The 72,089-nt window shown below is 27.9% G+C and overlaps 2 protein-coding genes across 5 annotated transcripts in view; one reads left to right on the top strand and one right to left on the bottom strand.

Moving 5' to 3' along the window:
• Positions 1 to 26,189: 26,189 nt before the first annotated feature.
• Positions 26,190 to 62,943, top strand: LOC100215011 (CAP-Gly domain-containing linker protein 4). 4 transcript variants are annotated; one of them, XM_065791668.1, is made up of 18 exons: positions 26,190 to 26,487; positions 33,780 to 33,844; positions 43,353 to 43,696; positions 44,490 to 44,578; positions 44,769 to 44,838; positions 45,489 to 45,592; positions 45,680 to 45,748; positions 45,824 to 45,959; positions 46,051 to 46,119; positions 46,265 to 46,296; positions 46,418 to 46,494; positions 46,834 to 46,956; positions 47,040 to 47,068; positions 47,149 to 47,245; positions 47,358 to 47,403; positions 54,021 to 54,123; positions 62,536 to 62,581; positions 62,658 to 62,943. In XM_065791668.1, exons 1-18 carry the CDS (start codon positions 26,386 to 26,388, stop codon positions 62,746 to 62,748), a joined length of 1,692 nt encoding a protein of 563 aa, XP_065647740.1. In that variant the 5' UTR covers positions 26,190 to 26,385; the 3' UTR covers positions 62,749 to 62,943. The 4 variants fall into 4 exon arrangements, with proteins under 4 accessions (XP_065647740.1, XP_065647742.1, XP_065647741.1 ...); XM_065791670.1 differs by having other exon boundaries at positions 26,372 to 26,487; positions 33,780 to 33,855; XM_065791669.1 differs by lacking the exon at positions 26,190 to 26,487 and adding an exon at positions 26,624 to 26,642.
• An 8,155-nt stretch (positions 62,944 to 71,098) lies between these two features.
• Positions 71,099 to 72,089, bottom strand: part of LOC100198387 (iron-sulfur cluster transfer protein NUBPL) — a 20,140-nt gene continuing 19,149 nt past the window's right edge. The window contains exon 11 of the mRNA XM_065791667.1: positions 71,099 to 71,462. Coding sequence (XP_065647739.1) covers positions 71,409 to 71,462 — 54 coding nt within the window. The 3' untranslated portion in view covers positions 71,099 to 71,408. The remainder of the gene's footprint in view (positions 71,463 to 72,089) is intronic.

Raw genomic sequence — 72,089 nt, 5'->3', positions numbered from 1 at the left:
CCTATTGGTTAATAGAGTGGAGTGAAATAACATTTTTCAGAAATACAACTTTTCTCCCAAATTTAAATATAAGTTATAAGAAAAATAAAAAAGCGAGACCGAAATGAGCGAAATTGGACGAGAGTTACCCCTCTCGTCCAATTTCGCTTTCTATAAAATACATGCTCTGCTCAAAGTTTCAATACAAACCATATTTCTAAATGTAAGTAATAATGTTTTGCTCGCAAATAATAATACTATTTATAATTGAATAATAAAGTTGTCATAATATGTAATATATTTGCTAAAAATATTAATTAATAAAATATGGTTTGTGTTGACATGTTATGTTTCCAGGTAAAGTTTAATACTTTGCAATGTTTACTTATACTATGATAATACTATAATATACTTTAACTTTGCTAAATACATTTCAGTAAATGGAATGTTAAGATCAAAAATAAATCATCCATTCTTTGGGTATTCAAAGTCGCTCTCTGAGGTGCAACTGCCAACAGGACTAGATGTGATGTGGCATATGGTGTATTTGCAAGAAATGTAAACCACCTATTCTACATATCATTTTTTCAAATAATAGTAAAGTTAAATATATATTATAATTTTATAGAAAATTTTTGGAAAAGCCAATAAAAAGAATGAAGCAGCTACAATAGCAATCCAGGTCTTAAAAATGTGAGAAAAATGTTATATACCTACTGTGTCATAATTTATATCATTGACAAAGAGAGTTGGAAACCTTTTTGAGCAGAGCAAAAAGCTGCTAAAACTTCCAGTTGCTGACAGAGAAAATATAAAAACTAACTTTTAGTTATATAAGACCAAACTTGCCAAACTCTTTAATATATCTGCTTGTCAATGCAAAGATCTCAAAAAAATGCTGCTGTTCCAAAGTTAATATGGTACCAACTATGGAGCACACTTTCCCGGAAGATCAAAGGATTGAAGATAAAATGGATATTGGATCAATTGACAAAGAAGTTACAGCAAAATTGCAAAATACCCATAGCAAACAGAGTTCAAACCTTAATGATGCAGTGCCACTAGATTCTATCATTTCTACCACACCCAGTACTTTAAAACTGTCAGCTATTGACAAAAACACTCCATCATCATCATCATTATCATCTTCAAAAAAAAAGCGATTTTCTCTCCCCTCTCTTTCATTAGTCTGCTACCGCCATGGACTCTTTTACAGATCTGCTGCAGCTTTGGCATCAGCTTTACCTGAAGATATTGGCATTATTTCACATGATGTCAAAAAAAATGTTATTAACTGGAGCAAGATAAGACGTGCCTCGGTCTGCGGCGAAATAAAAAGAGATGCTATGATACCTGTCCGCCTGCAATCAGGAAAAAGTATGCCAATATTTAACACCAAGGCATTTTATAACACTATTTAGTAATATTTTTGTCTTATTTATGTTAATATTACGTAATAAATTCACTTGTTTACCTTCTTTAAAATAACATGTTATTAAACTTGAAATAATGATTTCGAAAGGAAGAACTACAAACCATTATTTGGAATAAAAAATTTATGATATGAAAAATTCTGAAAATTTGCCATTTTTGCCAAAAATTGCTGCTGGGGGTAATTCTTGTCGAAATATTACTCATCTAAGTCTCAATTTTTTAGTTTTTTTATAGCTTATAAAGAAATTAGGGAGAAAAATGGAATTCATTAAAAAAGTTATTTTCACTCCACCCTATTGGTCAACTATCCAAAGAAGTAGCTGAAGCGCGCAATAAATATTTTCGTCTTTGCCGCCAAAACAATGCAAGAAAGTTTTCCAGAGAGTCTTGCAGCCTTGACGTGCTTAATAGATTACTACTTAGCTCAGATCCTGTTTTAACTAGAATGAGAAAATTCCCAAAAAAAAACAGTAAACCATTTTTAAAGGAAGCCTTGGAGATGCTACTTTCAGCTGAACCTTTAAACCTTCCTGATATTGCTGACTCAGATGACGAATCTTTAGAGCAAACAGAGATGTCTTCTGGTGAAGAAATTTAGCTTTTGACATCATTCGGCTACTTAAATAGTGCCTTTTTTACAGTAGTTATTTTGAGTTCAAATATAAAACACTCTAAATAACCTTTTTTTTTTTTTTTTAATATTTCCCATAGCTTAATTAAAGTTATATAGTAATTACGAGTGCTTCCCGATTCTTCAAAACAGCACTAAACCAAGGTTTCAATTTCAATGCAGATTGAAAGTTAGGATAATAATAACTCAATTTTCCACCAGGTATAATAGGTTTATTCTTATTTTATGCATTAGCTCTATAGCAAAATGTTGAAAAAAAGGAGGATTCTATAATCCATATATACTTTTTAAAATCTTTCTTTTTTTTTTTTTTATCATTTTATTTTGATTTCTACTTTCCTCTCCTAAAAAAGTTAAACTTTTTTAATTAAAGGTTAAAAAATGTTTTTGGCCGCCTAAATCGATCTAATACCCTACTGTGCGAGAGTTTAAATCCTGTTGCTTGCACATTATTTTTTAAATCTTTTCAAACTTTTTTCTTAAAATTCTTTTGATGTTATATGCATAACATATATAAAGTTATTATATACTAAAACAAACAAAATGGAAAGAGTTTTTAAAAAAGCTTAAAATTTTAATAAACATCAAAACAGCGGTAGATACTTTTCGCCCTTATGTCATAATAGAGATAATTAAGTTGTGTGCTTAGGTAATTAGTTTAGTCTGCATGCTTAACATAAACTAGAGACAATTTTTTAATTTGTTCTTTTGATATGATTTTCTGGTATAATGTCGTTATGTATAATATATGAGAACACGGAAACTTGAAGAGGATCGTATGATCCTATCACCGTAGAACCGTTTAACAATACAAAAAAAAATAAAACAATTATTTCAAAAAAATATAAAATGAAATCTAAATACCGTTTAAGAAAACAATACAAATAAGATTAAGCCTCTCATATATAAAACACTGTGTAGCAATACAATAAAGAATACATTCAAATATTTTAAACGACATTTAAATAACACTTATTAAATAAAAAAGCGATCAAAATAACACGAATATACTATCTATTTATAAAATAACTTTTTTTAGTTTATTTTTGAAAGTAGAAAATTTCCAACTTTGGGAGAAATAACCATTTTTTTAAATTATTTGGTTTAACAAAAAAGCTCCGCAATATGATATAAGATGCTGACAAATAAAATTGTCATTTCTTAGATCATATTTGTTTTTGGGCTGTATTGAATACAAATTTTGAAAAGATATAGGAGTTAAGTTTATCTTACATTTGAATATAAAGTAAAGAACATTAAAAACATTTAGTTGGTATAGGGTATAGTAGTCTAATAACGCGACCCTTTTATATCTAGTTGATTATTATTATGCAAAGTCTACATTTTTGAAAAAATCTTTTTTTGATTTGGTAGTATGATTATTTAGCTCTAAAAATACCATAGATTAATTGCTCACACCTAAAATAATTTCAAAGAAATATCATTTTTCTTAAAACGGTATTAATGGCGATATAAGCTTCATATGCGTTCCATATTGCCACCCACACTTTTTTTTATATTTTGTTATTTATAACGCAGATTACGTTAAAGAAACGAATAAAAAATAAATCATTCATAAAATCATACTATTTGTTTAACTTTTTATTACAAATCTAATCGTTTAGTCACTTTTGCTACTTGATGTACACCCTACTTTGCACAAAGTGCATAGGCGACTTTTTATGATGCTTCGTGTGTCACAGCGCTAATGGAATCAAGTTTTGCATCCGACGCATTGAATCAATTCATCTTCTTTTTTTTCAGCAATCACCACAAAACGTATCTTCGTCATTCTTACTTCTCTTTTTCGATGATTTTTGAGTTTTTTTCAAATTATGTTTTGTGGACATCTTTGATCTTCTAGTTTTTATTTTTCTAATTATTTTAGGTGATGGAATTATTAAACGGATACCAGATGAAGGGTCTGAAGATCCAGATTCCAAAGTACTAAACTTGTCAACATCAGAATTTTTGACGTTATGTAATTAGAAATTTCACTGGGTGCAAAAGCTACTTGGGGATAGTATTAGAGTTGAAAGAATAGATTTTTGTTAATCTGAATCCTGATATGGTATTTACTGGTGTAGCGGTACGCAACCATGCTTTAGTAAATAATACTGGAAATTGCAGTTTTGCCAGTAATCGTCCAGGAAAGTTTCTTCGGAAATAATCAATGGAAAAACTTCAGTAAGTTTTTAATGATTTAAAACGCTTTTGTCCAGAGGTTGAAGTTCGTGACTACAATGCGCTGGAAGACAAAGCATATGGATGTTTAATATGATGTTTTATTTCTAAAAAATAATTTATCTAAGAAGTTCTGACAATGTTTCCTAAATTGCGCCACTAAATATTCATTAAGCCAACTTTAAAAAATGAAATGGCGGTATAAGCCGCCGGCGGTATTAGACTTTACCCTATATTAAAAAAGTTCATTTTGAAGAGAAGGATTTTTTTCTTATGCGAAAAATATTTTGCATTAAAAATTGCGGATGGTCTGGAAGGAAATTTATAAAACCTTAATAAAAACTTAGTAAAGAATCTCTACCCGTTTTTATTATAGAAATTTTCAATTTTGCAATAATAAATAACACTAATCGTTAACTCAAAACAAAGATTTAACAGATTTTTAGCAGAGGTTCGACGCAAGCTCTAGCCCAACAAGCGACATTGAGACGGAAGGAGGCGTGAACTTGGCAAAAAATTACCTGAAAACAATAAAAAAAATAGATCGATTGTAGTAAGATTTCTTAACTACAAAGACAAAGCCACGATATTAAGAAAATATACGACGATGAAATTATGGACTCAAAAGGTTTACATAAATGAAGATTATAGTGAATATACGCTGGAATTGCGGAAAAAACTCCTGAATGAGGCAAAAGATTTAAGGGCAAGGGGTAAGTACGCTAAAACTATATATAATAAATTATTCATACGGGATTTATAAAAGAAATTCTTTGATCTCATTTCGAATATGAAAAAACAAAAATTAAATGGGTTCTAATAAAACCTTAAATTTTGAGTCTAGTTTTTATGATTTTTTTCGAACTAATGATTTCTTATTAGACGAGGAATCTGATCCTGATCTTAATTATTTTACTGATTCTGATGTTTTGCGAAATAAATGCAACTACTTTTATACCCATGAAATTAAAGGATTTCTTGATCAAAATAATATTAACACAATTCACATTAATATTCGAAGTTTAAAAAAAATTTTTGAAATTTTTAGTAATATTATTGAAGAAACTAGTAATCTTTTTAATATAATCCTGCTTAACAGAAACATGGTGCAGTTCGGATGACGTAAATTCTTTTACCGATTTTGAACTGCCGGGTTTTAATGTAATTTCATTGGCACGAAAAACAAATAAGCGTGGCGGAGGCGTTCTTATTTATGTTAAAAATAACTTACAATACTTTACTCGGCATGACATGAGCATCACTGATGTTGATATAGAGGTTTTAACGATTGAACTTTTAACCAATAAATTAAAAAATAAAATTCTAAGTTGCTGTTATCGCCCACCTTCAGGTGAAATTAAAAATTTTATTTCGTTTTTATGTAATGACGTTATTAAAAAAAGTAACCGCGAAAATAAATTTATCTATTTATTGGGTGATCTGAATTTAGATTGTTTTCAATACCACGTCAATAATAACATTAAAAGTTTTAAAATGGCATTCTCGAAAATGGTGCGATTCCTTTGATTAGCAAACCGACAAGAATTACTCAATCAAGTGTTTCTTTAATTGATAATATCTTAACCACAGATGTTTTTAACGTATCCTTAAAAAAAAGGCATAATTAAAAATGACATATCTGATCATTTTCCTGTTTTCTTTTCTATAAATATAGATAATAAATTACTTCCTAATGAAAAACGAGTTTTCAAAAAGCGAATTTTTACAATTAAAAACCTTGAATCTTTTAAAGAACAATTATCTTTAATTGATTGGAACTTTATTAACGCCTCTGATAATACAAACTTAGTTTATAACTCCTTTTTTAGAACTTTCTATGATATTTACGACACAAATTTCCCTGAAATTAATTTAAATCTCAAAGCTAAAAGTATTAAATCGCCTTGGATTACAAAGGGTTTGCGTAAACCTTCAAAAATTAAACAAAAATTATACATTAATTACTTAAAATGTAAAACAAATGAAAATAAAATTATATATGAAAATTACGCTAAACTTTCTGAAAGCCTCAAAAAAAAACAAAAAAAAAAATTATTTAAATTTACTAGATAAATATAAATTAAATTTTTGGGTGAGATGTCCTTTTTTTGCTGCCAGAGAAATTACTGGCAGCAAAAAAAGTACATCTCACCCTTTGCCAAACATGGTTAAACATAATAATGAGTTTTTATATGATAAAAGACAAATTACAGAAGAGTTTAATAAATATTTTGTGTCTGTAGGACCAAATCTTGCAAAAAACATTCCTATAGCAAACAGCTTAACGATTGATCTATGTTTCCCTCTAAACTCTTACTTGAACTCTTTTGAATTATCTTTTGAAGAATTTGAAATTGCATTTAAAATGTTAAAATCTAACAAAGCAGTAGGCGCTGATGGTATTAACGGCAACATTATTATAAGTTCATTTGATGTTTTAAAAGATATACTCTTTAAGATTTTTTTGCTATCAATTAAACAGGGAATTTTTCCACAAACTCTAAAATTAGCAAAAGTCATACCAATATTAAAAGGTGGTGACGTTGAGTATATAAGTAACTATCGTCCAATTTCACTACTTTGTGTATTCTCTAAAGTTTTAGAAAGAATTTTGTACAATAAAATTTATAATCATCTTACTATAAACAATTTATTATACAGCAATCAATATGGATTCCAAAAAAACAATTCGACTGAACATGCCATTTTACAATTTACAAGAAATATATCTGACTCATTTGAAAATTCTCAATTTACTTTAGGTGTTTTCATTGACTTGGCAAAAGCTTTTGATACTATTGATCACAAAATTCTTTTTAAAAATGTTGGAGTGGTACGGAATTACTGGAAATATATTAATTTGGCTTAAAAGTTACCTAAATAATCGGAAACAATTTGTTTATGCAGATGATAACGCATCATCTAATTTGTTAAATATTTCATGTTGAGTTCCTCAAGGATCCATATAAGGACCCCTCCTATTTCTAATTTATATTAATGATCTACCAAAAGCTTCTAACCTAATGACAATTATGTTTGCTGATGATTCTAACTTATTCCTTTCTCATAAAAACATTTTTACACTTTTTAGCAACATGAACATTGAACTAGCCAAAATTTCCGAATGGTTTAGATTAAACAAACTATCATTAAATATTGATGAAACTAAATGGATTCTTTTTCATCCTTATGGTAAAAAGCACCAGCTGCCTAGCAACTTACCCTTTCCTTTTTATCGATAACATAATTATTAAAAGAGTTTTAGTGACAAGATTTTTAGCTGTATATATCGATAAAAATCTTAATTGGAAAAGCCACATTGCTAACTTGTGCAATAAAATTACAAAGAGTATAAGCATTTTATACAAAATAAGAAACTTTCTAGATAAACATACCTTAATTCAGTTATATTATTCGTTAATTCATTGCCATATTAATTATGCAAACATTGCTTGGGGTAGCACTTAAAAAAGTAAACTTAAACCTCTGTATCGGCAACAGAAACATGTAGCACGCCTTATAAATTTCAAGAACCGTTTTGCTCACGCCAAGCCTCTTTTATATGATAAGAAAGCACTCAATATATAGGATTTAAATGTTTTTAATATTCTTTGTTTTATGTATAAATGCAAAACCCACCTATCACCCGTTTCTTTTCGTAACTTGTATTTACAAAGAGAAAGAAATAAATATATGTTAAGGAATGAAAATTCGACAACCATTTTCTCAAACTAATTTTGGGAAATTTTTTATTTCATTTCGCGAACCATTTTTATGGAACAGTATAGTTCTAAATACTTCTAAAGATTTTTCTCAAAAATGTAATTTTGATTCTTTTAAACAAAATCTTAAAAAACTCATTTTTTCAACTGATAATATACTAATCTACTTTTAAATTTTAAAATTTTTTGAAAATCTCTTATCTATATTAGTATATGTATATATTTAATGTATATTCTTTTTTATTTATTTTTTTGTTTGCTTTTTTATCCACAAGCAATTAGCGATTTCTCTGTGACAAGACCTGATGGTCTTCTTTGAGTAATCCGCGTTCTTTATTTTTATTTTTAATATTTATTTTCTTAACGATATCTTGACTTGTTAACTTTTATTATTGTAACAAAGTTTTATTTATTTAAATTGTAATAAATATTGTAATAAAGAAACAAAAAAAAAAAAAAAAAACTTCTACTTAAATGCTCTCCCACCTTGCTCTGTGACGAGACCGTAATGACTTCTGGGGGCACTTAAATAACTTCAACGACTACCGTAATGTTTAAATTTTTTAAAGTTAATTATGTTATAAAATATTTTATTATTCATAACTTAAAAAGGTATGATACACTATGTATAAATTTTCTACCACTTACTGAAAAATATCGAAGTAAGGAATAAGAATAGAAATGATCGGTGTAGAATAGGCTTACTAAGACTCGTATTTTGCGGGTCGATACAGCGAGTATATATTGATGGGTTAATTCTAAAAGATTGTCCAATTTTGGACTGTATTGATTTATGAATGTTAAAGTATCTATCTCTGCTTCTACTGTCTACCAAATTAAAGGGAGTAAAGGAGACATTTATTTTAAGTTATTCAATAAAAACCAAATGTTGCATGACCATCTTATTATTTTTGTTCAATGCATAAACATTGCATGTCACATATGTTTGATGAAAGGAGATAAATACAAATATTATAACAGAATTGTTGAATTAATAAAATAAAACAACAATTCTTAGTAAAATAATACAAGTAAAGTAATACAACAAAACAACAATATGTTTTTAGATATTTGAACTTGTATACGAGTTTAAACTTTTAAAATCGTTTTTCTCACAACTGTCTAAGACGGACATACAATGTTTTAGAATTAACCCATCGGTATTATAATGAAAGAAATACTTTATAGTAAGATAATTTAGTATGTAATGCTATAGTACTTAATGTATGATATAATGTTATATTGTATATATATATATATATATATATATATATATATATATATATATATATATATATATATATATATATATATATATATATATATATATATATATATATATATATATATATATATAATATATAATAATGTAATAGATAATGACAGATAATGCGATATATATAGTAATGTAATAACAGATAATGTAATATATATTATTATAGCATTATCAAAACTTAATTGAATTAAACATTTGGATATTTTTGGTTAGGTTTTTTGTTTTATAGATATAAATAAATATATTTATATACAGAGACGATTTTACGGAGTGAGTAGGGTGTGAGGTGGTGGGAGGTCGTCTTGTCGGTACTTTTAAAGGATTCACCCTTCATTTTATTTATAAAACTGCCTCTGTATATAAGTTCTAGAGCAACATCAATTTTTTAAGGCTTTCAACAACGGCTTTAAAGACAAACAAGCGAGAAAGGCAACGTTGTTTTATTTGGTATTGCCGATTCGGAAAAATTCCATTATACCAAAGTCGAGGAGCATTTCAAAGGAATCAGAGTTATTGGAATTGCAATAAAGACAGTATGTCGGCTAAAAAAGGTAAAAACATCAATAACAATTTACTTTGTATTCTTCAAGTTAGTCTTTCTAGGTCGGCCGAACAAATCTAGGCTCAAAAGGCGGGAAAACACCACAAGAAAAACTTGCTTCATATCATACCTAAACTCTAATAACAATACAATGGACAATAATATGCTAGCAACAACAGAATTGGGTGATGACATGTACTTACTTAAACCAAATAAAGATAATGGAGTTAATGATGTAAGCAATAATGTAATAATTAAATCAATACCTTATTTAAAAATTTCGCTTTTGCATATATTTACGCTCTCTTTAAACCTAGAATCTTTCCCGATAAACTTAAAGTTGCAAGGGTAATACCTATACTTAAATCATGAGATAAGGCTAGTGTCTCCAATTACAGGCCATACTATCTATCTATCTATCTCCATACTATCATGCTTTTTAAAGTTATTAGAGCACATTATGGATAAAAGATTGTATTACTTTTTAGATGTAAACAATATTCTCTATAGTAAGCAATTTGGATTCAAAAATAATTATTTGTGTCACTTGTCATTGCTTAAATTCTTCTTTTCTTTTCTTTTTTTTTTAAAATGTATATAAAAATTATGGTTTGTAAGAATTATTCACATATTTTAAGGTATATGCTGGTGTAAAAGGAAAGCTTCAGGATTATGCGTATTTGCTTGCATGCTTTTTAGTAATATAGTTTTTTTTACTAATTCCTTTTTTTTCTTTTTTTAATTTTTCTTACCCAATGCATAAACAAAAAGTTATAGTAGGACTTTAGGACCGATGATTTTATTTTATTAAGTCTTTACAAAAACGTTTTATATTATATAGCGTTACGTTTTTTAATTTTTGTTGCTTTATATTTACGGCATAGACTAAGGGGCTTAGTGATAAAACCAATTATGTCTTCTTCTTGCCTCTACTATTTGTATTTATATTATGGTTTAAGACTTTAATAAATTTATATGGCAATAAAAAATAAAAAAAACGGCTAAGGACTTCAAAGAGATAAACATCTATGAAGATAGGTTGTCAGCCCAGCAACTTTAAGTTTATAAAACTCAACAAGGAAGCTACAGGCACAAAACAGCGAATTATAGGCAGCTAAATATTTAGACAAACCCCTTAGTTTTATTGTCTATTGACTTTCCGGTTCAGTACAATCCATCAACGCAATTAAATCGACTTAAAAACAATAAACCATCTTTGCAACTCTTGAACAACAAAAAGAAATTGCTCATAAAATCAACCAGTCAATCAATACAAACGCTCTTGTTTTTGTTACCACAACAACCACCAGCAAGACCATCATCTTAAACACCAGCTCACAGTGATTAAAAAAACGGCAAAAACTCAATAAAATTTAATACAGTTCGTAAAAAAAGATTTCAAATTTGTCAATAAAAACGTTTTTTACGCACAGTTTTGACAATACGCGTACAAAATAGTTTTTTAAAAGTTTTAAAGCCTTTAAGAAAAACTCATTACCTTGAATCATTACTCATTTTGATATTTTTATAAAAATGGTTTATAAAGGATGTTGATACATAGAGAAGCAAAACTGTGTTTTATTATATTTATTTTATAATTTATGTTACAATTGATTTGATAACTTCATCTGGCAACAGTTCTCCTCGATAACTTTTATGTTTTCTAAAAGACATCCTTGATACTTTTGGATCTGATCTTACTAAAAGTTAGTGCAACTGATTCATCATAGCGTTTAACCTTAGTTTTTTTGCCGTGTGCTTAAGTCTAGAATTTTTTATCTGTTTATTTAAATTCTCCAGCGCATCTTCCAAATATACCCTAATTGGCAAAGATAGTTTATGTGATTTAAAAGAACTATGCAGATAACTCTATAAAGATATGGTTATCGGAATATTATGCAATCCTTTAATAATATCACAATCAATTTTAGCAGTTTCAAAAAGAAATTAATTATTTTTAAATGCTCTTATGGCAGTTATTGGTATTGCCACACCCACCATTAGGCAAGTCAACATATAGGCATAACCGTTTCTGAAGAGTACCTGAATTTCTTTCCTTCTTAAGTGTACAGATAATTTCTCCTCAATTTTTTTGGCTTATACAATTTAATTTCTATTTCATGAAGAATAAAGTCCAAGCACTTTATCCAACAGTGCAAAGCTGAAATTCTAAGCGTCAAGGCTGACTCGTTTTCAGTTTTTGCTTTTACTAAATCAATATTATATATTATAAATACATTGGAGGATTGAGTAAAGTTTGTCTCTGCAAGTGCGTTAAATACTTCATTATCAAAAATTGTAAGATTAATCCTATAGCTGATATTAAATGTCACCATTCTTCCTGCAACACTAAAAACTTTGCAAAACCTCTTTAAGCTATTTGTTTAATTTTTTAGATCTGATTCTTCTTCTTCTTCTTCTCCTCTGGATAAAATTGTACTCTCTTTTTTATTCTGTAGGTGAAGAGGTTTTTTTTTTCAAATTTCGACATCTCCTACTTTAAGTAATAAAGGCACAAAAGCTGTACTGAAAAGGTTTTCTTCATGCTTAAGTTCTATAATTATGTTGCTTGCCTTGTATTTCTATTTATAAATACTTTGGCTTTATGTTCCATCAAAACCTATCTTTCCATATATAACTCCAAATATTCGTTACCTTGACCACAGTCCGGCATACCAATCATTGCAGTTATTCTACTAACAGTGTTTTCTACTAGTTTTTCTAGTTATTCAGTTATTCTACTAACATGCTTTGAAGAGTAAACTACGCAGAAATTTTAAAAAAATGTATATTTTTTAGGATAGCATTTTAATATTTTCACTAAAATATTGTGCAAAGTAGGATAAATATGTATAATGTGTACAAGAGCTGAGTTCTGATCATTTTATATTTTTTATCACTGAGATCAGTGTTCATTTTTAATGCTTCTTCTACACTAATATTAATGGGAAAGGTTTTATCCAACGTTTCATCAACATATTTGGTCTCGAAAGAATTAGACTAATTATTTTTTTAAATGGAGCCTTTTTTTTCCTCCAGCAGCGTTTGCAGTTCTTGCAAAAGCTAAAGATAAAGCTTCATGATGTTTAGTGGCTAGTTCTTTCATTATTTTTTTTTTGCTTCGCTCTCCAAAAAAAATCCATCGTTTATGGGGCCTTCCAGAAATAAAATGGCTGATTTTATTAGACATATTTTTATTGGACATAATATTTCTCTGAAGCTAATAATATTATTTTTGTATAAATGAATCATAATTTCAGTCGCATTGTTTTAATTTTTCTTCAACTTTGAAATAAATATAACTAAAGCAACCTTTACTTTATATAAGTTTTCTTTGCAAATTTTTTCAGTCTTTTTTTTTTCATTAAGTAAATTCTTCCAAAATCTTAATTTATCCTCTTCTACTTCACGTATATTTGGGATAAGATCTAATCTTTTAATTGCTATTGTTTTTAAGAACCATCATTTTAGTAAAATCCTTATTATATCAGAAACATTTTCAAACTACTTTATAATATTTTTTACTTTAAGCTGTTGAAAATTTTATGTTATTATTGGTTTAACAATTATCACATGAGATTTCCTGTAATGATATATTTATTTATTTTGATATAATTTTGAAGGTAAGAATTTTAGTATTGATACATATACCAACACCTAATGTCTTTAATATTTATGAGATATTTTACTAATATCATAAAAGTGAGTTTTCACTTATACGTTTTTCTACGGGAATGGGAAAAGTAATCACGTGAGCATGCGTGGTTTTCCTTCGGACAAATTAAAACTTATACTATAGTATGCGTATTCGGATGCTCACGTGATTATTTTTTCCTTTCCTGTTCCCGTAGAAAAACTGATGAGTAGAAACTTTAGAAAGTTTAGTTTTAATAAAAAAGTAAATTGCTGTTGTATAAACATATATGTTATTGGTATGTTGTATATACATATATGTTATTGGTATATTTATATATTATTTATATTATTAGTATATATATATATATATATATATATATATATATATATATATATATATATATATATATATATATATATAAACTTTTTGCAATTTATTGAATATAGTTCATAAAAAAAAATGGTCTGAGACTTGCGAAATACATAATCCTTTCAGTTCATGATATTTGTTTTTACGCCCACATATTTAGTGCACTTTGTTATGATGGCAAAGGGGCAATGCTTTGAAAATAAGGAGTTGCGTTATTTAGAACTAATTTTATAAATTCAAAATGTCTTTTGGTTCACTGTGCGTGTCATAAACTTTATTTAGTTGTAGATATTTTATGCTGTTTTTTAAAGTGTTAAAAATATGCAAGCAAATATGCAATCTCAATAAGTTTTTTTTTCTGATCAAGCAAAATTAATTGATACGAGTCAAACTTGATGGTTTACTGAATGGAATATGTGATTACTTCTATTCAGTAAAAAATATTCAGCTATGAAAGTCAGTGATGAATCTCCAACCCCCACTCTCCCCACCAGAATCTAAAAGTCTTTAAATATCTTAGAAATGGAGGACTTTCACCCTTCCCCCACCCCCCCACCCATCCACCCAAAAAAAAAATTCCTAATCCATCACTGAGGAAAGTATGAATTTAATTTTATTAATGGTTTATTCTCATTTCATGTTGTTTTTCCCAATTTGATGTAAAAGTGAGGTACCTAACACGATAAATTTCAAAAACATAGGAATTCCTAAAACAGCACCTCATTCAAATTAAGAATATAAACTTTTCAGTTACTAGTTTGATTTCATTTAAATTTATATTTATCAAATATAAATGTAAGTTAACAAAAATCTATTTTTTTAGAAAAATAATATCAGGGAAGTTAAAAAAGTTTAAAAAAATGGCGGATTTTTAGCCAATTTTGCCTAAATTAGGCCTTTTATAGATTGTAAATGTAATGACTGTTATCTGAGTATCTTTTTCTGATTTTTCATGATTAAACAAAAAGTGAACCTCAAGGATGAAATTTAATACTGTTATTTATTTTCAGGGGGTTAAAATAATTAAAAATTGAGGATTCTCAGCCAATTTTGCCCAAATTAGGCTTTTTACATGCTGTAAAATGTTACTAATGACTATTATTTGTCTTATTTTGATTTGTCATGACTAAAAGAAAAGTGAACCTAAGCGATTAAATTTAAAACGGTTATGTATTTTCAGTAATTTTTTATATCAATATAAAAAAATCAATATTATATTATTACGAGTGAATTTTTATAGACTTGAAATTATATCGAATATGTTTCCGTCGGATTCATCTTGAGTTGTGTTTTCACAACCAACACCTTTGCAATACCCACATGCCGAAACACATTTCTTTAATTCGGACATAACTTAGATTCATATGGCCTCTTCGATGATAATTTGTAGTGACATCTAATAACGCTAAGCATTCCCTCCGGTGCAATGTTCTAAAAAGTTATAACTTTGTATATTTGCTTAAAGTATAAAATATGAGTACGATAAGAAAAAAAAAAGATACTTGGTCGGTCATGATGGTTACCAATTTTCAACTTAAGATCTTTGACTCCCATTCCAACGAATTCAAGTTACACTTCATCAACGTTTTCCAATGCCAAACCTGAAGATATACTTTTAAACTGTGATACCATACTGGCCTTTTTGTAGGTGTTAGCTTCGATTGTACAATTCTTGAGATAGATGCAGCCAAATGAAGATTCCATTCCTCTTCACACAAAGCACAGATAAGTTGAAGCATATTATTCCATTTATTGAAGCCATAATTTTGCCGTTCGTGACTCGAAAGCTAATACAGTTTTCAACAAGTTAATAATCGAATCAAGCTTTTCAATAGCTGCGCGTGGAACATCGAGATATTTAATTTTTTTTTTGTGATTTGCTTTCAGAATTTTTCAATCTTGATCAATTCTTCAGGTGTTAATTTGTTATTCACCAAATCCGAATTTCCGTATTGTTGAAGCTTTAGAGTGAGAGCAGCATCAACAAGATTGTGCCCTCGTGTTGCCCTAGCAATCGCTCTGCCGTTGAGCATCTGTTTCACACTGTTCTTACAACCTCGCTGTACAATATTCCAAACCCTAATTTAAACAATTTTTCATTTAACGACCAAGAACCACATAGATGATCTACTTCAACTGCAAGTGCAAACAATATTGGCGGTATTTTCATAACAGCAAAAGCATTAACAATACATCGCCCAATACTTTCTTTTTGAGTTCTTGAGTTTGTGAACTCTCCAAGAAACAATTATAAACTTTCTGGAATCTAATCACATTTTATTTCATTACTTGTTGGGTAGTATTCAGTGCTGTATACCTTTTTTTGAATATCGGCTTTTCTTAAATTAGCTGCCGCCTTTATAATTCGGGTTTTTTTAGGTTCGATATCCTTTTCTATTTCTTTGAATTTTTTGTCTATAATAAAATTTGCCATATCTTTAAAAAATTTTATGTTGTCACCACCTTTTGAATTGTCCACAAATAACATATGAGATCCACATTTATCTTTTAACAACCTCTTTAAGTAACATTCATCATACACTTCCTCATCCTTGGCGTTAAGTTTTTTTAATTTATTACGCAACTGGCTGAGTGCTATAATATCTGCAGTTGATTCAAGCCATTCACATGCTAGGTTAAATGCGTCCATCATATTCTCATATTGCAGCCTTCCTATTTTAGTAGATTTTTTTTTGTTTAATTTTTTTGTTCTTTAATCCTTACAAATTCGTAATATATAATAGAATCTTTGCAGAGTAAGTAAAATTAAAAAAAAAAAAATTACGAAGTTACGTTATACAAAAAAATATATAAAATAAAACTGTAAAGTATTAGAAATTACTTCAAAGAACGCGGAAAACTTGCAGGAGACCGACGGTCTTGCCATCAAGAAACCGTTATGCGTTACTAATATTTTTGGATGCTTTTATTTACAATAAGTTTATATTTTTTTTAAAAAAAAGAAAAAAATGCTGTCGGTTTTCGGCAGAATGATAATAAAAATCCGAAATGCAATAGAAAAAGAATGCAAACAAAAAGAAGTTTTTAATTTTTTAATTTTATTTTAATACACATAAATATAAGCTTTGCTTAATATAAGATTTGCTTTAATATAATTATTATAATTAATATAAGATTTGCTTATAAGTAATATATAGTCGTTCAAGTTAAATAAGCCTATTATTTGTTTTTGTGATTTTGCTGATTCTTTTTTTGTTTGGAAATTTAAACTACAGCTCTGTTATAATCTAGCTTTCACAGCAACTAGATCAAAGCAACTTAGTAATCGAGTTTGAATCTGAAGAGCCGATGAGCCATTTGCATATTTCTTTTTTAACGTGCAAAATGTAAAGTAGCCTTTGTCTAATATCTAATGTTAATACCATATGCCAATTATTTCAATTCGGGTTTTTAAATGCTGGATACGTTGTTTAGCACAATAAAAACTGTTTTTTTCCAAGCAAAGGAGTCAATATATTTTCGAGTTTTTCTTCTTGAAGGTTCTTAAACAGTAATACGCTGTTTGTTGTTAAAAAATTTTCTACAGCTTTCGTGTACAAACACTATAGTTTTACTCGATTTCACTAAACATAACTCTCTATGTAACGAATCTTTATTTCAAACTTTGCTGAATTGTAACAATCCTTAAGTCCTCTTTCTGTCACTTAAACTAAATTCTCTTTTGTTGGTTCGGTACAAATAACACACTCCATAACTTGTTTTATATAATCAAAAATAAAAACAAAAGAATATAGTAAATTGTAAAAATAAAAAATCTCCGTTTGTTTTAAATTCTCATACAAAAGCAAATAAACTCAGCACAAAAGTGCCATAACATGTTAAATCTATCAAAAAATACAATGCATTGCCTTCTTAAGTGAAAAAGAAAACCAAAAAGTTGCATTGTTTAAGCAAAATTGCCCAAAAATTCACCATTTTTACATATTTTTACGCCCTGAAAATACTTAACAGTTCTAAATTTTACAGTATGTAAAAAGCTTAACTTGGGCAACATTGGCTGAGAATCCCCAATTTTTAATTATTTTAACTCCCTGAAAATAAATAACAATACTAAATTTCATCTTTGAGGATCACTTTTTTTTTTAATCATGACAAATCAGAAAAAGATACACAGATAACAGTCATTAGTAACATTTTACAATCTACAGGCCTAATTTAGGCAAAATTGGCTAAAAATCCGCCATTTTGAATTTTATTTTGACCCATTTGATATTATTTCATCTAAAAAAGTTACATTTTCGTTAACTTACATTTATATTTAATAAATATAAATTTAAATGAAATCAAACTAGTAACTGAAAAGTTTATATTTTTAATTTGAATAGAGGTGCTGCTTTAGGAAAACAGCACCTCTATTCAAATTTTCACAATCTGATAGACATCAGATTGTGAAAATTTGAATAGAGGTGCTGTTTTGAAATGAGATCAGATTGTGAAAAACGTTCAAGGGGTATGCAGGTGGGGTTTCGGATTTCAACAACTGAAGGATAGTAGAAACTTTTAGGCTAAAAACTGCTTCTGCACTGCTTAGTTTCAAGTTGACCAATTTTAAGGTCTCTATTTACTAGACTATAATCATATAGTCAAGTCAAAAATCAAAAAAGTAATAAATGTTAGGTAAAAACCTATTCTAATCAACATTCTCTTGAATTAGAAAAATTATTTAAAATTCTTAGATCAGAAATTTTTTCTTGATGGACACATATTAAAGCTAAAGAATTAAATCTTTACTCTGTCATCCAAGTATTTTTGACATTCGATGGGACCACAGATTTCAAAAATGTTTACTACAAATGCATTATATAAAAAAACAAAAACCCAAAAAAATCCAACGTCTACAAATCTTTTTTTACAGCAGGAAATTTATTAAATCCAAATTCTAATTTATTATTTTATATATTTAAATGATCTTCAATTAGAAAAGTAATGCAATATTTAAAGCTGAAATATCAAAAATTTTGGCTTGATCAATAACATTTAAGTAACAGTAGATATGCTAAAGATATCTTTTTTAGATCTGAAATCTGTTTTGAATCAAAAACAGCAGAGGGGTAGAAATAGTTCGTTTTTTTTTTTAAATAAAACTAAACTTATAAAAGAAGAAAAACTTCTCATAAGATTTAAAGACATAAGGCGTTGGTACATGTATTAATGCTAAAATTCTTACCTTCATTGTATGTGATTTCTTCCATTGAGTGAAAAACATCTAGACCTCTGTGTTTCTGAACCAATCTAGTTTGACACATTTCAATTAAATTTGCTTGATCAAAAAAAAATGAACTTATTAATATAGCTTGCACATTTTTAACACTTTAAACATTGCATGATTTACTAACAACTAAATTAACACTTTAAACATGATTTACCAACAACTAAATTAAGTTTGTTGTATATTCTGGTTGATAACGGCGCAGTGAATAAAAAGATTTTTTAAATTTATAAGTCTTAATCTTCCATAAATTGTTTTTTCACCATCATAACAAATCCACTACATTTTTGGGTATAAAGATAAATATTACAAACTGAAGGGATTGTGTTTTGTACAAGACTAAGACCAGTTGTTCATGATATATATTCAATAAATTGCATATATATTTATACATGCAATTTATTGAATATGCCCAGTGTGTGTGTATATATATATATATATATATATATATATATATATATATATATATATATATATATATATATATATATATATATATATATATATATATATATATATACACATAGTACTAAAATCAATTAATTAACCTTAAATCATTTAATGCAACCAGGTATAGAAATGATACAGAACTTTCCGAGGAAATTTGGAAACACAAAGACGCAGGTAACATGTCTATAATTAAGTGGAACATAATTAAAAGATGCCAATCTTATAATCCACCTACAAAAAAGTGTAACCTTTGCATCAGTGAAAAATACTTTGTTATGAGTTTTGATAGTGGTTTACTACTTAATAAAAAAGGTAAATTGGTTTCTGCTTGTAGGCATAGGAAAAAACTTTTATTTTCTAACTTTGATTCCAGCGATTAGCAAATATCGGATCACTTACACTTGACGTTAAATGCCGTTGCAACGCTAAACTTGTATTTTTTATAACGGTTTTTATTTTATATTTGAATAATATGACTGATGATTGCCAAATGACATGAAACTTCAAGTTCCATTATAAAGTGGTATTTTTTGATTTAAAATATTTTAATCTATATATATATATATATATATATATATATATATATATATATATATATATATATATATATATATATATATATATATATATATATATATATATATATATATATATATATATATATATATATATATATATATACATATATATATATATATATATATATATATATTTATATATATATATATATATATACATATATATATATATATATATATCTTAATATATATAAAGGGCAATGTGTGTTTGTGTGTGTGTTTGTTTGTTCTCTATAGAAATCCAAACCGCCGGACCGATCTCGATGAAATTTGGCATGGGGGTAATCCTCGAGGGGGAGAAGGTTCTTAGCTGGGTTTTGACCCCGTACCCCGATCCCCGGGGTCAAGGGGGCCCCAAAATGGACCCCCCTGACCCCGGGGTCAGGGGGGGTTTTTGTGTACAGACCGGGGTCATTTTTGTGTACAGATATCAGGTAAGCCAGTTTAAATATTGGCCCGGGCAATGCCGGGTAACTCCAGCTAGTATATATATATATATATATATATATATATATATATATATATATATATATATATATATATATATATATACTGAGCAACAGAAAAATGTTTCAACAAAAAAATCTTAAGCAATTTTATTCAAATTATAATGATGGGGCTGAGAAAAAAGAAAATGACAACGAAAATCTTTTATTAGCTCTTGTTTCTGAGTTAGCAATAAATCTTTATTTCAGTTAATTTGCAACAGAGAAATAGAACATATAATTTACATATTCTAATAATATTTAAAGTACATTTGGTTTTTTTATTACAGATATATTCCAACAATTTTAAACAAATAAATCATGATCATCAAGCTAAGGTATAAAGATAATTATGGGGTATCGTCAAGAGGTTGTGATCTTTTTGCTTTCCTTGTAGACTAGCTGCGGAGCATTCCTATACACAAACCAACAATAATCTGCAAGCATAGTCTCATTCCAACTACCCTTATATCTTTTTTCCTATAAAAAAATAACTTGGTGAAACCTTTCCTCATGTTCATCACTAACAGCTCCATAGGTAAAGAGAAAGGAGGGGGTGCGAAGGCGGGAGGGTGGTCTAGATGTGATTGGAGCAAATGAATATTGAGGGACATGTTACATCCAAGTAATAGTATTTTTGCAAAAGCACTGTTACCATTTGAATGTAGTTTTATCTTTATTGTAGCCTAAAAATCCACAAATCACTTTCTTAAGAGCTTCTCAAGCTTCCTTTTCTTGCCCTTCAAAACTTTGTCAAGTACAATATTTTTCATAAGTTGACGTATCTGTAACCCAACAAAAATACACTCTTTAACTTTGGGTCACTAATTTTGGAAATTTGTTTCTTAAATACCTAAAAGCTTGTCCATTTTTGTTTATACCTTGGACAAAAATTTTCATAAAACCCAACTTAACATGTAATGGTGGAAGAAGAACATCTTTTGGATCCACGAGTTCAGCAATCATATTTTTTTCATCTGTGTTGAGATTTCTTGCAGGCGAATCTTCTTTTATATAGTATGAACTTCTGTCTCTACTATTCCACATTCACAAAAAACAGCAATATTTAGTATCACCTAATTGCATTTCTAAAAGATGACTTTAAGATCACCAAAAATTTTCAATTTGTGTTCATTGCAATTAATTGAGTAAAGGAGAACTTTCATGTTAATATAAGTCTCTTTCATGTAAACTCCATGGCCTATAGGAACAGAAGGAAGACGGTTTCCATTGAGCAGTAATGCAATTTTCAAGCATCGCTTAGATGAGCCAATGAATAATCTTCATTCAGTTGGATCATAGTTTAAATTAAGACAAGACATTATTCCAAAGACATCAATGCAAACAACAAGATTGTTTGCAAAGCAGATTCTCCTGTGATTTTCTGTAATGTGAAACCTTGACATCAAATCGGAAAAAATTCCACTGCTTTACACTTGACCCTATAAGTTCTGCCTTTTCCTGAGACAAGTTCAGATCTTGAACAAGATCGCTTAATTCTGCTTGACTCAATCTGTGTGGCACATCTACTGTTAATACAAAATCAAGATCATTTAATGTGAAAGGCTTGCTTTCTCCTTTTTCTTCTATTTCTACTTCATTTCTGCCTTTATTTTCTGCTTCTAACTCACAACTTTGTGGTGGAGTAGGAACTCGTAAACTATTCGAATATGGAATAGGTCGAATGGCAGATGGAAGATTCAAATATTTAACTGTTCCTATTTTCTCCATTGACAAACCTGCCTTAATGGGTGGGGTCAAGCAGAAATAGCAGTCATCTTTATAATTTTTAGACTCCCTCCATACCATAGGAACAGCTAAAGCCAAAGATTTTTTTTTATTTTTCAACCATTCTTGTAGTGTAACTGAACAAGAGCTACAGCAAATTTGTGGAGCCCATGACTTATCCTGGTCCCCTACCTTCATATTGATGTAATGCTGGTAAGTAGTCTTCACAAGAGATGTCAAGTTCTTTTCTGTGAAGAAAATGTTATTTTACAATAAATGTAACAAAAATTGTCTACTAAATTTACACACTTCCTTGGCATGTTGATTTGTCAAATTTTACACTAGTAAATAAAAAAAAACTAAGAATAGGTTAGGCCAGAAACTTAAACTAATACACATAACTAATATCACAAGTTTTGAACATGAATAAAACACGAACAATCAGAAACAAAACACAAATTTTTTTTCAAAAAATGAAAATTTATACCCCTGTGAGAAAATTTTGCTTTTATTTCTTAAACTAGAGCTAATACAATGGAGAAAATAGAATTACCCTCACCTAAGGCTTCACCCTGTACTGATCCAATATTTTGTAAACCTCTGAGCAAATTTGTGCGGTGCATCTTTTGTATCCACACTTATATAATTATTATTACAAACAAAAACTTTTTAGATTATAATATAGCATAGTTAAATTGCGGTACATTTGATAAAACCATTAAATGTATAATACTTAATATTTGCGGTAGCAAATAGAATTAGCCTCATCAATAATTATTTTCAGTTTACTGGTATATTTTGATCTGGTGATACGCATTTGTGACTGTTTTTTGTTGTTATTTGTTAGTTAAACAAAGACTGAAATCATGGCTCATAAAGTTTTTAACATTTGGTTTTTGATAACTGAATTTGAAATGGGACGTGGTAAGCGTTTAACGAATGAAGTATTACCAGTAATCAAAGCATGTAAAGATACAAACTTATCTAATCGGGAAATTACAAAGAAAATTAAAAGATCTACAAAAGTGGTTAATAATTACTTCAAGATTAGCGTTAATTATGGAGCTTAAAAGGAAATTGGTGGCAAACGTAAAATTGATAATCGTACTAAACGAGTAATTGTACGTCGTGCTGCAGCTTAGCACATGACTACATCTCGATTTCGTGTTGATTTACAATTACCTGTAACTGTTCAATGTGTGAGACAAGTCTTACATGAAGATCCAAACACAGTTTGTAAAAGCGTAAACCAAGACCAAAACTTACTGTTCGTCATAAAGAAGTTAAATTACAATTTGCAAAAGAACACATGCCTTCGCAGGAAGAGCGGCATCAAGTTTTCTTTAGTGATGAAAAAAAGTTCAATTTAGATGGTCCTAATGACTATCAAAATTACTGGCACGATCTTCGAAAAGAAAAAGAAACTCGAATGAGTCGTAACTTTGGTGGTGGAACTATTATGGTTTAAGGGCTTTTTCCTTTGCTGGAAAACAACCACTGGCACGGATTTTAGCAAAAATTAATTCACGGGACTACATTGACTTATTAGAAATAAGTTTGCTTGAACATGGTGAAGAATTGATGGGTGAAAGTTTGACTTTTTAATACAATGCGGCTATCCATTACTCAAAGCTTCCAAAAGAAAGAAAAGCGATTTTGTTGGTTTATTAAGGTTCTTAGATAATCCACAGTCTTTAAAAAGTGATATAAATATTATAAAATAAATTGATAAAAAAGATTTTAAAAGAGATGAAACAGTTTTTTTTCATGCAATCTAAAACAGAGATGATAAATATGAATATAATGCTGAAAGAGTGTTTAGTTCAACAGGTTTATTTTTTGCAAAGTATAGAACTAGATTATCAGACAGTACATTTCAAATATATATTCCCTAGATTTTTCTGGGATCCCAGTTTTGGTTTTGGTAGATAAAAAGTTCCAGTTGAAACAAAGCTACAAATGCTGCAAGATCTGTTTGAGTTTGAAGTGCTAGAGAAATTTCAGCGTTATAAACCATCAAATGTACAAATAGGTGAGATCTCAGAGCTACCTGAGTTTATTTCCGAGCCTAACTACCTTCTCTTTAAACATTTTAACATATCAAGAGCAAGAATAAAAGAATGGCTCAATAATAGTCTCAACACTATAACTATTTTTAATCATCCTCATCCTCACCCTCAGTTGCTAGAATTTATTGGATGGGTCAAAAACATATCTGTTGTTAATGATGGTACAGATAGGAACATTAACCACATATAAGATTTTATTGCTGCTACTAAAGATGAAGATCATCTTCAAAATGTCCTTTTTGTAGTTAAAAAATTCAACAAAAAATTTCATTAAGAGTATGACCAAAAAAGAGCTTGGAAACTGTGTAAAAGTTGTATTTTTTAAAAAGTGCTGCTACTATTTTTTACTAAAACTCTTTTTTACCTCAATAAAATCTTTGGTTTGCTAACAAATACTAGTTTTATGTCTTTTTTACTACCAAACTTAAATTGTAGCAATAACAATTGCATATGATTTGTACACCTGTAATTTGATTTGTCTTAATTGTCCAAAATGTAACAAACTTGTATTTTCAATTAATAATGAGCCAGGTATAGAGTTATTCAAAGAATCGGTACAATTTTTTCTGCATCAATCAAGCGTTAGACACTTTCCTAGCACAAAAGAATCTTTCAAAGGTTATATTTTCTTTCCCCTAATTGACACAATTCAAGCATTTTTGAAAGACAGAATGGATAAGTTTGCCAAATACGAGTCGAAGTGGGGATTCCTATTTGACCTGGAAAAACTGCAACTAAAAGACAAACTTTAAGAGGATTATAAAATGTTGCAAGAACACCTGGCAGTGAAAAACATAAAAAAAGTTAAAAATGGTGAAGAACTGTACAATAAAAATTCTACACGTTAATTTGATAATACTGTTATTGATAAATGGTATGAGCAGAAGCAGAAGGCAACAAACAAAACACTATCACCATTAGAAGCACTCAATATAGTAAAAAAACACCATTAGGAAAAATCTTTTTACTAATCTGTGGATAGCACTACACATTGCTGACAATTTCAGAGAAAGTGACTAGCAGTAAACGTAGTTTTCAGCAAGTTGAAGTTAATTAAAATCTACCTACGTACATCGATGACACAAAGAAGATTGACGTCGTTTGAATGCATTTATATTTATCTTTATGGTTGATTGGTAGGTGGTGTGAATATTAAAGTATCTGTAGCAGCACAAAAAGCTTATATACGCAACTATTACTGGAAAGAGGGGGCGCCGCAACTACGTTTTGCTCGGGCGCCACCAACCCTAGGGACGGCCGTGTTCACAAGAACCAGTTTTTCCAAATGGTGACATTGCATATTGGATTTTTCTATCTCTTCCAATTACCAGTTGTAGTGTAAAGCAAGCATTTTCAATATTAGCAAGTGTTATATTATGTTAGCATTAATATGAGTTAAGAATAATCTCCGTTTGTCAATGTTAAATGGTTGTTTAAATCTTTGTTTAATCGCAGTTGAAAGAACGTTGTTACAAAATTTAAATTTATTTTATTTGTTGGCGTAACAGACTTTGCCAATGTGAAAGGAAAAAAAAAATTTTTCGAAAAAAAAGTAATTTTATGTTTTCTTGCATTCATTTTTGAATATATATTTATAGGAAAAGGACCACAAATATTTTTTGCACTCGGCCTCTAAGACCCTTTATCCGGCCCTGAGAACAAAATAATCACTGTGTTTGTATTCAACTAGATTTTATTATTTAGCAGGTAGTTTTTTGGATAATAAAATACTACTGAAAATCTACTCTAAATCAGAATTTTGAAAAAAAAATTTAATTGAATTTTAAAAATAAAATAAAAAATCATAAGTTTTGGCTCGTTACCGAAAAAGACCTGGCAACCTAAATGCGAATTTTTAAATTTCGTTTTTAAAAGTAGTTTCATAAAATAGTTTCATAAAATGTAGTTGCGAGTTAAAGTTGTAGCTTGTAGCGAGTTAAAGTTGTGATCTATCTTTAATCTAAAAGCGCAAATGCGTGAAATCAACATGAAAGCTCACATGATGTACTACCATATTGTATTTTCTTTTTGGTCTCACATTTACTGTGGAAGTAGTTGATAAAATATTTACAATGGAAGATATGGAAGAATCCCAAGTTGAAAAAAAACATAAAAATCTAGCTGAATCAAGTATTAGGTCTCACAGAGCTGCTGACCCTCCGATTTGTAGTGAGGTGAAACTTTTATCACAAAAATTTAACTAACTTCTGTATGACTCGATCATAACTTCTAGTTGTGGCGGAGTTATTCGAAGTTAAATATATTTTTATTAGTAACACGCTGTTATGTCTATATACTACGAACTATGTTACTTTTATAAATTTACAATGTAAGTTCTATAAATTAACTATACACTTTTCACATTAATTCAGTTGTCATGATTCAGCTCAGTTAAACAATTTTCTTATTACGAACATTGTAAGTAATATAAACTTTGTATTGTTTTAGATGTTTATTTTAGTATATTATATAAGAGTCAGTATTATATAAGACAGTATTATGTAAGAGTCAGTATTCTAAATACTGACTCTTATGTAATATAGTTGTAAGATTTAGTAAGATTAGTAGTAGTAGATTAGTAGTAGAAGTTTTAGTAAGATTAGTAGCAGTAAGATTTTAGTATAAACTTGAGATTTTAATGTTAGTTTTCTAAACTGAAATTAAAATTTAATATAATAATTTAGTTTTTCAGTTTTCTATGATAATAAATTATTTATTTAATACATGTGTGTATGCACTATATACATACATTATGCCATGTTTTTATCTGTACGATATAAACATTGGGCAACATAAATAAAAGAAGCGAAAAAAAGTCAGCTAATAGAAAAATTGTTTAGCAAGCATTAATAAAAAGAATTGATGTGTTTTTTAGTTAAATAGTCTAATAATAACAGTATATATAATAAACAATAAAGTTATATCTATATTTATAATGGAAATAAAAAGGAATAAAAATATATATAAAAGTTATATTATTATGGTCAAGAAAGTACATTTTTTTAATCAAAGTAGTTAATAATGCAAAAATTATTTTAGATTTGATTCAGCTAGTAACTGCATCAGATCGTGTAACATCAGACGCATTATATTCATCATGCTTAGATAAATATCCATCATATACTGTAATAGCAGTAACAGTATGAGAACTGTTATTGTTATTGCTTTGAGTATACCCTGTCTGCAAGTGGGTTGGTAATAGTGGTAATTTCTTGTCTCTGGAGCAGTTTTGTCCTTATTAAACATTGGTTTAAGTTGTTGTCTTCTTGCTGTTAATATTTGAATTTCTGACTGTATTATATGTATTTTGACTGATTGTAAAAAATACCCATTAAGCTGTCATCCACAAATGTTAGCATAGGTTTTTAAAGTTTTTATAATGTGCAGAACATCTAACATATTTCATTATTAGTATCTGCTAAATTGTCCTTAAATTCTTCAATTTTTTTTTTTAATTTTTACACACAAAACATGTATTATCTATATGTCTCGCTCAAAAAAAACATAACATAATATCTGAAGCTAGGATCCTTTAAATGTAAAACTGGTTGTAATTTGTATTATTGTTTATTCAAATTTTAGATTTGTAGTTTAATCTGTACTAAAAACTAATAGTTTGTTGAGGAACATTTAATGCAACCTAAACTACTTATAAATACAATCAAATAGTAATTTCCCATTTGAATTAAATGCTTATTATCTTGAAGTAAATGATTATTATCTTTGTATCTATATAAGGTGATTATTTTGTATTGACTGTCTGGGTGAATAACTGGAATCTATTAGTGTTTTGATTAAATCAAATTACTTCATTAAACTTGCTAACTAATCAATTATTAAGGTACTTAAAAATTGATTAGTTATTTGGTGTATTTATGGCATATTTATATATGGCATGGTTAACATATATGATATACTTTATATTAGATATATAGTGCCTTTTAGATGAGCAATTTTAAAAGTACCCCATTGATGACTTTTGCATTTACTTTTTGTTTGTGGTTTTATATTTTTCACTATGTTATCATAAAGTTTCATTCCAAGAAACTTGAAACACCAAGTGAAAACTCCGAATTTTATACATATGTTTTGGTAGTGTATTGAGTTAACCCTACAAGAGTCCAATAGCTATGTCAATATTAACCGAAATAGATTAGTTATCTCAATAATTTAACAAAAAAACTATGCAAATAAATCATTGTTTGTCTGAAAATAATATCCCTTTGGCATAAACCTGTGATGCATTTTTGGTTAGGAGTTTTATTAGTATACATTTATGTCTGGTTTCAAATCCATATGCCATTGATGATGTGTCATTTAGTACAAATGAAAACCATGATTTTTAATCTAAAACAGAAACGTAAATATGTGTCAAAACAACTGTTCCTTATTAATTTTAGAAGGTTGTAAATTAGTTTTTTTTTAAATAAGTTTAATTTTACTAAATCAAAATAGGTGATGATGTAAATATAAATAGTAATATTGAATGTTTATTTGCTTGTACAAATATTCTTATTAGATGATTCAAAAGAGGCTCAGCTAGGGTAAAAAAATTGCTTGTACTAGTAGCAGTGTAGATGTGCATACATTAAACAATATTACTGCAATGTATATTTAACTGTTAAATTTATCTATGGACCTTATATTGTACTTTTTGTCTGAATCAAATAAATGAATAATATAAAATATACTGTATTTATATCTTTTGCTAATTTTGTGCTTCTTTTAACACTAAAATACATAATCCAACAAAAATTGAGTTCTTCTTCCTGCTTTAGAGTATGTAAAAGTTATTGCTGATTAAAAGCCCAAATTTTTTTCCTAGAATAGCCCCTGCTATAACAATATTGTTTAATTTAAAGATTTTAAGACTTTAAATGATTCAAATTAAATTTAATTACAATGCTGTAATTTAAAATATGCAACTGATGTAATTTAACTTTAAACTATATAAATATATATATTGAATAAAGTTACATTTACTTGCATTACGCTTTTCTGTTACACAACAAAATCTCATAACAAAGGCCTGCTATTGGAGTCTTTGTGAATCAAAGGATAGTACCCATCAAAATTGAGATTTGAAGAAGGATTATCTGAATTTTATTTAGTCCTAAAAAGAGCTAGACACTCAGGGTACAAAAATTTATTTTAACTAAATTTAATAGTTTTCTATCAACCATTTACCAGCTTTTAAAAAACAGTTGTTAACAAACCACACTCATATTTTTACTTTTTATTTTAGATATAGTAACAAGTAATTCGATTATTGAAAAAAATTATAAAAAAGGACTGAAAAAAGTTATTTTAAAAACAGAAAAAATTTTAAAATAGTACAAGTTATACAGTTTTCTTTAAGAAGTTCTATTAATTTATTATTTTATTAATTGTGGTTTTTTTATGATTCAATGTTTTTTGTACAGCTATACAAAAAACATTGTGTTAGTTTCGGTGTTTATGTTATGTAAAATACAATTAAGAGTGCTCAACAAGTATAAACTTTGAGCTTAATAAATAAATTATATAATGTTAGTGTATTCTACAAATTGCTCAATGTTCTTAAAGAGCAGTGTATGTTTTTACCTTTTTTATCTTTTATGTTTATTATTTATGTTTTAATCTTACCTCTTACAAAACTTGTGAGTTTTGCAAGAGGTAAGATTCAACTGATGGAAAGTTACTTCAAAGATGATTTTTGGTTACTTTAATCATGGTTTAATTAAAGTGAACTCGAGTCATTCATAGATTAAGATGGCATCTAAAGCAATAAGCTATGCAGTTGCTTCAGTCCTGCTAATTTAAGTTCCTAATGTGGCTATACAAAATTGGAATTAGGAAAGGAAAAAATGGCTAAAAATCAAAATCAAAAGTTTCCATTTTTTTAAATTTTTAATGCCAATTTGATAGTTTATTTTTATCTAAAACCGATAAGCTTGGATTTTGAAAATATTTGATTTTTAGTTAACATTAAACTCAAACCTAGCTGACTGAAATTTTTTTTAAAGTTTTGTAAATTCCAACATTTTTCAATACAAATATATATTTAAAATTTTGTTTGTTTTTTTATATCTTAAAAGCTAGTGACAAGATTTTGCTGTTGATCTAAAGTGGAAATATAACATGCAATAAATAGTTAAACCTTAGATCAATCAAATAAGATATAAAGTCTGTCCACTAGTGTACGATTGAATTAATTTTTCAGTTTAAAAATTTTATGTTAATTTTTTTATTCTAGTGTTTCTAAAAAAATGACAGATGACAATAGGTTTTTTCAAAGCTCTTTCTATTTCTTCCAACATTGTACGTTACCAAATTAGAATTTGAAATTACTAAATAACTTTTTCTATTCTAACCTATAGAACTAACATTGCTTTTTGGACCTAATCCCTGGTTCTTATTTCATAGAATAAAAATTGCATACAAAAACTGGCCACATAAACTTTTTACTGAGCAGCATAAAGATCCTGATTACAAAGAGTTTAAAACATTTGTGATAAAACCAATGATAAAATGCAAAAATTTTTGTTGCAAGTTTTTAAATTACCACAAAGAATTTCTATACTTTGAACAGAAGACATTAAATAAACTTTGATGTAATTTTTTATTAACTTTAAAGTTGTATGAACTTGATTATTATTATTATTATTATTATTATTATTATTATTATTATTATTGTAATAATAATCTTAATAATAAGCAGGTTTCTTATTATTATGCAGTGACATTATATAATGTGATATAATATATATATAGCGTTAAAGTAATTAAGTTTTATTGTTAAAAGTTTAAATTGTTTGTTTTCATTTTTTGTCACCTATTCCTGTTGTTTTAGTAATTTTATTTCTTTGTTTCTTTGTTTTTTATTTTTATTGTTTCTTTTTTTTTCTACATGCATTAATTGAATTAAGTAGGGAGAACATGCAGTGGCATGTACATACATTGACTGGTTTAGATAAGGAGAACATGCAAAGAAGTATACATTACAGGCCTTCCCAGGAGAGGCGTGCGGTCGCACGCCTTGAGTGAACACGGATATTTTTTTTTTTTTTGGATAACTCGGCCACGCTTTTTTAGCATATATTAAAAATAACGCATTTTTAAAAAGACGCTGAAAAAATCAAATTAAATTCGTTGTATTATTTTGTAATTTTTTTAATAATTTATTCTTTTCATTAATAAGGAAATAATAACATAAAAATAATATATATATATATTTTTTTTGAATTTTTTTTTCTTATAACAAATTTTTATTTTTTTATTTTACATTTTTTTTTTTTGAATTTTAAATTTTTTCGCATAAGTATGTCTTTTTACAAAAAATAACTTCTAAGTTCTAGAAGAATTATTATCTACAAGGTTCTTGATAAGTATATGAATGTTTAGCTCATTCGGTTAAGACATTACAAAGCGCCGCGGAGACCCGGGTTCGCATCCCGCGTCGGCAGAGCATATTTTTCAAAATTGATTAAAAAAGTTTTCGGTCACATTTTCTGTTTATTTTTTCGACTTGTCTCAAATATCGTTGCTGAAAAAATCAACACCTAAAAATATATTATAAATAATTATAATATAAATAAATATAAATAAATAAATTTTTTTTTTAATGTTTACTAGACATAAAAAAAAAAATTGTAATAAGAAAAAAAAATTTTTTATAAATAAGTATAAATATATGTATTTCATTTTTATGTTCATATTTTTATATTAATAATAGGAATAAATTATGAATAAAAATAATAAAATAATACGACAATTTAGTTAGGTTTTTTTCAGCGCCTTTTTAAAAATGCGTCATTAATATATGCTAAAAAACCGTGGCCAAACTCTCAAAAAATATATATATATGCGTGGTCACTCAAAGCGACCGACCGCACGCCTCTCCTGGGAAGGCCTGCATTAAATCAGGGTTTAAGTTAGGGTTTTAATGCCAATCCTAATCTTTACTCGGATGTATATATACTCTCTGCATCTTTGCCCTATTTAAATATTTAAGTTAACTATATAAAAATGGGAGAAAATGCAGGGACTGTACTCTGCATGTTGTCCTTATTTAAGTCAGTGGATGTATGGGCTCATTCATTTCATTACAAAATATCAATTGAAAAAATTATTTACTGAATGAAATATCTTACACCATGCAATATATCAAAATTCACAATGTAAAATATCAAGATAAAGTTTATCTTTCAGTTACAATGTACTTTAGTTTTTCTTTTTAATAATTTGTATTGTATTACAAAAAAAATTTAATGTGGAAAAAACATTTATTCATTTAATTAGTTTTGGGTTGGGTGGGAGTTAAAATATCAAACATTCCATTATTTGGTTTCTATCTATATTTTACCTAAAGGATCAATATAGGAGGGGTGCATCATCATCATCAATTTTTCTTCTAAGTCTCGAATATATATATATATATATATATATATATATATATATATATATATATATATATATATATATATATATATATATATATATATATATATAATTAATTAGTAAAAAACACTTATCTAACTTTTATCTTCGACTTGAAGTTTCACCATTGCTGGATCATCAGGATGAGTAGACTCTTCCTGATGATCCAGCAATGGTGAAACTTCAAGTCGAAGATAAAAGTTAGAAAAGTGTTTTTTACTAATTAATTATTGCTCTGTTCTTTAAGAACATTGAGCACTCTATTTGTAAAATACACTAACATAATTTACATATATATATATATATATATATATATATATATATATATATATATATATATATATATATATATATATATATATATATATATATATATATATATATATATATATATATATATTTATATATACAGCCAATGGAATAATGAAAAGTAAGATTGGCAATAATTTGCCGACCTTAATCTATGTGAGGTCGGCAGGAAAAAATTTAAAACAAAGGTTTGACCCTAAAACATAGAAATGTTTTTTTGGGGGCATTTTTTTGCTGACCTCAAACACTTCTAGATTAACAGTTATTTCGGCACTGCTTATTGCCGACCCTAATACCAAAGGTTATATATAATATATGTATATATGTATATATGTATGTATGTATATATATATATATATATATATATATATATATATATATATATATATATATATATATACATACATATATACATACATACATATACATACATATATATATGTGTGTGTGTGTGTGTGTGTGTGTGTGTGTGTGTGTGTGTGTGTGTGTGTGTGTGTGTGTGTATGTTTTTGTCTGTGTTTTTCTATATATATATATATATATATATATATATATATATATATATATATATATGTATGCATATATATATATATATATATATATATAAATATATATATATGCACTCAATTAAAAATATATATATGTGTGTGTGTGTGTATGTATATATATGCATATATATATATGTATGCATTTATATATATACTTAATTAAATATATATATATATATAATTTAATTTAGTGCAAAGAGCTAGATCTTTCATTTTTTGATCCAACTTGTCTAGGTTGTAGAGATCTTTTAAAAAAGTAAGTAAAAAGTAAGTTGTTTATATGTTGTATGTATTTTTATTTTTTTTTTTGTAATTTTTTATTATTATTATTATTTTTAATTCACCTCCTAAGGTTGAGGGGGCCACTACAATTGCCAATGATAATGTGTTTTTCATTGTGATTTTAATTCTCTCTCAACTCTATGACTTTGAAACATAAACAAAGCAGAAAAAAGTTAAGATCGGTACTACCAGGGATGTTGTGGTGATTGAACTTGGAACTTCTTGCTTACATTATATAAGTTAAGATGAGTTTTTGTTCAAATCTTTCAAATCAAAATCTTTATTAGTTTTAAAAATAAAAAATTTAACTTTTCTACTTTTATAATATTGTTATCTGTTAAAAGACTTATAAATATCATTTTGTTTATTCAGAAATAATATGTTGTAATCTATAACAAAGCAAGTGACATTTAGGGTGAAAATTTAATTTCTGCGTTAAAAGATTTTTCTGTATACTAAATTTTATTTTGTATTATGCATGATAAGATCACAAAAAACAATTTTAAAATGTTATAAAGTTAAGCGATTTGTGAAATTAATAATGGCCTTATCAAGTATTTAGTTGTATTTTCCAGACAAACTCAACTATTTCTATTAACTTTTGGCATTAGATAGTTTTAATAGGGTTTTTTATCTTAAGTTTGGATGAAAATACCTAAGTAGGCTTGACCATTTTTATAAATTTTTGTTTGAACCATTTTTCTGTCAAGACATAATTGGTATCAGTTTTAAAAATCAAGAAATCTTTTTTAGGTTTCAAAGCTGATGGTTATGAAAATAAAACTTTTGTGGAGTAATTCAACACCAATTTAAAAACATTGAAGTTATGACACTGAACTATGTTTAAAATCTTTTTTCTATTAATTCTCTTTAGTTTTTATAATATGCTGACAAGGGAGAAAATATTTGATACTAAAGCTTTTTCTACATTTTATTTTTTAAATGCAAGTTGTAAAATACTTTTACACTTAAATGACCAGGGACATTTTTAAAATAAAATGTATATTTGTAGTATATTTATTTTGGGAATAGTTTTTTACAAATTTTACAAAATTTTTTTCCTGGTGATCTTGAAAATCCAATTTATTGTTTCTTAATATTTTCAATTGATTTGTCACTTTTTTCTAATATTTGATAAAAGCAACAGTTAAATCACTACCTTGTCCAAGTTATAGACTAAATCATAGCCCCACCACACAATATTCTTGTTTATTAATGGATGCGTAATCTGTCAGATGTTGGCATTTATAAACAAAAGTTCAAATTTTATAGTAGTATTTCTATCTTCTTATTTCTATCTATTTCTATCCAAACAAGCTTGACAGATTCAACTGCATTTAAATATATTTTTGCACCTTGTCTAAAAGAGGAAAGACATTAGAAAACCCATCTCAAACTTAAAACCATAAACTGAAAAGAGAAACTAACTTAATGAATGATAAAAAAAATAAAAAATAAACAGAAAATAAAAGAAAAAAACTAATATTTAAGTTTATCTAAAAGTAACTCGATTAATAGTTAGCTACTCTGATGATCTATATAGTGGGGTACCTATGGTAGAAACAACTGGTTGCATTGGATAATTATTTTCTGGTTTGTGAGCTTTTATGATTCCAGATAAATGTGGAGGGATGCAGTCAGAAGGGTACATTTGTTATCTAACTTTTTTTGTTTTTTTTAATTTGCTTAATAGTTTATGGAACTTAGTCATAAGGGTTTGAGTAGGGTCTTAGTTGATAGTAACTAAATGTTTGATTTCCTCTTCTTTTAGCGTCCACTTCATTCATTAGTTAAAAATCCTGTTTCTTTATCAAATGGATAAATCTTTGTTCTTTTGTTAAATTATTAGGTAATCTAAGTTTTAAATTATTAATAATTTATATACTCACGTTTTGTCGAATCTTTTCTGCATCAGATTTTTTATTATCTTTTTTTAAATGTAAAGCTAAAGTTTGATTGGTGGTAAAATTTCTATATAAGGTAACTTTAAACGACCATACATAATGGTCATTTAAAGTTACCTTAATGCTTTTTATTTATTTATAAAAAATGCAACACTTACTACATATTATGCATATGTTTATTGAAGTCGTAATACAACTTTTTAATAAAATAAAACTTTTTTTTTTATTAACATATACAAAAAAAAATTCAATTTTTAAATTAGGCCTGGTCATAAGTATGGAAACTTATGACCATTTTAAATGTTCCCTTGCAAACAATAATCTACCCATCTTATTTTTCTTAAAAACTAATGGTTTTTTGACAGCCACTCTTCCAAATAAGCCCGCATCATTTAACCTTCTACGAGCTGTCCTGTCATATAATAAAACTTCATACTGTTCCAAGATTTCTTCTTTTATATCCTTTGATGACTTTCTAGGATCTTTTGTAGAAGTATTTTTTATAACTTTATCCAATCTTTTTGTTGTTTTTCTTGGTCTTCCAGGTTTCATTTTCACTTTCACAGTTCCCCTTTCTTTGAATTTTTTAATAATTTTTGAAACTGTACCTTTTGGAACTTAAAAATTTCGAGAAATATCAATTGGTTTATTACCGTTTTTAAAACACTCAACTATTTTATTTTTAATATCACTAGAACAATATTTTCGCGGTGCCATACTGATTAATATAAAAGTAAACTATGATGAACTAACAAAGATGTCAATTCTAACACGTTTTAATTCTAAATGATAAGATTTGTTTATGTTAAGTGACAAGTTTGTACAAGTTTCCATACTTTTGTCCAATCGAAATTAAGAAATATTAGTATGTAATAAAATGTCTTAGAAAAGACAAGTTCAAACGTGTAGTATATATAAAGTAGACTATTGCAAGTACACTCTGGTTAAATAATTTTTTGTTTTATTTAATACAAATAAAAAAAAAACAATTTAAAAAAAGTTTCCATACTTTTGGCCACCTCTGTGTGTGTGTATATATATATATATATATATATATATATATATATATATATATATATATATATATATATATATATATATATATATATATATATATATATATATATAATAATGATATATATATATATGTATATATATATATATATATGTATATATATATATATATATATATATATATATATATATATATATATATATATATATATATATATATATATATATATATATATATAATATTGATACATACATTTAAATAAAACATAAAGTGTCATAAATATTATATATATATATATATATATATATATATATATATATATATATATATATATATATAATATTGATACATACATTTAAATAAAACATAAAGTGTCATAAATATTATATATATATATATATATATATATATATATATATATATATATATATATATATATATATATATACGGAATAAATAGGAAAAAAACACATACTGAACCTTTTTAGTCCCTGTGTAATAAGAAGTTAATACATAAAAAGTAGTTTTTATATATATATATAATATAAATAAATAATATTTTTGTTTTTTAATATTAAATAATTAAATTTAGCATTACATTATTATCATTTAACATAAACTAATTTCTTTCTTTTGTCGACATTTATATAAATGAATTAAAATATTTTAATTTTTTTTTTATTTATTAAAATTGCAGCTTCGAAAATAATGATGATATTTTACTTTTAAAAAGTTATTAACAAACAAAAAATATTACTTGTTGCAAAAAAAAAAAACTCTAGTTAATTACTTTATCAGCACTTTTATGCGCTGGTAAAGTTTAAATTTAAAAAATTAGTTAACTTTAAAAAAATCTATTTTTTTTAAATTTGATTAACTTTTTTGATCAAAATTATTTCTAAATTATAATGAAATTTCTGTTTTCACTTTTTTGATATTGCACAATCTGTTAATTATATAAAGCTGATGTTACTATTATAAACTATTATTTTTCTAAACTGTTTTTCACGAAATAAAACTTATAAATATAAACAAAGACATTGCAAGAGCTATATTGCTTCAAGCGTAAATAATTAATTAAAAAAAAGCTTCTCTATGGATATAATTCTATTTTTAATTTTTCAATACAATATATTGAGTGAGTTTAGACATGTTATTGTTATCAAATATTTATACCTGATAATGTTAGCAAGTATATTTATTTTTAATAGCAAGGGTAACTGAACTCCCTCAAAATATTGTTTTAAAAAATTAATAATCCATAGAAGATGTTTTTTATTAATTATAAAACAATGTTGATAAATGGCGTAAATATTCTCGCCTCCATTTTTCTTTCGCAGCTGCCTCCCAATTAATTTTTAGCGGCAAAATTTTCTTTATTCCGCCTCCAGTGGCATTTTTTTCGAGGCAAAATGTTTTGGAGGCCGATGCCACTAGAGAGGTGGAAGCTGATGGTAGCGGCTTCCAGAAGAAATTTTGGAGGTCACCTACAATAGCTTATAATATTTATATGTGTATATATATATATATATATATATATATATATATATATATATATATATTAAACATCTTTGCTTCCAACAAGGCTGCAAGCAACCACTAATTAGAGTTGGAAGTTACTGGAAGAGAAAAGATTAAGTTTGTAGAGCAAATAACGAACGACAGACGACTTTAAGGACTACAAGTTATATGAATCGGCAAGATGAAGGAAGCGAATTCCAAAGGACTGATGTGCAAGGAAAAAAACTAGACGAATAAGAGTTTTTGGAGCACTTAGAAACAGTCACAGAAAAAGGATGAGACTTAATTGAATGACAAGTAGCACGAGAATGAATTTTAGTAGATGGCACAAGAGACGCTAGCTCTTTAGGGCAGTGCCCGTTATAGTATTTGTAGAAAAGAGAAAGAGAAGCAACATTATGGCGATGTGATAATGGTTGGAGGTTGGCTGCATGAGCAGGTCCAACTATGTTCACAATGCGTTTTTGCACCTTGTCTAAAAGAGAAAGGGCATCATTAGAAGATCCGCCCCAGATATGGCAACTAAATGGAATACAATATGCCAGATATGGCATATTGTATTCCATACAAGGCCGGATTTGAGATTTATAGAGACAGAGAATAGAACCCGTAAGTAAGAAAGTGTTGAGCTCGATATAGAGATGCAACCTTAGCAGATGCCAATTTTGCAACAGATTTTATATATGGTTTCAAAGCACTAATAGAGTGTTGGCTTCTTACCATGACAAGAATAAATGGTAGTATAATCAGCAAACAATGCCACCTTAGATGTGAGAATATCTGGAAGATCGATGATCAGAAAGTAAGTTATTAGATTCAAGATGAGAGATTAGGCGTTTCTTAATTAAAGATTCAAAAACCTTGCTTATGATAGGATAAAGACTAATAGGATGGTAGTTAGACAAATTAGATTGCTCTCCAGAATTTTTGATAATAGGGATAACAGATGCCACTTTCCAGCAGGCTGGAAAACAAGACTCTGATAAGCACTTGTTGAATAGTTTTGAAAGTATAGACAAGAGCTTCGGAGAACACGTCTGCAAGACTATAAAAGGTATGTTGTCTGGGCCGCAAGCTGTAGAAGAGTCTAAGCACGAAATCACTTTAGATACAGAAGTTGGAGTGGTACGAATGTCAAGCAATGGATCAACCTGTTTGACGGCTATATCAGGTAGAACACAACTAGTGGAATCAAGAGATGTTATTGATGAAAAGTTTTTAGCAAACAATTCAGCTTTGTCTCTAGGTGAAGTGACAAAGTCTAAACAATACAAGAGAGATGGAATTACAGATTTGCCCTTATTATTGATACTATTAAAGATTTTCCAGAAGTCATGAGAGTCTAATTTTTGTGATGAAATACAAGATTTCATGACTTGAGAATAGCAGGCTTTGGCATCAGACAAATCCTTTTTACAATGGCTTCTAGCAGTAATAAACAGATCCATTTTTTCTGGAGAGTTGTTTTGCTGATAGATATGGAAGTAATGGTTTCGATTAACAATTTCTCCATAGTTTCTCCATGGTTTTGTTTCACATTGTGCAGCAGCACAATGTGAGAAAAACCACGGAGAAGAGTGAGGCTTGACCTGAATCGTCAAGAGGGAATAAGAGATTCCATGCCGTTTCTGAATCCACGAAGTTATGTAAGAACCGCATTTGTCAACAGGAAGACAAATGATTTCTACCTAAGGGCCATCATGAAGAAATCTGCGGAAATAGCCCCAGTCAGCTTTAAGGTAGTTGTAAGAGGTACGATGATAGGGGGATTCAGATGATGATGAAGAATGAGATAATAGTTTTAGAGAGATCAAACTGTGATCAGAAGCACCTAAAGTTAATGGGGAGAAACTGAACACTGACTAGGATCAGAAAAAAGACATAAGTCGAGTAGAGAAAGTAAATGATTCGGGTTGTCTGGAAAGTTGACTATTTGAGTTAGGGGTTGAGAAAGGCAAAAGTTGTGGGCTTTAACGCCTGCAGAGTAACTGACACCAGAGCCAAGCCATTCAGTGTGATGAGCATTATAGTCACTAACAACAACAATATTGGCTGATGGATAAAGAGAAAGGCCTATGTCAATTTGATCAGAAGTAACATCAAAAAGAGTGCAGTCTTGAGATGAAGGAGAGCGATATAGAACAAAGAGAAAGGCGATAGAGTGAAGTGGTGCTAAACGAAAGCACATAAAAGAATAGTCTGTGGATTCAAACCTAGTTTTCCGACAAATGGGTGAATTCTTACGAATGTTAATGCCCAGGCCAAGCATGTGACTATTGGAGTCTTTACGAATTAAAGGAAGATAACCATCAACACTAAGATCGCAAGATGAGACAGCTGAACCCAAATTAGTCTCAAACAGCAAGTAGGTCTGGTGAACTTTGCAAGAGATAAGACTCAACAAAAGAAAAGTTACTTCGAAGACCACGAATATTAGTGAATGATAGGTTTAGAGAACTTGGTGATGATGATGGGTTTTTGCTGCAGGCTTATTAGAAAATGGTAGTGGTAGAACTAAGACAACCTGAAGAGAGTGTCTTACATATTATATGAGTGAGATTTAGTTTAGAAAAAAAATGCCCTATATTTTTTACATCAGAGAAACAGCATAAAAGCTCTTTAATGCGTTGATAATGATATTAATGATGATTATGTTTATCTATGCATATATATATACAAAATATAACATGAATTTTGAATAAAAAAATATACTTAAGGATGTATAAATGTTTATGCAGTCCCAGTCACGAACCTGGCCCCGTCCTTAGCTATATTTTATCAAAATTCGACCCCTGCCCCAGTCAAAAATCAACCCCAAAAATGATATGTATACTATATGTATATATATATATATATATATATATATATATATATACATATATATATATATATATGTATATATATGTATGTATGTATATATGTATGTATATATATATATTAGATATATAATCGATATATATATTAGATATATATATTAGATATATATTAGTTATATATTTTATATTATTTGATATTATATTATTTTATATATTCGGTAACTTAAGCTGTAAACATTCTCAGCTGTAAACATATCTCAGCTGTAAATTAACTTTTTTTTGATTTCATATCTGAATTATACTAACAAATCTGTCATTAATTTATATTGTAAAAATGAAATAATCAAAATAAAAAATAGTATTTAACATTTTATTTCAAATGTGAACTGCTAGTTTGACCAAACTTTCAATACCTTCTCATAAGCTCGGTCATTATTCCAATCAACACATTGCAGTATTACAAATTTAGTATTCAAATATCACTTTGCAACATCACTAATTTAACATCCAAACAAAAAAATACATGCGAAAAACATACATTATCAAAAATTTTGAATACTAGTTTTCTTAAGTATTTTTAGAATAAAAATATATGAAACAAAATCATTTAATTTAGTTTTTTTTTAATAACAACTTTGATTAAAAAAAATTTATTAAAGAGCAAAAATTATTTTCAGCAAACAAATTTATTTCGATGACTCTTAATATATACAAATGGCAAATTTTAACATTATTGATAAGCTGCTAAATTTTATCATTACTTTTAGAGTTTGCTTATTTGAAGATTTAATAATGTGCACAATTTTGAAATTTTTATTTGCAAAAGAATTATTAGGTGGAAATGAGTTATTTCAGCAGATTTCAAATAAACATAATTTTTTTATATTCTTATGCACTAAGTGTTAATTTTCTATTCTTAAATGTTATCTATTCACAAATGACTGAAGTTGTTATCTATTCATAAATGACTGAACTGAAAAGACATACAACTACCTGATTTCAAATAATTTACTATATAAAAATCAATTCGGCTTTAAAAATAATAGTTCAACTGAACAAGCCATTATTCAGTTTACATTTGAAGTCTCAATTCTTTTGCTAAATCACAATATATGCCTGGTGTTTTTGGCGATTTATCAAAGGCTTTCGATACAGTCAATCATGGTATCTTACTTAAAAAACTTGAGTTCTATGGAATAACTTGTAAATTAATCAAATGGTATAAAAACTACTTGTCAAATGGAAAACATATTGTCTGCCATGGAGAAGAACTGCTTCCTATTGATCTTCAAAATAAAACATTAATTGAAATAAAATGTGGTGCTCCACAGGGTTCTATCTTTGGCCCACTTCTCTTTTTAGTATACATCAAGGATCTAAATAAGGCCTCGAACCTTTATAAACTTAACTTGTATAATACTTTATGTTTTACGTTTTGTTGTTTGAACAACCCTTTATTACATGTTTTAAAGATCTATTTACCTTTAAAGTAAAGAATAAATATAGTTTGCAAAATAAAAACCATTTAAAAGAACCCTTTTGTCAAACAAAGTTTAATTAATTTTGTATAGGTTATCAATCGCCTTATCTCTGGGATAAAATTGTCCAGCCTAATTTAGATACATCTATCTCTTTTTCTGTTTTTAAAAACGACTTAAAAATGATTATTTTTTCAACAGATAATATATTGAAATATTTTTGAGATATTATTTTAACCATTTATTATTTCAAATGTTTTGGATTGTTATTTTGTTATAAACTACCTGTATTATTTTATATTGTAATTTTTATATGGTTCTGGCGACAAGATCGATATGATCTTCTTCCAGATTCCAAGGTTATATGTTTATATTACTTGTAAATCACGATATGTAAATAATGTAAACTAAAAAAAAAAAAAAAGGTTATGGCAACCAAACTTGAGCCATTTTTAGTGTGTGTGTGTATATATATATATATATATATATATATATATATATATATATATATATATATATATATATATATATATATATATATATATATATATTATGATTGGTTAAAAACATTACTTTAGTAATGGCCTACAAAAGTGGCTTAAAACCTTATTATCAGGTTGCATTATGTACATAGGTTTCTTTATTAAATTAATGCCGTTAAACTTTATTTCCAGTATGATATACAACTAAATGCTAAATTATCTTAAATTAAAATTAAACTCAATTAAAAATAATTTTCTCATTTAAGCCCTCATACCACGGTTGCAGAAATTTTTGCAATTATTCGACAATGGGTTCCACAAACACAACAAAACATTGACATATTAGTGGAAGAGATTCTTAATCGTGGTATAAACATCAATGATCGAGATGGTTTAACAGATATGAACTTACTACATTACGTTGCAAAGTCTGGAGCTATTGGCATGGGTGATATCAAAGTCTCTTCAAAAGTAGCGCGTATGCTTATCGATAAAAGAATTGATGTGAATGCAAAATGTCGTTGGACAGATATGACACCATTGCACTTAGCAGTTTATTTTGACATTGAAGAAGTTGTCAAAATACTGCTTGAAGCATCAAGCTCCTATGGTAATTTTTTATTTAAAAACACAAGCTTTTTAAAATATAAAATATTTTTTATAAATTTTTTTTTTTTTACATTTTTAATTGCAATTATGGTTCAATTATTAATTCCTATTCAACAAATTCTTCTTTTAAGTTTTTGATCAAGACAGACCATTAAAAACATTTATCTTTTAGTTTTAATGTTCAAATTTTTTATTATATTGTTTTTTTTTTCTTTTTAATTATATAGTTATATAGTATAATTATAAAGATAATTGTATAGTTCAAAACATTTTCAAAACTTCTAATAATTATTTAATATTACTGCTTGCACAGTATCAATTATTATACAAGATAATTTATTGCAGTATTGAGTATATGTCATTTCAATTAGTCTGAACTAAAGATATTAAGGTAGATAATTAGGGAAGAAGTGGTGAAAAATGGACAATTATTTGTAACTATGTAACTAAACTATTTTTAACTATGTTACTAAAAAATAGCGGTTTTGTGGCTTAGAGCTGTTAAAAAACAGTAATTCAACTTTTAAATTCAACTTTTGTGTTCAAAAAAAATAAGCTTTTAAATTCTTGTTTAAAACTATAGTGGTTTTGGTTTTATATTTGTTTTAAAAATTTTAGTTTTGAATATATTATTCTATAGGTGTTATCATACTAATGTATAAATAAAGTTCTCATAAACTAACATAAGAATTAAACTTAGAATAAAAAATATTGTGTGAATTTGTTGAAAAAACTATTGATATTCAACTTTTTTTTTTTTTTTCAATTAAATTTTGAAGTTATCTTTTTTTTAGATGTCGATTGTAGATGCAAAGAGTTTGATAATGGCACAGCACTTCATATTGGATGCATGAACCTGTCTGCTAAATCAGTTAAAGTTCTCGTAAGCTTATAAATCTGTCCACTCAATCAATTAAAGTTCTTGTTAGCTTTTGAATTTGTCTACTAAATAAGTTTTTATAAGGTTTTGAATCTATCTACTCAATCAGTTCTTGTAAGCTTTTTTTTTTTTTCATAATTTTTATTTCACTATAAGGCCTGGTTATGAATCAATATTTTTATAATTTTTTTAGCTAGAGTATGGTTCTTCACCTTATGCCCAAAATTCTCTAGGAAAATTACCAATTCAATGCATACCAAATGGTTGAAATATTTGAATTCAATGATTATTTGTTTTTATAATATGTCATATTTTATTATTTCTTTTAAATTCTAATTTTACTTTTATAATCCTCTTGCTTATAGTTTTGTTATTTTAAATTTTAAACATGTTGGCTCTAATGAAAATAGGGGGGTTTACATAAAAAATAAAAGTAGTGGGTTTTACAAAATAAAAGTAGTGGGTTTGACATATTTTTTTAAAAATAAAACAAATCTGCATAACAGTAGTAAGCTTTGCCATGATGACATATCTTAAGTTGCATGGTTTCTACCTGTTGTATGTACTAATATATTATGCAATATTGATGTATTTGATGAATTATTGATGTATATAAATTTTATATACATGTTGCATATTATTTACATTGGTTTTAAACTACAAATAAAAACTATGAAATTCAAAGTAAAAACAAACAAGTAAACTATTTCTTAGAGTTTCTTTTTAGAAATGGTCTTGTTAACTTTCTCTGGAACTGTTAAAATATAGGTTTTTAAGATTTTTGAAACAACTTTAAGAAAAATAAATTTATCATAAGAGTTTAATTATTTTAAGATTTTTTCATTTATCTATATATTTTATCTTTTTTTATTTATCTTTAAATTTTATTATTTATCTATATATTTTAATTTAGTTGAGTTAGGTGAAAACACTTCAGAAGCGGAGCATTTAGCATTAGCTTTAAAAAATGAGTTAACTACAGCAATGAAAAATACCGATCCTAATATTGAAAAGCAGGTAAATATTTATCTTTTTTTGAATATCAAATCTCAGGTATTATCTTTTTCTGATTTTTTAATTTAGACCTTTATGTTTTACATTTAGAAATTAAATTTAGCTACCCTCCATGCACTTGGGTTAGAAATGCATGAAAAAGTAACTGTTGCTGGAAAAGTAAAATTCATTTTAAGTTTGATTTTTAAAATGGTTATTGCAATTTGATTTTATTATTATTATTGTTTTGTTTAGGTTGGCATTCTGCGATATTGTGGCTCAACAAATTTTGCTTCAGGCCAATGGGCTGGAATAGAATTAGATAAACCTTTGGGTAAAAATGATGGTTCCATTAATGGGTTTCGTTACTTTAGCTGTCCACCAGACCATGGTAATAAATAAGATTTTATTTCAAATATTCTAGTATGGCATTGACCTATTTATTTATATGGTTTTAAGAATTAGTTTCAATATTGTTACAGGTATTTTTGCACCGCTAACTCGTGTAAACAAGTATAATAAAAATTGTGTTGCTCGCTTCTCTCTACCAGGTAGTTTTTACATGATCTAATCTTTTAATTTAAATTTTTATTGCATTCATTCAGTCGAATATTATGAATAATTACAGTTATTAAAGAATAGTCAGTCTTTGTGAGGTTTCTATTGTTTTATGTATATGTTTTTTTTTTATTAAAGATAGTTTATCTTCAGTTTCAACAGATATTCAAGTGAGTAGTTAAAACTGTCTGAAAATTTATAGTTTTATTTTAAAGTTTGTTGTCTAAAACTTTTTGTTTATTGGCATTAAATGTTTTTATTTAGTAACAATAAACTTTTAAATCTTAACAGTTAGGAGATCGTGTTATTGTTGCAGGGAAAAATATTGGTCATGCAAGATATATAGGTCCTACAGAATTTGCTTCTGGGTAAGAAACTTAAGTAAAGGAAAAATATTAAGTGAGTACTAAATCTACCCCTGAGTACTAAATCTAATCTCCTGAGTACTCAATCTAAACTTCTGAATACTCAATCTGTTCTTTTGATTACTTAGCTTTTGTATACTTAATTTATACTTTTGAGTACTCAATACAATTATTCGAGTTCATAATCCAGTTATTTGAGTTCTCAATCTAGTTATTTGAGTTCTCAGACCAATTTTAAAAATTTATACCATAAGATTTTGATTGGAAATAATTTAATTTATAAACATAAAAATCTAAGCTGGATATTTAACTATTTTTGTTAGTTATCTACAATTATTCTAGCTCTTGGATTGGTGTAGAACTTATTGATCCTGTTGGAAAGAATAATGGTACTGTGGCTGGTACTCAATATTTTCAATGTGAACCTAAGCATGGTGTATTTGCTCCAAGGAGTAAAGTTCAGCTGTAATAATTTACTCTCCGTTGATTCTGCAATTTTTTATATAAAGAAAAGATTTGTAATGAAGTGTTGTTTTCTTTTGTTTAAGAGCTAATTTCAATATCAGTGAAGATTTAGGTATTTTATAGTTGGGTTAACTGTTTATTAATATATATATATTGAGTTTTTATTTTCATTAATGATAATGATTTTTTTAGATTTGAATGAAGATAGCTTAACTGAGAGCACAAGAACGACACATAAAAAATCATCACCCAAATTACATTCTATGTTACCAAAGCCTAAAGTTGCAAAGTACAATATATATGTATTATTTTACAAAATACTTTTATATAATTACAATATAACTTATTATTTTAATAATATTGCAATTGCTTTTAGTAATTTTTAAATAATTTTGTTTTAGTCTAGACAGGACATTGGGTGTTCAGTTGAACTTCACACTTACAGTGGTACTAAACTTATTTTTAATGCAAGATATGTTTAATAATCTATACTATTTATTTTACTATATAATTTATGTAAGAATATTTTTGAATTTTTTTAATTAGTAATCAACAACAAAATTTTTACTTGTTATTTGAAAAAATATTCTCAATATATATGTATATATATATATAGATATAGATATAGATATAGATATATATATATATATATATATATATATATATATATATATATATATATATATATATATATATATATATATATATGTATATATATATATATATATATATATATATATATATATATATATAGATATATATATATATATATATATATATATATATATATATATATATATATATATATATATATATATATATATATATATATACAACCCTCGGAATTAGGAAAAATGAGGTCGGCAATAATTTGCCAACCTCGATCTTTTAAAGGTCAACATCAGGTCGGCAAAAATTATTTGATACAAAAGTCTTACCATAAAACAGAAACGAGGTCGGCAATTGTTTGCCGACCTCAAACATTTTCAGGTTGGCAGTTAGGTTAGCATTGTCGAATGCCGATCCTATTTCCGAGGGTTATATATATGTGTGTGTGTGTGCGTGTGTGTGTGTATATATATATATATATATATATATATATATATATATATATATATATATATATATATATACATTTGCCAACTTTTATGGCAACCTAAATCCACACAGTTATTTAGAAAAAGAAATACTGCCCCAACCACTAACACATGATCGAATAATGACTTTTTTAACCATTCATGATCAAATAATGACTTTTTTTATTATTTTTATTTTAAACTACATTTTTACATATCTACAGTTATACAAGTTAAATTTTTACATAACTATATACTAGCCAATCCTGTAATTTTTTTCGACTACAAATTTTTATGCGGATTGGCTAATGAGTGGCATAGAAGTCATATTTATATGAAAAATTTTAATTTTTAATTTTTTCTTGATAAAAGAAATCACGCTGATATTTTGAAGTTGCGCTTTTTATGATTTTCGACTAAATTTAGGGCAATTTCTAAGCATTGGCGCAAATAGATTCAAGATATTGCGATGTTTGGAGGCTCAGAACAAAAAAAGCACTAAAATTTCATCCCCCTGCCCCAAACGTGAGACCAACAAGTTGGTAAAGTATTTTTATTGTTTTTCTTAACAAAGTTTAATTCAACAATAAATTTTTAGTTTCATAGTATTATCTCTCAGAATTTATAAGTTATGACAAAATAAAGTTTAAACCCCCCTCAGTTTGAGGGAGTTGCAAATTTTTTATGGTCGTAATTACTGAACGCTGATTGAAAAACAATACTTAAAATTTATTGATGAATATAAATTTAGTTAAGAAACAAAAAATTATTTTATCAACTTGTTACTCTCACGTTTGAGGTAGGGGGAATGAAATTTAAGAGTTTTTTTGTTTCCAGCTTCAAATTATTGCAACTTTTTAAAAAGCATCATTATTTGCCTTTAGTATAAACATACAAATGTTTATTTTTTGCTCCATGTTAGCTCAAACACCAAAAATGTTGGATCCATCACTGCCACAGATCTTTTGTTTCTGAAGCAAATTTGCTTCAGAATTCAGTGTTTAAATGCTGCAAATGTGCAATAAATATTTATATACATAAAACTTTTCATGTTAAGACAAATATCTCAGGAAAATATGTAAAAAAATAATATTTAAATGTACTTTTAAGGTTCAGAGTTTGCAGTTAGGTATCGAATCAAAATTCAGTTTTTTAGAGCCATTCAATAACTAAAAAACAGTCGCCGTAGCTAACTACTTGAATCCACTCTTTTTCTTTCTTAATAGTTTTTTACAAGAACTAAAATTTGTTCAAGATAATGTAGAGCTTGTAATAAAGCTTCTCCAAGCTCATTACACACTCTACATTATCTTCAATAAATTTTATTGTAAGCACAACAAAATTGAATTTTTTATTGCAAAATAATTTTCTTAAAACAAGAAATACGTTTCTTGTTTTAAGAAATAAATACCCTGAAGAAATAAATACCCTGCAATTTATTTTTAAAAACAAGAAATATATTTCTTGTTTTGAGAAATAAATTTCTTAAAATATGCTCAATAGATTTTTTTTTTTTTTTTTTTTTTTTTTTAAACATCTTCGCTTCCAACAAGGCTGCAAGCAGCCACTAATTAAAGTTGAAAGTTACTGAAAGAGAAAAGATGAAGATTGTAGAGCAAGATAACGATTGACGGACGACTTAAAAGATTGCAAATTATATGAATCAGGAAAGCAAGATGAAGGAAGCGAGTTCCAAAGAGCTGATGTTCGTGGAAAAAAACTAGACGAATAAGCGTTTTTGGAGCACTTAGGAACAGTCACAGAAAAAGGATGACACTTAATTAAATGACGAGTAACACGAGAATGAATTATAGTAGATGGCACAAGAGACGCTAGCTCTTTAGAGCAGCGCCCGTTATAGTATTTGTAGAAAAGAGAAAGAGAAGCAACATTACGACGATGTGATAATGGTTGAAGGTTGGCTGCAAGAGCAGGTCCAACAATGTTTACAATGCGTTTTTGCACCTTGTCTAAAAGAGAAAGGGCATCATTAGAAGATCCGCCCCAGATATGGCAACAGTATTCCATACAAGGCCGGATTTGAGATTTATAGAGGTAGAGAATAGAATCCAGAGTAAGAAAGTGGCGAGCTCGATAAAGAGATGCAACCTTAGCAGATGCTAATTTTGCAACTGATTTGATGTATGGTTTCCAAGAAAGATTGGAAGTAAGAGTTAATCCTAGAAGATGAAGAGTAGGTGACTCATCGAGTACATCACCGTTCATAAATATAGGAAGATCTAAATTATTGCGATAACGATTGGCTGAAAAAAATTGAGTTTTATCTGAATTAAAGTTCACCAGCCACTGTGAGCCCCATGCTGTAGCAGAAGTGAGATCCTTTTCAAGCTCAAATGCCCCCTCCAAGCAATCAGAAGGTGTTGGTTTCTTATCACGACAAGAGTAAATGGTAGTATCATCAGCAAACAATGCCACCTTAGATGTGACATTATCTGGAAGATCGTTAATGTAAATTAAAAAGAGTATAGGGCCAAGGATAGAACCTTGAGGAACCCCTGAAGTTACAGAATAAGAAGAAGAGTGTTGTCCATCAAGGACAACTTTTATGCTATGATTGGAAAGGAAGGATTCAATGATCTTAAAGATGTTGCCGGATACACCATAAGAAGAAAGCTTATGGAGAAGACCAGCATGCCAAACTTTATCAAAAGCTTTTGAAATATCAAGAGTGATGGCCTTAACCTCTCCACCTTTATCTAATGAGATTTACAATTTTGCTAATCTAAAAGATTTACAATTTTGCTATGAGCTCTCCGACATAATATAAGGAGGTTAACAAGAATAATGGTTGGCCAGGAAACTTAGCTAATCTTGTACATACCCCATTTAGATAGCCAGGGCTTGAAGTGGGTGAACTGTATGAGACAAAAAGCATCTAACAAATTTCTAATTGCTGTTTATTGGGCCTCAATGCTATCATGTTTGAAAACCACTTTTTTTTAATTTCATAAAGAATTTAGGTGTTTTTAAAATACCACCAGTTAACAAAATTAATTGTAAAAAAATGTGCACAATTGGTATAGATAAAAACCTTCCATTACTTGTGATGACATTATTATATAGTTAATGATTTGTAAATTTCTATTCGTGCTGATTGTTTGAAAATGCCTGTAAAAACTCAAGAAATTTAAAAATGTCAAACTTTAAAAGAGTGACACAAGTATAAATAGTCATCCAAAATAAAAAATAAAAAAATTTCATTAAGAAAATAATACCTTAGGAATATTTTACGACACTTTGCATATTAAAATTTGTTCATGAGGGTCAAAATGGGATGGGCTACTATAGACCCCTATTCCTTTAGCAACCTCAACTTAACTTAAAACTGATTCTTACGCAAACTTAAATTAACTGTAAAAAACTGAAGAAAAAAAACTGAAAAAGTAAAACTTTAAAACTTAAAATAGACTCAAAACTTTACATAAGTTTACACTTTCGCTCATATTTTCTTATTAAAACAAGTGCTGTGACCCTTTCTCGCCATTAACTTGTAATGGCTGCCATAAGTACCATGTAATGGCTGCCATAAGTACCGTGTCAATCTCTCACGAATGAGCATTGGCATAAACTGCTCAATTTTATATATATATATATTAATTTTTTTTTAAACATCTTCGCTTCCAACAAGGCTGCAAGCAGCCACTAATTAAAGTTGGAAGTTACTGTAAGAGAAAAGATGAAGATTGTAGAGCAAGATAACGATTGACGGACGATTTAAAAGATTGCAAATTATATGAATCAGAAAAGCAAGATGAAGGAAACGAATTCCAAAGAGCTGATGTTCGAGGAAAAAAACTAGACGAATAAGCGTTTTTGGAGCACTTAGGAACAGTCACAGAAAAAGGATGACACTTAATTAAATGACGAGTAACACGAGAATGAATTATAGTAGATGGCACAAGAGACGCTAGCTCTTTAGAGCAGCGCCCGTTATAGTATTTGTAGAAAAGAGAAAGAGAAGCAACATTACGACGATGTGATAATGGTTGAAGGTTGGCTGCAAGAGCAGGTCCAACTATGTTTACAATGCGTTTTTGCACCTTGTCTAAAAGAGAAAGGGCATCATTAGAAGATCCGCCCCAGATATGGCAACAGTATTCCATACAAGGCCGGATTTGAGATTTATAGAGGTAGAGAATAGAATCCAGAGTAAGAAAGTGGCGAGCTCGATAAAGAGATGCAACCTTAGCAGATGCTAATTTTGCAACCGATTTGATATATGGTTTCCAAGAAAGATTGGAAGTAAGAGTTAATCCTAGAAGATGAAGAGTAGGTGACTCATCGAGTACATCACCGTTCATAAATATAGGAAGATCTAAATTATTGCGATAACGATTGGCTGAAAAGAATTGAGTTTTATCTGAATTAAAGTTCACCAGCCACTGTGAGCCCCATGCTGTAGCAGAAGTGAGATCCTTTTCAAGCTCAAATGCCCCCTCCAGGCAATCAGAGGGTGTTGGTTTCTTATCACGACAAGAATAAATGGTAGTATCATCAGCAAACAATGCCATCTTAGATGTGAGAATATCTGGAAGATCGTTAATGTAAATTAAAAAGAGTATAGGGCCAAGGATATATATATATATATATATATATATATATATATATATATATATATATATATATATATATATATATATATATATATTAGGGTGTCTCAAAAAACAACATTTTTGAAAAAAATCTGCTTTTTCATAATGGAAAAATCCATTGTTTGTTCTGATTAGACAATTTTATTAAATTAAAGGCAAAGTTCAATATAGGTTTTTTATATTTTTGAAATATATGCTTGCCACAAATATAGAAAAAGCAGCCTGAATTAAGCTCGCATCAGTTTCTTGACTGAGCCATCTCTTAAACAAGAATATTTATTTTAATGTCCAAAAAAAAATTTGAATTTAATTAAAAATTGAAGGCACCTATAGCTCTAAAAACTGCTAGAGAAAAATCTTTATTTGAAAAATACTTTGTTAAATTGAGATAAAAACAAAATAAAATCACATGAAATTTTTATTCTTTTGTTGACTAGTGTAATCGCTCATTCTTATTTAAGTTGATCACAAAAAAGCATTGTAGATATTAAGAAAGATCATTATAGACATTAAAAATTAGTATTTCATGACTATTAAAAACCAATTACAAAAAAATAATTACAAACTAATAACTTTCTTTACTTAAAAAAATCAAAATGGCAGTTTTTTGTTATTTGGGTGACTGTTTTTTGTTAGTAATTAGACTTTGGTTATGGTGTGGTGGGAAAATGTCAGCTAAGCAGTTTTTTGCTTTTTCCAATGAAAGAATTATATTAGTTAGTAGTTGTTTTACAGAAGGGGAAAAAACATTCTGAATTTTTCTACTTATTTTTTGCTAAATATTTTTAGGATGAACACTGCACATAATACTGTGATTGTTTAAAACACATAAAAGTGTTTCAAACACCTACAGTATTGACACAAATAGTATCTTTCTTAAAGTCTTTACCTCATGACTTCAAAAAAGTTAAATACAAACAATACTTTTAATTCTATCTTTTAAAGTAACTTTTTTATTGTACTTTTTATGTTTATTTTTAGTTTTTAATTTTTCAAATAAAGTTTTGCTTATTTTTTTTGTTTGCATTTTTTATTCCTCTTTTTATTCAGCATTTAAACTTGGAGTTGAAACAAACATAAAATTCTATAGCAAAGTTTAAATTCTGGGTTTGGAATATTCCAATGAATCCTTGATATATTGCAATAAACCTCATACAAATGTAAAGTTTTTTAAATAAGAAAGGTTCAATTGCAATTTGTTTATTCATTTTTATTACAAGAAATAAACTTGTTATTAGCTAAAATTCCAAAACTTTGATCAAGTTTATAGCTATTACTTTTTAAATTATTTGGTTATTTAGCAATTATGTTTATATTTAATATTACATGTTTATGTAGTATTATAAGGCGTTTGAACTTAACTTTTATTTTTTAGGGAATGAGTGTTTTTGTTAACAATGAAATGGGAGTTGTCCGATTCATTGGACGTGTAGACTTTGCAGATGACATATGGTTAGGTGTTGAATTGCGTAAACCAAGTGAGTTTTATAAAATATATATATTTTTTTATGGTAATTTAATGGTAATTATTTATGGTAATTTAATGGTAATTTTTTATTAATTATAATGGTAATTTTTTATGGTAATTTAATGGTAATATGTATATTTTTTTATGGTAATTTAATAATGGTATTTGCCTTATAATTCCTTTTTATGTAATATTTTTATATTTACTTTGATATATATACTTTAATATCTTTGATATTAATTACTTAGAATTAACATCAAAGATTAATTTAGATTAGAACATCAAAGATTAATTAATAGATATAATGGAAATTAGATGCCATTGTCCAAATAGAACTTGAATTTATTTTTTATTGGTTCAATTAAATGATAAGTCAAAAATAAGAGTTAAAAAACAAAAAAAAGTGCAAGTTTCTGAGTCATTTAATGTTATTTTCCAAGGTTTTTGCTTCTTTTTTTCTCAGCATAAGTTCTAAAAATATTATTGATATTTAGGCTTGCAGTTACTAGGAAAATAAAAAAAAAATGAAGAAAATAGAAATAGAAGAAATAAGTTGAGGGGTAATTATGTAGTTGCAAGGTATGAGAGCATAATGGAGTATAAGTGGCTTAAACATGAACTTTTTATCTGACAGAATTAACTAGTTATCAGTGCTAATCTTTATCAAAATGCTAGTAATATTAGACACAACTCTGAAGAGATATTTATTACTTGACCACTACACAAATTAGGTTTACACATTAGCATTAATGTTTTTTTTTCCACTCTTAAGTCTTACATTGTTGTATGCATACTTTTTAAATTGCAGTCAATTTTTTTTTTGGTGATATGTTTGTTGTATATCTTTGTTCATTTTAAGTGTTTATAAAAAAAAAAAAAATTATTTTTGTAAGTATTGTTTCAATGCAATGTCTGTCTTATTTTTGTCATCGCTTATTTTTAAATATTCCTCTATTAATCTTTATTTTTGTTTTGACAACTGTCTAAATTTGTTTTGTTTAAAAAATACATTTCTTTTCTAACGTACTTCATTTTTCTCTCAGATATTAATTGTGTGTGACCATTCTGCAAATTTATATGAAAGTTTTTAAATGTTTTTTATGAGTAACAACCATAATCACATTATGAGTAACAAACATAACCACATTAGAAAATTGAAAAAAATTACAGCAAAACCTTACATCAATGAGACTGAGATTCAAGTTTGACTGCTAGACCAGAATTATGATTTTGAAATGTGTTTTTGCCTCTTTTCTTAAAGAGGAAATGTGTTATTAAAAGATCCAGCCCAGATTTAAGGAAAGTATTTAGTACAAAGAAAAGTGAGAAATTTATTAATGTAAACAATTTTCCAAGAAGACAATGATAAGCACTTACAATAGTAGACTACTATGTGGTAATAGAACACTTGAAGAGCACTATTAAAACACTTGGGTCATGATCAAGAGGTTTGACGTTCAAATCTATCCTGCGTCTGGTTTAATCTCTTTCCCCACACAGTGATTTTGTTTAACAAGGTTTGTGTTTCAAAGTTTAGGGTTAAAATAAAATAAAAAGATTTAATTAGAAAAAATGCTTTCTCGATTTGATGTTTTTCATAAGGGGTCAGTTGTGAAAAAAATTATGAGAAAATTTAGAAAATGTAGTGAGTACAATGTCATTAATATGAAAACATTAAGATTCAATGCTGTGGCTAGAGGATTTGAATCCCCATAAATATTTATAAGTCTCTTTAAGTTTTTATTTGAGTTAACTTTATCCAACTTATAGTTTTTAATTACAACAAACCTCAAACAAAGATTAAAAGTCAGAATAGCTTAAATGCAAATGTTTATTTTAGTATATCTAGTATAAAAATTTGTCTAATATTGTTATATTAATAATGTTTTCTAATCTAATATTATTATAACAGTATTAATAATACTAGCTGACTGGACCCGTAAAAACATGTGTCTTTGTAAGTCCATTCCAAACCAGCCTTTTCAACAGTTTTTCCTTATATATAGACTGTAGCTGTCCAGACCTGTAGAGTTCAGGTCCAACCAATTCTATACTTATCTATTCCACACAGATCAATTCTATACTATTCTTAATTACTTCAAATTTTTTTGTAAATATTAGATTAATAAAATTCTATTTTATCGTAATATCCATGTGTTTTTTTGTAGTTGTTGTTGTTTCTTTTTTTTTTTTTTTGATATAATATTGTGGTTTGTATGTTTTTTTTTAAGGAAAAAAATTTGTTTGTAATGCTGCTATGCAATATTGTTGCACTTATTTAGAGTGTTTGCTTAAAAAGTGTTAAATCATTTTAATCGGTATAAAAAGGTGATAAAATGATTTGTTTTTCATATCTTCAGTAGCCTAATGGTAAAGCGCGCTGTCCCCTGTACCAACATCCTGACAATTTACTTGAGTTTAAGTTCAGGGCCAAGTATAAAATCTTTTTTTGATTTTTTTTATACTTGGCGCTTTCTTAAATACAAAACAAAACAGTTTAATCAAAAAAGACTTTAGAAAATTTGAAAAAGTTATATTTTACACAATCGTTCCATACCCGCAATCTCAACTTAACATACTGACGCTTACATTTACAGATGTTTGTACATAATGTTACATAAGTAGATTTTTTACATTTGCATATAACATATTTTTTTGTTATTATGTTATTTATATATGCTATAGAATAAAGTTGCGTTTATTTAGAAAACTGGTTTGAAAAGTTATGATCAATTGCAATCAGCATAAAAGATTTTTTGATAGCTCAGTGGTTTAGTGTGCTTTCCCCTGCCTCGTTTCCAAGGCTTTAAATCCACCCCTTAGCATAAATACATTTTTCAATTTTTTCAATATTGGGGTACTTATAATTCTTTAAATAAATTTCAATGTTTCTTGTATCATACATACATTTCATTACATTAGATACGATCGTTAGATATACAACCCGCAAACTCAACTTATGACGTTTACACTTACAGACATAAGTATGTAACACTATATAATTGGAATTTTTACATTTGCATAATTTTAAATGATATATTGTTCTTACATATATATTAACATTCCTGTATAAATATACAAATTTCCTACACTTTTCCATACTATAAATTTACTATACAAGAGACTCTTTCTCATCATTACTTACCTCGACTTTTATGGCTGCCAAAAGTTCTGTGTCAAACACGCATGAGTGGGCATTATTATTACTACTACTTCTACTACTACCACTACTACTACTACTACTACTACTACTACTACTACTACTACTACTACTACTACTACTAATACTACTACTATTAAGTTTAGCATTGATATAAAGAGAAGAAGATTATTTTTTTATCTTTCTGACAGTCTTTTTAATACATTTGTTGTAAGATTGTCAGCAAAATATTTTTTTTTATCTATTGTTGTTTGTGATTTCATGACCTGTCTTAGTTGTATAACCGGACTTTTTGTGTTATAAGGGAAAAATAGACAACTTTTTATTATTATTATTTATATTAAATCATAATCAGAACAATTTTTATTTATATTGGCTGAATTAAAACTAATGAAATATATAAAAAAGCCTAATTTTTCAATCGATATTATTAGGTATTCACTGATTTTCGATGAACTTTCGTGCAGTCATTCCTACTTTTGCATGATGCCTTTTTTTTGCTTTTACATAGTTATCACTACTAAATAATAACTAGCAAAAATATTGATGCACAAAGTTGTGCCAAACATTTAAAATAAGAAGGGATGTTTCTTCATTTCAGATGTTTGTTTGAATTTCGACGAAATGTGCTTGCAAAAATGAGAATAGTATTTTGATGGAGAGATGGTTAGTAGTGATGAGAGTGGTAGCAATGAGACTGGACAATTCTTTAAGGAAATAGTTTGTTTTATAATAGTTGGCCTGAAACAAAATGTTCCAAATGTGATTTAATCATAACCTAAAAAAGCTGAGTAGTTAAAAAAATAAATTTTTTAATGTCTTTATTCTAACTGAATGTGAATTTAATGTTATTGTGTGTTTTCATCTAACCATTTTTCAAATGTTTCTTGTTTTAAAAAATTTGATTGCGCATCAAATCAACAAGTCGGAGAATTGTTTTTTGTTAACAACTCTAAGAAGATTTACCCTTGTTTTGATATTGTACATTTTGTTAAAAATATCAGAATTAACTTGTTAATTTGTAAAAGATTTTATGTTTAATGGATTTAAAGATCCTTTAGTTGTATGTGGTGAAGAAATTAAATCACCATAGTATTGATGAAAAAGACTTCGCTCTTGATGGTTTGCATAAAATACCAAAAATAACTAAGTATATTTTTGATAAAACTACTTCTGTAGCAATTCATACTTCAATGATCTTTAAAGTATTTTCTGAATTTATTTAACAACTCATTTTCTGAAATTATTTTAGAAGTGGTAGGTTTTATCAAATTTAAAATGTAAATTATCAGTACTCAACATTAAAAATTTTAGTTGAATATGAAGTTGCTTCTGGAGATAAAAAACCTGAAATTCTTTGGGCAATGACATACTGGGTTGAAACTAGGCAATCACAAAAGGTATCAAACTGTGAGAAGTTTGCTTCAAGTACTCTAACAGCTGCAGAATTAATAAAAACAGTTAATTGTCATGCCTCATTGATTAAGGTTTTAATTGATATAACTTTGTTTAAACAAGGAGCTTAAACAAATTACCCATTTTTTGGACAATATAGACAATTAAGTGGTGGAATATTTTAAAGTTGGTTTAAGAAAAGTCACTTAAATTTTCAAAAGTATAGTTATAGAAAGTATTAACTTTGAAAGTTTGAAAGTGTCCTCGAATTGAAAATAATTTTACAGATTCTAAAACCTCTTTTTCTATGATATTGATAGAGCTCAGTGTACTTTAGAAATCTTGACACTTGCACCAGAAATTAGGGAAGTAGGTGCTCATTGCTAAACAAAACAAAAATAAAAAAACGCTTTGGTACATGTTGCAAAGAATTTTTGTTTTGCGTTAATATTGATGAAATTAACCAGCAAAATACCTGTAATCATGTAAAATCTTTTAAAAAGAGAAAAATCAGGAAACTTTGATGAGTATATGTATCTATAATATATTTATACTTATTTTCTTTTATAAAAGAAAAAAATTAAATATTTATCTAATCTTGTATTTTACCTTTCTTGTATTACTGTTTTTGTATTTTTCCTTGATAAAAGAACAAAACTAAATATTTCATTTACCTGTTCTTGTATTTTATTTTACCTTTCTTATATAATATTTGTTTAATATCTAAATTTAAAAATGTATACTGTGGTAAACTTTTAAATCTATAAAGAAAATTATTTCAAAAGTTTAAGAAACGATTTTGTAAACTAACTTTCTTTCTTTTTCTTCTTTTTTAATGCAAAATAATTGACCGTATAAATAAAGTAGTCCATAAATATTTCTATTTTTAATGCTCTGGAGATTGCTTTTGACTTTCTAATTATCATCCAATTAGTCAACTTTTTTTTTTTTTTTCTTTTTTTTTTAGTGTACAATATAAATTCAAGTGTTGAGCAAAAACAAAACATTCCATATTTCTGAGTTTGATTGTAAGCTTAACTCTATATAAATGTATGGGCTCAACACAAAAACTGATTTAGGAAGATCAATGATTAAAGCAGTAAAGGAGTGTTAATGGACCAAATACTCAACAAAAAAAAAGTGACGTCAACGATAAACTTTGGAGTCGTTTTTTTAGAATCGTTATTGATTATAAAGATGAACATATGAACATATATTAAAAAGTATTTCAAGTTCGGAAATAAAATAAAATCACATAGAAAAACTATTTGAAATTCAAAAGTAATCTTATGAATTCAATGTTTTGTAAAAAATCATTTAATTATTTATCGAAATATCTTCAGTTAAAATCATCAAGCCATTAAAGTTTGCAATAGGATAAAAGCAATTAACAATCAAAAACTTTTATTGCTGTTTTATTTAGGATACAATAAGCTTTGCATTATAAATTTGTATTAAAGTTATTAAGTTTTGCCAAAAAGATACACGCCAAACATACTCGAAAACAATTTGATGACAATCTTTTTTAATGCAATTAAAATAAAGTGTGTAGTTAATTTTATGATGTGAATATGCTTTTTTTTGCAAGAGAAACTCTTTGAAAAGCGTGAGGTAATGATTTTAATATGACATAAGTATACACATACATTATCGGACAAAACGAGTGCAACCAAATAATGCTAATTTAGTTTCTTTATATAAAAGTGCTGCACCTTTTCAATTTAGAGAAATAACTATGTAACTGTTTAGAGACAAAGTTCTTCAAGTTTTATTCATCACAAAATTCATTATTTGTACACGAAAATTAATAAATTAATCAAAAGTATTAAAAAAAGTTGATTTCCCTCTGGACAAAACAAGTGCAACTCGACAAAATGTTGACCAAGCTGTATTTCGCTATCAATATTTCGTGGCAAATCCTTTGTTGTTGATCACAGCCTTGCATCTTCAAGGCATAGATTCGATCAGGTGATCAGTGAAACTTTGTGGAATCGCTGCCCAGGCCTTTTGGATTTGTTCAAACAGTTGATCCTTATTACGAACACCTTCACGATTAATTCTGCGGTTGACGATCTCCCACAGGTTCTCGAAAAGGTTGAAATCCGGAGATAGAGGCGGCCAATCCATCACCGATAGGTGGTTGTCTTGAAAACACTGCTTGACTACTTTTGCAGTGTGTTGCGGATCGTTGACTTGCTGAAAAACCCATTTTATTGGCATATTCCATTCAGCATGAGGTTACATAACATCTTTCAGGATATTTTTATACATGAAACGATCCATTATTCCATCGTTTCGATGTATTGGACCTAGACCGTTAGCAGAAAAACACCCCCAGACCATTACATTGTCTCCACATTGGATCACGGTCTTATGACAGTAACGTAAATCGAGGCGTTTTCCGACCGGTCGACGTACACAGCAAATGCGATCGCTCCCAATGATGTTGAACTTCGATTCATCACTGAACAGGACAGTTTGCCAACAGGAGTCTTTTCTTCTGATTTTTTAGTGAAATCAGCGGTTTCTTTGCAGGGCGTCGAGAAAACAATCCGGCTATAACAGCACATTGTCTGATTGTTCGGTCCGATACAGGCAGCTCTAATTGCTTTTGTATCTTGACTGATGATATCCAGGGATCCTTCTTGATGGATCTGACAATCATAGAATCCTCTCTAAAAGTGGTGGAACGCGGTCTTTAACGCGGTAATTATCAATGGTATTGTCAAACATACTTTTATGATGAGAAAAAAATACTCAAAACAAAGTGAACCTGCCAGAACAACTTCTTTACTCAAACGGAAAAATTCCAATAAAATCTGCTAAATTGAATGATTCAAGAAAGTGTATTAAGTATATCCCACATGATCATATTGACTACTGCAATGGCCTACAGCAGAAAGCAACGATGGAGAAGCAGAAGATGTTGGGGGGAAATGATTAGGCATAGCTGATTTCTGTAATTGACCTTTTTTCTTTATAATTTTTGTTAAAATGTATAAACAATTCATAAATATACATTTTGTGACGATTTATTGCAGTTTGTGACATTATTTTCTATAGCCAAAAATTAAAATCATAATAAATTAAGTAGTAATTATTTGTTGAATGTTAAAAGGGCTGAAGTCCACAGTGTTAATTGGTTTATAGGTTCTTTAAAAATAAGTATAAAAAAATATGTTTGCTTTTACGATAAAAAACATTATCCCCTTCAAAAAAAAAATTGTTAAACCGTTAACAAAAATTTACTGAGGAAGTAGTGCTGTTTTTTTTAGTTTCCCAAAAGTTTACATCGTTGGACTTCCGCCCTTTTAACATTCACCGATTCATATTCTCTATATTCCCTTGAGTATATTGTAGTAAAATCAATTTAAAAATGAAATTTTTATTTTATCTCACTTATTTATGTAAAAAAAAATTTTATACCTTATATTTTTAATATACATATTTTAATATTTTTATATACATATATCACATTTTTATTTTATATCCATTTTAAGGGTCTTAATACCCTTTAAAGATGTCGTTTAAAATTTTGGCTTTCGATTTTAATTTTTTTAATAATGAACCAATAATAATGTGCGTTGTGGTCAACAATCAGCGGGCCAATTATGTTAACCATAAGTTGCTTAAAGCGCGCGAAACACTTTTTTCGTAGAATGCTAGTTTTGGTAAAACAAAATAACAGTTTGTAGGCGCTGTGCCGGGCACAGCACCTTCAAACTGTGTTGTGGTCTCAAATTAAAAAAATTGCCTCTGAATAAATCACCATTTATAATTATTTCACCCAAATATTTTTTTAGCATTTCAGATTATAAAAAATTTCTTTAGGTAATAGAGGTTTTTATTAATGGTTGCTTTTTTTAGATGGTAAGAATGACGGTACCGTGGAAGGGAAAAAGTATTTTTCTTGGTGAGTAAATTAGCTTATTGATTTTGTTTTTTCATCTTTTTAATTTTTGAGTCTATTTTATCTAATATCTGTTCAGCAAACCACTGCATGGTTTGATGGTTCGTCCATCTAAAGCAACATGCCGTGGTATAAATTGTGCTCAGCTTATAGACCTTAAGTTCCGATAACTTTACGAAATCCGAGAATTACTTGACTGAGAATTTTAATCGATAGACCGAGATATCACCGAGGATTTTAACCGATAAATTAATCTCGATAATTTGTGTGTGTATGATTTTAGAAAAATTGTACACTTTATTTTATTATGATATAATGTAAAACATTATTTTGACGTAATTTAAAAATAAATATTTTAGATAATATTTTTATAAATTGTAATATAAAAAAATAAAATCTACATTTTTTTTTTCTTCAAAAAAAATCCATGTGCATTAGGTTAAGCGTCAATAGCTCACAGCTTAAAAAATTAGATTCTGGACAACCCTTTGTAACACTAATTCCTGGAATTCCTAGAATTATATTTTGAAATACATCAATTCCGTAATCAAGTCTTCCAGAGTTATTAATGTAATTAGCAGTCAGGTCCCAGAGTGAAAACATTGGATGTTATAAATTACATCATGAAAGGTCAGGGTTATGATCATTTCAGGATAGGATTTCAGGTCTGGATGGGAATCATGATTCTTCTAGCAACATCAAGAATTCAACATTTTAATAATTACCTGTTGTGTCGTGAGACAACCATCATTTGCAGTATCATATTTGTTATCTTTTTTGCTTTAACTGTTTTTAGTTTGATGGTATTCTGTAAAAGAGAATAGTGATAAATTATTATAAATTAAAGTGGTAAAGGATAAATAGATGTGAAATAGGAATTCCTCATCCATCACGATGTCTGTGAAGCACTTTTTAATGGGTAAGGAATAATCCGTATCTCAATCAATTCTTAATTTTAAAATAAGACAGTTTCCTTGATGCTTTAAAAGTTTCATTAAGTTGACGGATGTTGGAACTGGACAACTTGGACTTTCTAATTGCCACCTATCAGTAAGATCGCTTACATTTAAGGAATCCACAGTTTCTGCAGGCGCGAATTTTGATAAATAACTTTACTCTACTTTATTGAATTGGGTTAATTTGATTGGATAATCCAAGCTTTCTCAGCCTATTGTGAGAGAGTACTCTGTTGAATTTTATAGTTTGAGTTGAGAGAGGTTTTTTGCAGAGTTGTTGTGCTGCTAAGTGTAAACTGAATTTGATAGAGGAATATTTTAATTTAAACAAAAAACTAAAAAGCATATTATCCGCAGCTTTGCATTTTTTTTCTAGGGTTAAAGGTTTACTTTTTTTACTTTGGTTAGCCAAGGTGAAAACTTTTCGATTTTTCATTATTGATTTCAAGTTTATGAATCACGGTTCCAACGTTTTTGTCATAGTTATACTATATTTGTCATATGTCATAGTTATACTATATTTTTAATTTTTGCAATCTTTTTTAGTCCTATCAATTTTTTTGACTTGTGGGTCCTTTAGAACACGTATTACTGTTTCAATAAATTTAAATCAATCAATTAGTACTAGGGTTCTAAATTCAGAAACCACGTGCCGTGTTTTATTGTCTATGTAAAAGTGTTTTATTTTAAATGCGTGTTTTTTTTTAATGTATAATAATATAACTGTATAAAGATATGACAATATGTAGAGATTGTTTTATATTTATAAAAACTTTTTATATTAACAAGACAACCCGCCATATTGCTTTGTTGTTTTATATTTTTTTAGTTTAAATAGTTTTAAACGTTATCATTACGACGAAATTATTTAAACGGATCTTTTAAATATTTTTTTTTTTTTTTACTTCCCTAATTTAGGTCAACTTTTACTTTCCTAATTTAGGTTCTTCGAGTAAGTAGGGGAGAGTGGGAAGAAGTGGGACACGAATTTTTTTTTAAGGGTAATTGCAATATCTTTTTTATTTGATATATGAACTGAACCAAACTAGTCTTAACAAATAAAGCAGTGTTTAGAGCACCGAATGCACCCCCTAAGATTGACAGAATGTTTTAATAAAATATATATTTTTTGAAATAAGAGAAACCCTTCTATTGGGGTAAGGTGGGATAAGTGTGGGAGAAGTGGGACAAACGTGCGGGAGAAGCGGAACATTTGGGGGAGATGTGGGACTATATAAAAACGACGCCAAATCTAGTTAAATATTAATTGAGCAAATTTTGATGTTAAAGTTAAGTTTAGTTTAAATAAAACGTGGCAGTGAAGTAGTGGTAGAGCGCTTGGCTTGTAAGCGAGAGGTTCGGAGTTTGACTCCACCACATCCCTGGAAGTACCACGCTCAACTTAGTTTCTCCGCGCGACGGGCCTTGTAAAGGTTTGTGTTTTCGAGTTAAAGGGTTGAGAGAGGGTTGTAAACACACAAAAAAAAAAAATTTAAAAATGCGTAGCCTCTTCGCCTGAATTTGACCCTTGGAGGTGAATAATAGAAAAAAAAATCAAATTATCAATGCCTTTTTCAATCAAATTTAGATTACATTTTAAAAATTAAAATTTCTTTATTAAAAAAAGAAAAAAATTATTTTACATTTAAGATCCCAAAGTTTACTTGGAAAATGGTTTCAGCTTTTGTTCTTGATGTTGTTCCAGCAAGCGGTTGAGGCAGAACTGTTTTTACATCATTAATATTCACACTACGAATGTCATTAATTCTAGGTTTGACAAATTTAGAAGTTTTATTTATTCAAATTTAGAAGTTTTATTTATTTTGAAGTAGAGGTTGGCTTCATTTCATGAAGCCGACCTCTACTTCAAAACTTGTGTCTATTTCTTTCTGCACTATGTCTACATAATAAGAAATGGTGTTTTTACTACAAACCTCGCAAAGAACATATACACTGACACTCACATTTTGAATAACGCTAAAAGAAACAGTTTCCAATTCTTCTTTAAACTCTAGTGAGTAACAATTATCCTATTTATCCAATTTATCCTATCGCAAAAATGCATATATAATGCCCAAAATGAACGGGAAAAAATAATTAAAACACGTTTAATAACCGACACTTCTATTAGTCATTTTTATAAGCTTCTATCCTGTGTTAACTGGGACACCCTAAAACTAAATCTAAACGCCAATAAAGCGTATGATATTTTTCTAACAGAGTTTCTTAATCTTTATAACAAGGCATTCCCAGAAGTTACTAAAGTAATCAAAACAAAAACACTTTTAAACCCTTGGATCACGAAGGGCATTCTTAAATCTTCACAAAAAAAAAACAACGCTTATATAACAAGTTTCTTAAAAAAAGAACTCTTAAAAATGAAACTACCTAAAAAACTATAAACGGCTATTTGAGTCAATTTTAAAACGCTCAAAGAAACGTTACTATTCTGAACAATTAATAAAGCACAAAAATGATTCTAAAAAAACTTGGCATATTATTAAGGAGGTAATTGGAAAAAAAAGCTTATACAGAAATTTACTTCCTCTAAATCTTAAATTTAATAACAAACAAATTGTAAATAAATCCTTAGTCGCTGAAACACTTAACCAGTTTTTTGTAAATATAGGTCCTACTTTATCATCTAATATAGCAACTACTCAATCACACTTTAGTTCGTACTTACCCTCAACCAACCTTAATGTTATGTCTAATTATAAACTTACAGAAAAAGAATTACTAGACGCAGTCTCTTTATTAAAACCCAATAAAAGTTTAGGATTTGATGATATAAGTAGTAATGTCATTATCAAACCAATAAAACAAATTACAATTCCATTACTACATATTTTTAATTTATCTCTAAAACAAGGGCGTTTTTCCAGATAACCTAAAAATTGCAAAAGTCATTCCAGTGTTAAAATCAGGTGATCCTTCCGATGTTACGAATTATAGACCAATCTCAATTCTTTCTTGTTTTTCTAAAATATTAGAGCGGGTTATGTATAATAGACTATATTCCTTTTTAAATGTTAATAATATTCTTTTTCATAAACAGTTTGGATTTAAATCTGGTCATTCAACTGATCATGCAATCACTCACCTTGTTCATGATATATTTAAAGGGTTTGATAAAGACAAGTATACCCTAGGTGTATTTATCGATTTAAGTAAAGCTTTTGACACTGTCAATCATCAAACTGAAAAGTTATGGTATAATAAATACTAATTTGTCCTGGTTTGATAGTTACTTGTCTAATAGAAAGCAGTTTATTTCATATGATAGCGGAAAAACGGAATATAAGTCAATCACCTGTGGTGTTCCTCAAGGATCAATTTTAGGACCACTTTTATTTCTCGTTTATATTAACGACTTATATAAATTTTCTAACATTTTAAACTTAATTTTGTTTGCAGATGATACAAACTTGTTTTATTCTAGTAAAGATATTAGTAAATTATTTCAAACAGTAAACAAAGAACTTGAAAAATTAACCCAATGGTTCAAATCAAACAAACTATCTTTGAACATCAATAAATCCAAATACACTTTGTTCCATCGTCTTCATAAAAAACAAGATATTCCATTAAAACTTCCTGATCTTTTTATTGATAACGCATTATTAAAAAGAGAGCAATCAATAAAATTTTTAGGTGTGGTTCTGGATGAAAATTTAACCTGGAGGGACCACATAGGTCTAATTAAAAATAAAATATCAAAAAATATAGGTGTTTTGTATAAAGCCAAGCAGTTTTTAAATCTATCTTGTTTAAAAAACTTATATTTTTCTTTAATTCATTGCTACTTAAATTATGCAAACGTTGCTTGGTGCAGCACAAACGCAACAAAAGTAAAAAAACTGTTTAGTAAACAAAAACAGGCTATAAGGATAATTACAAATGTAGACCGTTTCTCTCACACTCAAACATTATTTAATAAACTTAATATTATAAATATATATAAACTAAACCTTTACCATATTCTTATCTTCATGTTTAAACTTGATAAAAAAATATCACCAATGTTATTTAATTCACTTTTTGAAAAAATAAACCACATATACCCTACCAGATTTTCAAAAAACAATTACATTCAATCCAAAACACATTATTCAGCAACCAAATTCTCAATTGCTAACCGAGGTCCTAAGCTGTGGAATACAATATTAAATAATGAGCTGAAATCTAATTATTCTTTAAACCAGTTTAAAACAAAACTTAAGCAATTACTGATGATACATGAAAATGAATTAAAGTTCTTCTTAAAAGCTTTTTAAACTAGCAAACAAAAACAAAAATTAACCTACTAATTACTCTTTAATATTATATTTATTATTCTAAACAATAGTCTGCTATTGTAAATGTATTTCTTATCTTATAAGTTTTGAATTTACAAACGATTTTTTTAAGTTTTATTATTTGAAATACTAATTACTAAAAATATTGTAAAATTTTATAATTTCAATTTTTATTAAAAAAAGTTATTGTAAATTCTTTTTGTAATATTAATACTTATATATCATCTTATTTTACTAATCAGTTCTTAAATATAAATACTCTTTGAATTACTAAATATTTAAAACGTTATATATTTTATTTTTTGCATTTTGTTAAAACATTTTATTTGATGAATATGCATTTTTTGGGGGGGGGCTTAATGATAAGATGAATTTTGTCTTCTTCAAGCCCCAGTCATGTAAATATTTGTTTTTATAAATTACGAGTGTAAATTATTTTCAATCGGCAAATACAATACTAAAAAAAAAAAAAAAAAAAATTAACAGAAACATCAATTGTTATTTTGTTGAAATCTACATCAAGGTCACTGTTTTATTTGCGTAATATGTTTTTCCTCGCATTTTTGGATTTTATAAGGACAATTTTTTTACCCTTTTTTATTGTTTAATACTTCAGCTTTTATTCATAAAATCTCTGGTGTTGATGTGGCTATCATACACTTTCCTTTTTACGTCCACGTCTTAAAAGCTTATGAGAAGATGCCTGCAAAATATATATCATAGTATTATATAATTATAGAATTTAAAGAAAACCTCAACTAAAAATATTTAGTTTAAATTACCTTTAGATAACCACGTACAATCTCAGGAGAAGTTAAGTTTTCTTTTACTACTTCATGTTGCACACCCAAACCTGAGATATCTGAAAGAATAGCACTTTCATTAATTTCTCGCATGAGCCTTCGTTGCATGGTTCTTGAGGCACATCTCAATCTGTAACAACTGCTTCTTGTTGCACATCCAAATCTGAGATATCTGAAGAAGGAGCAGTTGTAATTGATTTCTCACATGAGCCTTCACTGCATGGTTCTTGAGGCACATCTCTATCAGTTACAATTGATGGTAAAAAAATATCATCCCCATATACATGTCTATCATAAGGCCAAATTCCTGTCACAAAGTCCTGTGCAAAATCCTGACATAATATTTGTTGGTGTGGAAAATTTTTCCCAAGCTTGTCGAATAAGACTGGCCATCTCATAAATTGTAATGGCTCGTCCTGGATTGCTAAGCATCCAGCTATTGGCAGCTGCATTAAAATATGTTTTCATTGGACCAAAAACAGACCTATCTAAAGGTTGTGTCTTATGTTAAGTATGTGGTGGCAAAGTTATAATACAAACATGGTTCTCTTTTGCATATTCAAGTGACTGTAGTGAAAGGTGGCTTTCATGATTATCCATAATTAATAAAACTTTGTGATCGGCTGTTGGGCGTACGAACTTAACAAAATGTTTTAAAACATCTATAAATATTTCAGCATTCATCCATCCAGATTAATTGGCTAATTCAATAGAACCTTCTTGTGCTCCTTTTATTTGTGGGTTTTTAAATAATTTTCTTGGAAAAACAATAACAGGGGGTATTGCTACACCAGCTGTGGAGACATTGCAACACACTGTTACTAATTCACCTCTTTCTTTAGAGGTTATTTGCCCGACTTGGTTTGTTCCCTTTGATGCAATGACACAAGGAGTTTTTGCACAGTAGTAAAACCTGTCTTATCAAGATTAAAAATTTTAAATGATGCTGCTTTAGACTCTGGTATACCTTCTTGTAATTTATTAAAGAAAATGTCAATAGTATACCAATTAAATGCCGATGCTCTCGCAACTTAAGTTGCCTCTGGATTTCTAACAGATAGTTTTGGGTTTCTTTTAAAAATTCCTGTTAACCAATCTCGACCAGCCCTTTTTTTGCTCTATCCAACGCATAGGGGCATTTTATTTTGTTTGCTTAATCTATTTCAAAATTAGAGCTCCTTCTTGAACTGGTGTAAGGCCATATAATATATCAGAAAATGACTTTAGATAAGTGCTCAGGTTTCTTTTTGTGTAACAGAGAAAATCATAGAGTGTTGATAATTTGGTTAAAGATTAGCAGCTGGGTATTGACGCTTTTTTTTATATACCTATGAAGTGCAGACTTAGAAATGCTGAATATGCTGCTTCTCTAAGGTTTATCCCATTTTTCACTTCGACTACAGCAACTTTCAAAATGTTTTCTGAAACATGTGGAGTTTCACTTTTTCTTTTATAAACTCAAGGCATGACCTGAAATTTTAAAGAAATTAGGTTTGATAAAAAAATATTTATTTATAATGGTATTAAGGTCACTGTTATTACTATATCTTATATCAGACTATTATGAAATTACGATTTTACTTAAGATTAAAAAAACTTTTATGCACGCCTTTTGTTTTTCAAATGCTTTCAAATTATTAATGTAAAAAGATTTCTAAAATTGCTCCAAACAATAACGATGAATCAAATCAAATTTATCTTTATTAAAGATCTCTCTTTCCAAATTTTGTTTTAAATCCACTGTATAAGAACTAAAATTAAATATTTCAATAAAACGTATTATTATTTTTATTTTGAAAACAATAAAAAGTCGTAGCTAAAATGTTCTACAAATTTCTGCAATAAAATAACGCAAAACTGTAAAGGAGGAGTGGGACAGCGACTTTTTTCTTTGTCCCGCTTCACCCTTATGTTGGGAAGACGAAATAAAACTTAAGTTACTGCCACACAGTTAAAGCTAAAATATAAACTTAATTACTAAATGTTAGATGATAAGTGCATTTCCCTATAAAATAGAAAATATGGTGCAAAAACAGTCGAAAATAAATACATACATGAGTTACTAGACTGTTAGTAAAAGTACTTTTTTGGGGTACTTTCACAAAAAAAAAAGGTTTTCACCGCGCGCAGGGAGGGGAAATGATGTCTACTAAAAAGAGCACATGAAATCTATACGTTTACATTAAATAATAGTAATTAGGCGCTGCTGCGAAATAAAACTACAGGGGTGTCCCACTTCTCCCCACTCTCCCCTACGTACGCAGCTACGTGATTTTGATACAAATAATACGTACGTACGTACGTAGAGGTTAAGGGCCGGGGGGGTGTTAGTAGTATACAAGTGTGTACAAGGGGGAGAAAGGGTCTTAAATCAGTGGTTTTACTGCGTACGTACTTTATGGATGCCCCCTAATACAAAAATCTTAAAAACCATTTTAAAATATTTAAAAAATATTCACTTAGTTTTTTTAATTCACCGATTTTTAATTCATTATAAAATAAAAAATAAAAATAAATTCCAATAATTTTTTTTTCTTTTTCCTTTAGAGTATTCCTTAAAAAAAGTCTTTACAAATTTCCGTTTAAAATTTCGTAAAAAGTAAATTTACTCACTTTTGTACCTAAATTTACATAGTTTTATATTACCTTCATAGAACTTTATGAAGTCAATATACAATTTATGCGACTAAAGCGTTTTATTTTCTTTAAATATGAATGTAGAACATGTGTCGTAAAAAGTTCTTTACGCTCAAGATATACTGTGATTCACAATTTAGATTGGAAACTTAGCAACAATCTTTAAGGCAATCTCCTTGTAAACGCGACTCTAAAGAATAAGGAATAATAAATATTACACTTTTTAAATTCTTTTTTCCTAGTAATTAAGACAAGTTTTTAACTCGTCTACATTATAACATTATATAGTGGCTAAGCAACCTTTATTAGAGCATGAAACTTTACAATAATTTAATCTAGAAGGGTTCCGATTTAAACAGGTTAACGAATATGACAGCTTTTATCCAGTTAAATTTTTTGAGAGTTTTGTTTGGCTCAACTATCTCATTCAATAAGATTTTCTAACTATGGTCAATCTTAAAAGAATAAATTTTTGCTGGAAGATATTTATGCTGAAATAATATTTGCGGAATTTATTCTCACGATGCAATAAATTAGCATCAAAACAGTAGCTAAAACTATATTTTTATTTTAAAAAATTGGATTCTCTCAAAGTTTGTTTTTATTAATATATATTATAAATAAAATATAAATAAATGAGGTGAGAAAAATAATGTCCAAAAAAATATAACTTATACTTATACTTATAATTTTATTTTACAACTGCTATATATAATTCATTAAAGAATATATTTGTGTTATGATGATTACCTAGGTCGAATTTAATGATTAACTATTTTAAATTTAATGACTGTTTTAATTTTAGAAACTTAATAAA

This window comes from Hydra vulgaris, chromosome 02 (assembly GCF_038396675.1).
Source record: "Hydra vulgaris chromosome 02, alternate assembly HydraT2T_AEP".
NCBI lineage: Eukaryota > Metazoa > Cnidaria > Hydrozoa > Anthoathecata > Hydridae > Hydra > Hydra vulgaris.
Note: the sequence above shows the minus strand (reverse complement) of the source record. Positions and strands in the feature narration are given on the sequence as shown.

What these genes read in the sequence shown, in the direction of transcription:
- LOC100215011 (XM_065791668.1), top strand. Translation starts at nt 26,386, where the DNA reads ATGGAAGATATGGAAGAATCCCAAGTTGAAAAAAAACATAAAAATCTA. An exon ending in TGAAGCATCAAGCTCCTATG is followed by an intron (nt 43,697 to 44,489) that starts GTAATTTTTTAT and finishes TCTTTTTTTTAG; the next exon opens with ATGTCGATTGTAGATGCAAA. An exon ending in TGAACTTCACACTTACAGTG is followed by an intron (nt 47,404 to 54,020) that starts GTACTAAACTTA and finishes TTTATTTTTTAG; the next exon opens with GGAATGAGTGTTTTTGTTAA.